Source organism: Rhamphochromis sp. 'chilingali' (assembly GCF_963969265.1).
Source record: "Rhamphochromis sp. 'chilingali' genome assembly, chromosome: 20".
NCBI lineage: Eukaryota > Metazoa > Chordata > Actinopteri > Cichliformes > Cichlidae > Rhamphochromis > Rhamphochromis sp. 'chilingali'.
Window position 1 is genome coordinate 8,526,249 of NC_137947.1, and position 72,089 is coordinate 8,598,337.

At 40.4% G+C, this 72,089-nt stretch overlaps 1 protein-coding gene across 1 annotated transcript; it reads left to right on the plus strand.

Annotated features, from left to right (window-relative positions):
- Positions 1 to 666: 666 nt before the first annotated feature.
- On the plus strand, positions 667 to 49,934 carry plpp4 (phospholipid phosphatase 4). Its single transcript, XM_080868680.1, has 7 exons — positions 667 to 1,174; positions 27,955 to 28,063; positions 32,024 to 32,114; positions 35,650 to 35,713; positions 35,860 to 35,984; positions 44,980 to 45,150; positions 46,702 to 49,934. The coding sequence occupies exons 1-7, from the start codon at positions 1,086 to 1,088 to the stop codon at positions 46,908 to 46,910; spliced, it is 858 nt and encodes a 285-aa protein (XP_080724806.1). The 5' UTR covers positions 667 to 1,085; the 3' UTR covers positions 46,911 to 49,934.
- Positions 49,935 to 72,089: the final 22,155 nt, after the last annotated feature.

The following is a 72,089-nucleotide window of genomic DNA, read 5'->3' on the forward strand; positions in this document are numbered from 1 at the left end:
GGCACGTTTCAGACTGGCAGGTAATGCAGGAAGGCCAGCTTTAGAGGGCATAAAATATTCATGTGTGTCTATAAAAGGCTGGCAAGGTTTCCTGGCTCACAGGTATTGCTGCTGTCTGTGCTTCTTCATCACTGCCTGACTGCTTAGACCCTGAGGTGCTAGATTTGTCATAGGGTATGATTGGACAGTATGTGGAAGGCCCAACAGAGAGAAAGTCCCTCCGCCCCTCCCAAAGTGGTCTTCTTTTGTTCCAGGATTGCAATATCATGTGTCAGTAATATCAGGTAAGCCTGATACCGGTGTTGATGGATTAGTTCTACTAGAGTTGTAAAGGGTCTGGTCATGAACACCTGCCCAGATTGTGCCAGCGGAGGGTCGCCCTGCTTTGTGTCGCTTTTACAGCCAGTGGGTCATTGTAGTCTGTGAAGAGATGTTGGTTCAAGGTCTCTTTAGTGCAGAGCAGACAAGAAGAAACATGGAGGAGTGTTGGACATGAGCACTCGAGCCTTTCTTTTCCTCCCATGAGTGTCTGTGTGGTGTTCCAGAAACTTCTAGTCATCTGAATCTCCAAAGTCAAACGCAGAGGATGAGAGAGAGGGAGAGGAAGAGAGAGAGAGAGAGAGAAGAGAGAGCGAGACCCACACCACACAAGCTCGCTGACGCTCTGAGTATCTCCCTTTTACTTTGCAGCCTCCCATCACTTCCCTCTCTGTGCTGACCCACACCTGTACCTTCTCCCAAATCGGCTGATATCTTCTGGCCCCGAACTCCAATCTTAAATTAAGAAACTGATGGAGTGGAAGAGGAAGAGTTTCACTCGATAGAAGAGCAGCTGTCAGCAACAGAGTTGCTTTAAAGAAAATCGCCCGAGGGGGACAGAAACAGACGGGGACGAGCGGAGACAGGCGAAGGAGCGAAAAAGAGAGGAAGACTGCTTCAGGTGACCGAGTTGCAATGGAGGTGCACGGCATGCGCGATTAGGGAGCGCTGGGCTTTTGTTAAGGTGGATTACAAAAGTGAAAAAGCCTCCAGAACTGACCGGGACCGCCTTTTTTCTGCTTGAGTTGACGGATTGTCTCCGAATCATGAACGTGTCGCCTCCAGACCGCAGGAAAAACATGCGAGAATTGGCTCTGGAGATTGGCATCAGAGTTCTGCTTTTCGGAGTTTTCGTGTAAGTAAAGGCTCCAGCAGCTGAGTTATCTGAGAAACACCGAAAACATTCAAATTAATAACAAAAATAATAATAATGAAAAACTGCCTGGCAACTACGCGCGTCTTGGCGATGACATTCATTTTCGTCACTGATGTTATACATATGCCTTTCCATTATTTCGACACAGAAGTGTTGTGTTCAGGTTTATGTGCCGCGGTGTGGTGCTGAACGAACAGGTCCCCGTGCTTGTGTGTGTGTGTGTGGCGGTAGCTGCGGTTCAGCAGCGTGGACAGACCGCTGTCAAACCAGCAGCAGACCGACGCTGTGGTTAACAGGTTGCAAAAAACAAAACAAAAAAAAACAACTTAAATCTCCACCAGAATAGACTTTCTGTTATGAGCGCGCTCTGTACTGACTCTTATGAAAGAACTAGTATTTAGTTTCTTTGGATCACAGCCGGTTAGAGAGCTGCAGCGACAGCTCATCTGACCGTTTCACCAGACACGACACAGTAATCTAACTAAGCACACAATGATGAAATGATACTTTGCCCCCCTTTTTTTCTGTGAAGCTTCTTCCTCGCAAGCAAAAACTAACATAAATAGGTTATAATTGTTTGTCTATCTTGGAGCTATTAAGCTCCAGGTGCATCATGATTTTATCATTTACCATTTTGCTTATTTTTATGCTCGATATCATCTCAGTTGAGCTACAAGTCCCGATATCTACAATGCATCCCCTTGCTGCATCTTTTCCATTTATGGGAAAATAAAAGAAGAAGGAAAAAAAAGAAGAAGACGCTCCTCTCATTTTGGAGTGTGTAGACACAGTGCGTGCATTCCGTGTGTGTCATTAATATCTATCTCTTGGCTAAGTGGTCCAACTCTGTGTGTGCTCTCACAGCAGACGGATTATCCGGCCAACAAGAGCCTGATGGTGTGTCCTGATTGTGTTTGACATGGATAAACTCAGATAGAGAGATGAAAAAAAAGCATAAAGTATCTTGGATATGCCCTTTGTATATTTGAATGTGATACTAGGCTCTAGGATTTGCTTCTGTGAATCTGTGCCACATTGAAAGAAAAATGCAGTTTCACACAATACAATCTTCATCATCATCATCATCATCATCATCATCATCACGAGGCAAGTGTTGTATTGTAGCACAGAAGCCCCAGCCACAAAGCACTTGATCACCTTAATGAAGTGAGTTTTACTCCCCATATTCCCTCTACACTGCACAGAGCTTTAATCTGCTTCTGATAACACTCAGTCTCCCCCATCAGTACACTTGATCTACCCCTAATAGGATATTACAGTTTTTTCTGATTGCTTAAGCACATTTTTTGTAACTATTGGCTAATTTTGCAAAACTCTTCACACAAATAAGAAAACCTGTCACCCAATAATCAAAACATTGTAGTTCTCTTGCAAAAGCAAACACAGCTAGATTAACTCTTCACACCTTCGTAAAAATGGTGTTTCCGTATCAAACAGTACACACAAGCCATCATCTACTAAGCACACAATGCGCCAACTGCACACTGATGGTATGAATATAAAACACATCTGGCTTTTGCTTTCTCTGTGCACAAGGTAGGCTATGTCAGTTTGAGCTCATACTTCTGTCATAGATCCATAAGCATAGAGGGATCCAAACTTCAAGTACTGGTGTTTATTCAAACACATCAAAACAAACACAAGTGTTTATTTCCAAGTATAGGATTATTTGCAATCGCCATAATGACTATATGGGTTACTTGGTCTGCAGTGAACATGCTTCCTCTGCCCCAGCATCTGGTCATCTAGCAATTCTGTAAAGTAACAATTTCAGTATTTTTACATCAATGGTATTGGTGTGTTTCTCATTGGCATATGGCAGTGCTACAAATCTTTGTGCGAAGTGACTGTACTAACCGATTCTCATTTCAAGATGTCCCTATGGTACTTGCTACAGTGTAGCGGCTCGAGTTAGGCTGGACCCGTTGGCCAGCTACCCTCAGGGTCATTCCACGGTTGATTACATGGTCCACTATTGTAGCTCTGATGTCATCAGCAATTCTATTTCTTACTCTTCCTACCCTTCCTCTCCCCCCTCCTCATCTTCCTCTCCCTCCTCCTCGTCTTCCTCTTGCTCCTCCTTGTCCTTGTCGTCCTCTTCATCCTACTTCTTCACCTCCACGTCCTCTTCCTCGGCCTCCTCTACTTCTCACTCTTTCTGCTCCCTCCATTGTACTCCGCACACACAGCTTACCTGTATTATAGTGCTTAGGCTGATTGCAAAGTGAACTAATTATCTAAAAAAGTTTTCACATGTGAAAGTGTGCCAGACAGTTGGCAAATTAGTGTTAATGATAGCCATACATGTGTATACTTTTGCTAGGAGTGTGTTGGAAATTTGGTAATTGAGTGTTGTGCAGTGAATTGTGCCTACAGTTTTGCAAAGCGTGTGTTACAAAATTGCAAACTGAGTGCAAAGCAGTTTTTGTGCTTTTAGTTTTGCAAACTCAGTGAGTGGTTTTGCTATAAGTCTGAATAGTTTTAGAGATTGTGCTACAGGAATCACAGTTAGGGTTTAAGCATTCAGAAAAAACTGTAAGAGCAGGATGGTTACCGAGCATCACGTTCTTCTATGAGACAGTGCACACACACAGACATGCACTGCATGTTGTTCAGCTTTGGGAAGGTTGTTACTTTCCTGCTGGGCTACATTTGATACCGATACCTTGGATTAAATAGGATTAACTAGTGACAAAGCTGGTGAACCAAGAAGCCATAGAAGCCAGATTCCTTTGTTTGCTGTTCATTTTGATTTGATGGATACAGAGTGCCAAATTTTAAGAGCAAGTTTCAATCGTGTATTCAGAGAAGGGAGAATTTGATCTTCTGCGTTTCTTTGGGGCTCAAAGTTATTGTTGTATCGAACAAGTTTTATTTCAGCAGACCAGATAGAGTCGCCCTCTGGCCTCGAAGGGCAGCGGATCCTGTTCGTATCTAACCTCAAAGACTGTGGTGAAGGCAGGATAATTGGGGTCAACTAGTTTCTGTTGTTTTCTCCGCTGAAGGTGTAGAGGACAGGTTTTGGCTGCCGCTATCCGTGCCTGCTGTGCGGTGTAGGCTTGGTGTAGGTGTAATGCACTGTATTTTTATCTTGGGAAGAAAACGACAGTCTCATCTGTGCATGTTTGCCAGGGAGAGTTACCAGTCGTCTTAAATTTAGTTTCACAACTTGGTGTTTTCTTCCTCTGCAGCTCACTCTTGAATTTGACAAACTAGAAGGAAAATGAAGAAAAGATTTTTGCTCATTTTGCTGTTCATATTCTTTCATAATTGTGAACATGTACCGAGGGGAAATGAATGAATTCATCCTGAAGTAGGTCTAACGAGCAGATATGAATGCATCAGAGGTGTCTTTCCCATATGCAAGTTTGGTAATTCGGTTTGTCTTTGATTCTGATTAAATAATGCTGACTGTGGCAAGGAAGTTATCCTCTCTGCTTGACTGCCCACCCACACAAACAGTGGACTTTAATCCTAAGAGGCTTGAAATCTCTGCATTATTCACATCCAAATTTTTCCAAAGACAGCCTGCCTTTAAGGGAACGTTACTTTCTATTTGCCCTTGCTTGCCAAGCTGCTGTCTGTTCCAAGCCTCGGGAGATGCAGTGACCTTAGTGAGAGGCTGAAAGTGTGACTTTGGGTTGGCCCTGTGCTATGAAACCACTAATGCCATGCAGTCATCATAGGTTAGCACCCCAGGAGTCACGCATGTCTTATTCTAAAGGGATATGATCTCTGACATTAGGCAAAGTATAAAACAAGAGAAACACAAATAAACACAAAGATAAAGTCCTTTTTTAAAAAAAAAAAAATCTCTAGTTAAATGCTCAGCAAAGAAGGAGAGGATAATGAGATTGGTCTTATTTCCCTTTCCTTGTAATCCAGAGCGCAACAAGCAAGAGCTTAGACAAATACCAAGGACTCATTTCTTCCTTGAGTGGTTGTGTGACAGAGCTCGTGTCCTCAATCAAGCAATACAAGCTTGAATTTTGTCAGTGTGTTTGTCCCGAAGCTCATAGTCGGACAATTGAATAAGCACGTCCCATAAATACCCGAACACTGCTTGCAAGCAGAACAGGCGACAAAAGCAAGAAAGACAGAGACAAAAAGAAAGAGACAGAAGAGGAAGATAAGATGGAGGACACACAGTTAGGGAGATCTAGATTGTTGAGAGATTTTCAAGATTAAGACCTGAGGCTCAGAAAATAGATAGGCACCATAACAACCGTGAGAACCCGTATCAAAGCAATCTAAAAGCCTCTTGATTGCCCAGAGAAGATGGCTGCTATTTTACAGGCTGTCATACACAGCAAAACAGAGTAGATCTGTTTGTGCCAGAAGCAACAATTTGGAACCAGGCAGAAATTACTTATTTATTGAAGAAAATTATGGTGATAAAAAAGGATTATTCTTAATTGCATGCATTGGTAATGAGGCATACTAATGTGTGATCTGAAGCTGGCATCAGCCATTAGATCATTTTTTGATATGCAGTGTCATGAAAAACTATTTGCCCCCTTCCTGATTTATTTTTTTAGTATTTTTCATTAGTATTTTTTGCACATCTGTCACACGTACATGTTTGAGAGCAAAAGGTTTTTAATATTCGACAAAGATAATCCGGGGAAATACAAAATGCACTTTTTAAATATTTCTTAAATGAAAGAAACTGTCTACACCCCCCTATTCATATGTGGAAAAAGTAACCGCCACCTCGTGTTAAATCATGAAATAACTGCGTAACCACAATTTTTGGAAAGCTGAGTCACTCACAGGCCTGATTACTGCCAGGCACGTTGAATCAAGAAGTCCTTAAACAGAATCTGTCTGATGTAGGCTAAAAGATACCAAAACGCAACCATGATCTAAGAAACTCTGGAGGAGATGAGAAACAAAAACTTTGACAACAGTCACTCTGGAAAGGGTCACGAAGCCAGTATTTAAGGCTCTGGGACTCTAACCATGGTGTGAGCCATTATCCACACATGCAGAAAACTTGGAGCAGCAGTGAATCTTCCCAGGAGTGGCAAGCCTACCAAAATTACTCAACAACTCATCCAGGAGGTCACAAAAGAACCCAGAACAGCATTTAAAGAACTGCAGGCCTAACTTGCCTCAGTCAAGGTCAGAGGTCTTGTTTTACATTTGCCAATAAAAGTCCTTGATGATCACCAAGACTTTTGGGAAAATGCTCTCTGTACTGACGAGACAAAAGTTGAACTTTCTGGAAGGTTTTTGTAATATAGCATTTGATGGTCTGATGATCTGGGCAATTTTGCTGCTTCAGGACCTGGAAGACTTACCATAGTTCTAAAAATTTGCTCTCTATCAGAAAATCCTGAAGAAGAATATCTGACCATCAATTCATCCCCTGAAGCTCAAGCACACTTGGTTTATTAAACAGATTTAAATCTGAGATCCTTTTTTTTTTTTTTTTTTTTTTTGCCTGTCCCATTTGGTTCTTTAGCCATCAGAATTGTTGTCTGAAGACCAACAAGGATACCCAATGGATTTACTTTGCCAAATGGATCTTCGTGGCATTGCCGTATTGGTCCATTTGGTCGATCTTTGTTTTTATTATTTATTATATTTTATTTTCAGATGTTACAGACGGGACAGACATGAGTGAGGGATAGGAAAGGGAGAAAGAAAGAGGAAGGAAAGGAAAAACAGAAGGGGAGAGGGACAGTGAGAAAGGGGGGGAGAAAAAAAAAAAGAATCTCCTGGATCACCTGTTGAGAGAAGAATAGAAAACAAGCAAAAAAACAAAAAAAAACAAAGCAACATACTAAACACAACACCATCGCATTAATCTAGCTAAGTGTAAACAGCAGTAAATACTAAATATTCAATGTTGTTGTGCAGTACGCAGGACAGATGTGCTTCGAAGTAGCAGCCAAGAAAGGTATAATTTAAGTCTACGAGCAGTGAACACCTGTGTGCATACCTGTGTGGATCAGCGCGCTTGTATTCCAAAGGTTTCTCCATGTAACGATCTGCTAGGGAGTGTGGGGGGGGGGGGGGCATAGCCCCGTCCTCCAGGGTATGAAGCGGGTATGGAGGAGATCAAAACTCCAGACATCCAGAGGCCCCCAGAACACAAGAGACCATAGAAGACCAACAGAGGGGCAGCCGCGCCACTGTCCCAGAAAGAGCTGAGGAGAGTCCCAGATGAGGGCTCACTCAGCAGCCGCGGAGCAGAAGCCAGGGGGAGTTGCAGTGACGCGCCCGTGAGCTCCGCCGGCAGCCAGCTGTGCCTGAGTGACCGAGCCCCAGGCCGAGAGGCCGGGGGCACCCCACCTCCGAAGTGGCCCGAGCGAGCCCCAGGTTCCAGGCCCCGATAAGCGGCCGCCAAGGAGTGAGCCGGTGTGTACCTGGACGCCCACCCCCAGACACAAAGAACCACCAACGCACCGACACCTGAGGGAGGCCGCCACCGGCAGGGGAAGTGGTGGAGGGGTGGAGATAGGCCTCCAAACCTTGGAGGGCCTGAGGTGTCCCCAGAGAGGTGGTGTCTGATACCCAACCTGACATATAGACACAGACATACAGGCACACACAGATACAAACATCCATTCCCCCCCTCATGCTCTCATATGCACTCACTCCACACTCAACCAACGTGGAGACAGACATAAAGAGACGCTGTACACACGATCACACTCCCCAAGCATACTCTACAAACCGGGTCTAGGTACCCTTGCCCCTGGAGGGGGGAACTGCACCCAGACCCAGGTGGTGTTACCCTTTTCCCTGCGGTGGGGAGAGGCAGACCGCCCCGACTCCGTAGCAGCAGGGAGGCCCCACACTCCAGACCGCAGTCGGACGGCCAACTCCTCCTAGCCCCCCCGCTCCAGCAGGCCGCAGAGAATGGGGGTGAGAGAAGACTCCAAACCTCCCTCCACCCGCTCATTGTAGTGTTGATGCATGTGTGTTCTAAGGTGCAATTAAAACCCAGGAGGGCATGGAGCTACCTGCCAAGAAGCAGCAGGTAAGCGCATAGTCCCTCCTGATAGCCCTCAATGTCTACGTGTATTTAAAATTGAGAGGTGGGCAACGACGCCAGGGGTGAGGTGTACACCCTGATGGTAATATGGACTCCGTGATTGTGCCCACCCCCAGGCCCCTGCAGGCCTAACTTGCCTCAGTCAAGGTCAGAGGTCTTGTTTTACATTTGCCAATAAAAGTCCTTGATGATCACCAAGACTTTTGGGAAAATGCTCTCTGTACTGACGAGACAAAAGTTGAACTTTCTGGAAGGTTTTTGTAATATAGCATTTGATGGTCTGATGATCTGGGCAATTTTGCTGCTTCAGGACCTGGAAGACTTATCATAGTTCTAAAAATTTGCTCTCTATCAGAAAATCCTGAAGAAGAATATCTGACCATCAATTCATCCCCTGAAGCTCAAGCACACTTGGTTTATTAAACAGATTTAAATCTGAGATCCTTAAACAGGCCCCTTGTGTTCAAAAAACCTCCAATATAACAGAACTAAAACACCTCTGCAAAGAAAGTGGGCCAAAGTGACGTGAAAATTAGTCATAGCCTGTTATCACAACCAGCTGATAGATTTAGGAGGCAGTTTCTTTTTCACACAGGGCCAGAGAGGTTTGGATTACTTGTTTCCCTTAATAAATAAAATCATAATTTAAAAACTGCATTTTGTATTTACTCGGGTTATCTTTGTCTAATATTAACATGAGTTTGATGCTCTGAAACATGAAAGTGTGACAAATATGCATAAAACTAAGAACTCAGGAAGGGGGTAAAATGCATTTTCACAGCACTGTAGTTGCTGTCAAATGAGGTTAGATGCAAGTGTATTGAAATAACACAATTCATCCCTCAAAACAGTGACTGCACATCATTCCCCATCTCAGAGGAAAGTTTAGGCAGTAGCGAGATACAGCCCAGAGCGTTAGCCAGTCTCAGAGATGATGGGGAGGAGCAGAGTCTTGAAAGAAACTTGGACTTTTTGAGAATAAACAGATTGTTTAGTCAACACGTCTGTTGGATTAAAGGTACTTTCAGCTGCTCAATATTTTCCCGAGGGTGGATCTGCATGTTTGATTTGGCAGAGATTTTTCACCATTTTACACCAGATGCCCTTCCTGACGCTATCCTCCCGTTTATCTGGGCCTGTGATCCCCTGAGGCTGGGTTTATTTCTCCTGCCGGTTATAAACTAGGGATCTTTCACGTGTAGAAGTGAACGTGTTATCGGATTAATGGTTAAAAAGAGAGACAGAAAAAAAAGAGCGATGCAGAGTTTAAACTAAGCTGTAATCCTGATATAATTAGTCCTGGTTGATTACCATGACTGCAGTTTAATGATACAACAATAATTCCTTAAACATCAAACACAAGTGGAAATACAGGTGACTCTGTTTTTAGTGCAATTAGCTCACTTTGGTTTTATAAAGATGTCTGATCTGATCTGGATCTGATCTCACGCAGCACATAGTACAAAGAGCCGTTGTGCACAGCGAATCACATCGCCGATGATGACCCTGTAGAGGAGGATTCAGCCAGTCACCTACAGCTCTTCATCTAACCACTCCTCTAACCTGTGCCTGCGCCGTCTCGTTCCATTAAAAATTTAATGGACCGCTAAAAAAAAAGAAAAAAAAGATTGTTGATAAGCAGTCATAGTCAGCACTTACTTCAGTGCAAAACACATTGCAGTTTTTAAATCTTTCATAATTAATCCCTCATGTTTTGCCAGTCCAACGCTTTTAATGTGAGGCAGCATATTCTCTTTACATTAGCAGTAGCTTAATACTCTTACTTGGCAGTCTCCTGGTCCTCGTTTGAAGAGAAATAACAATAGACGGCGAGGCTGTTATCAGTGGTGTGGAGAATTTTTCTTTGTTTTTAATTACATGCATGCATAGTTTTCTTGTGCAAGAATACCCTCTGTGCTTGGAAAATCTAAATTCTGCACGGGTCTTTTCGTTGCATCCAACAAACATTACATTACATCAAGAGTGATTATAGAATGTAAATGAAAAGGAGCTGGAAAAAAAAGCTATAATAAAAATGGGGGTCTGAGATCATGAAAGCATTAATGTAATAAAAGATTATAACTTTAAAGTGGTGTGGACACTAAAATATTCTTGGCCTTTCTCCCGAACTCCACTCACAGAAACGGTAGAAATAGTGTAATTATTTTAATATAAGATGTCAGTAAAGAGATTTTTACCCAGAGGGCCACAGGTGTGAGTGCCAAAGCCATAATATAAAGTGCTGAATTTTAATCCTTGTAATCAGAAAGAGCCGACCCCCAAAATAGACACAGTAAGTCTGCAGCTTTGCAGCCTTCAGCTCTTCGTTTTATTCATCTGTCTATATGGTTTAGTCCAAACGCTTTTTCCCCACGGGCAAAATTTCTAAGAAAACAAGATCACTCCTGCACAGTACACAGTGGGTAATGGCAAAGAGAGGGAGTAAATTCTGCAGTCCACTAAGTCCAGTGTGGAGCATTTAGACTCAGATACAGTGTTCAGAATTTGGATGACTGAACTAGAAATACAGACAAGCAAGAATTGGGGTAGCAAACGTTGACTGGTGAGAAAGAGGACTCCAGAGGGATGCTGCTGTTGTACTATTTGCCTGTATACATATTTATTATGTTCGGCTGTGGACAAACATGACTTCTCAACACTGACACATCGCCGTCTTCAGTCATCTGCCATTTGTGTAAATTTCATAATACCCGTCTTCATAATTATAATATATTCTCCTCGCCTTAATTTTTCCTGCTACCACATTTGAAGCACTGAGTCACGGGTCATCCAACCTGTGACCCTCATTATCTTTGAGATGAAGAAAGAATTGAGATTGCATGTTTGACTACTGACTGTAACAAGGCACTGAAATACTTCCTGACTCGATAACACAAACAGACCGAGTCAGCAAGCGGTGACTGAAACAGTGTGACCTCAGTAGTGTTCCCTTTGTACATCTTTGTCTGAAGAGCCCAGGGAGAGCACCCAATGTTGTGCTTGATTGTATAAGCTATATTCGACACAGTAACTTAATCCCTAAATGTGTAGGTTTAATAAAGTGGCAGTTTATTCAACAGTTTCGAATTAAACCAAAAAACTATATGAGTGAAAATACAAAAGAGACAACGTCAGACTATGTGAGGTAATTTTAAAAAGAAATCACATTTTGGATGTGATTGTGATTAGTGACCATGGTGAATTGGGAATCTGAGTGGTGTGAGAAGATTTGAGAAAAGATTAGCAGAAGGAAAGCTCTATTAGCAAACGAGGCAGATGCTGCAGCAAAAATATCCATGAATCCAGCGAGAGCAGAGGCAGCTGACTCTCACACCAAGACCAGGGAATCCCTGACAGCTCAGTCTGTCACCGCTCTAAGCTACTCTGGCATTTCATTCTCCACAATCGTTTGATCAGCTCATTATGTCTTGCTGTCCCTGCTGTCATTTTTCCAAACCCGTATCTTTATCCCTCCATGGGTAGCAGATTGCTCAGTTACTCTCTGTGTGTCCTTTACACCAGTCTGCCTTAAAGGGGTACTGCAAGTCGCTTTGTGAAGATTGCCTTGTGGGTCAACTTACCTGTTAGAGGAAATTTACTGTAAGAAAAAAAGTCAAACAGTACTATGCAACAGTCTTGAGCTGCCCTTCATGTCTTTATTTTCTGGTAGGAAAATTAATCAGAACACATGCAAACATACACAGAGATACAGTATAAAAGGAAAAAACTGGGTTTGTACAGTTCTTATGAGCTTGAAGATGAATATTTAGTTTGACCACATATGAACTCTCTTAGGTGGCCTTGTTTCTCTGTCAAGCTGATTCAACACTACTTCAGTAAAGTTGAGGTCCGGGCTCTGGGGAGACCAAATCCATGACTGATAGTGTTCATGATGGTTTTTCAATTCAGTTCAATTCAATTTTATTTATTATGCGCCAAATCACAACAACAGTTGCCTCAGCTCGCTTTATATTGTAAGGTAGACCCTACAATAATACATACAAATAAAAACCCAACAATCATATGACCCCCTATGAGCAAACACTTTGGTGACAGTGGGAAGGAAAAACTCCCTTTTAACAGGAAGAAACCTGAACCAGGCTCAGGGAGGGGCAGCCATCTGTGGCAACCGGTTGGGGAGAGAGAAGGAAGACAGGATAAAAGTCATGCTGTGGAAGAGAGACAGAGATTAATAACAAGTATTTTTCAGGTGTTTTTCTGTCCAGGTTTGCCTTTACTGCATTGGCAGTGTGTTTGGAATCACTGTAGTGCCGCAAAATGAAGATGTTCTGAATCTGATGCTTTTCAGATGGTACTGCACGGTGGATCAAAATCTGATGCTACTTCTTGTGTTCATAATTCCATCAAGATCCACTGGCACCATGACCATGACACAGCCTCCAGTGTTTTACTGGATTCATCACTCCATAAGACCTGTTTTAACTGATTAACATTCCAGTTCTTCTGTAATTAGAAATACTTTAGCATTTTCTCCCTATAGCCTAAACCAATGGCTAAAATTGGTTCTTTGCTAAGTTGTCTGTTTTGTGCTTCATCCCTTGAGTTAGGTGCCTTTTTTATGCTCGTAACAGTGTTAAAAGAGGATTAACAAACAATAAAATATTGCCTGGACTTCAGGTACAAGGACTGAAAATGAATAAAAAAAACAATATTTTATGAATGTCAAACTCTCATCTTTGACACGTTTCATGGATTCAGCTAAATAAACTGGAAAAATTATGTGATGTGACAGTGGCTTTTATTAGACGAGGCAGCTAACACATTCATGTTCACTTGGATGCATAGGTCAGTGTTAAGTGGCCAAAAAACCAACAAAAAACCCATCAAAACAAAATAAAGAAAGAGAAAAAAACTATTGCCTGAAAATAGCCAAGTACACGGAATTAAAAGGAGCAAAATACCCGCCAAAGTCCAAAGAAAACCTTCTGAAAACCTTCAGAAAGCCTGGAGAACTATTCCTCTTTCAGTGCACTTTAAAGAATTACAAACAAATATGGCTTCTTGGAAAGAAAACATTAAGAAATGAGGGGTGGCTCAAGACTTTTGCACATTACTGTAGGAGAAGCAGAAAAACCCTTATTCTAGCTAACAATAAATCAGATTACAGATTTTTGAGTTATTTTTTGTCGTGAATTTACGACATCTGAAAACAGTTCCAACTTTTACATCCACTCTGAGTTCAATGTTGTTGTCATGCGCCTTAATAATTTATCATATAACACAGAGTTGCACTTTTCCTCCCAAATCTAATTCCCAGCCTTCCCACTGCTCGTATTACAAAGTGAAAATAATAAACTTAACCAGTTTCCATCATTGTACTGGGGGGGTCTTAAAAGTCAAAGAAGAATCTTGTAAAAACTACAGTAACAGCAGGGATTGTGCTTTACATGTGGCGTTTTCAGCTGGAAAAACAAAACAAATACTGGAATGTAACCACTGTTCAGAATTATGAGCTTTTATATTTTCTTATTCTTAGGGAAAAGCTCTTACTGCAACATGGTATTGTGTTCTGGTATTGCAATTTCACCATTGTAAAATATGAATGTCAATCTCAGTTCTAGCCGTAAACAAATCTTAATGTTAAAACTGTTCCTTTTGTAAAATAAAGCGGCTCAGCAATCAGGTTGAAGCTCAGAGGATGCAAATGATGGAGCTGTAATGATGTTATGAAGATAAACTGCATCACATTATTTGTTCATTTTGTGCTTCCATTCTGTTCATCTGAACATGTTCTCTAAAACTTCAAAGTTTCCCCATTATTTTAGAAGTATTTGAACCATGACTGGTGCTCGGTAGATGTAGGCTGTGATGAGGGGCAGTGCTGTGGCGCTCTGAGGTGTGGAAGTGCGGAAGTGACAGCTTCTGTCAGAGTGGAGAGGAAGGTCCCCTGCACTGAGTTACACTTCCTCCCATCACGACGTTTCTATTCTTATACCTCCCCCTGTCACTTCATCGTTTTATTGCCCCTTTCTTAGGTGATTTTTTTTCAGCCTCCTCTGTATTACTGTCATTTTCAGCATCATACTCTTATCTATATACAAAGACAGATGAGGGGCTGAGAAGATGAAAGAGCCTCCCGCCAACACACACACTAGCACATTTGGCAGTCTCCTGGCCCAAATCTTAAAATATATAACAAGCATGCTCCTCTCCTTCTGGAGAAGCCTTCATCACGTCTGTGTGTGTGTGTGTGTGTGTGTGTGTCCCTCAAGCCCCAAGCTTTTGCTGTCAGACCACTTTTTCCTTGATGAGTATTCTGTGATTTCCTTTAGAGAATACTGCAGAGTAACTGCTCACTTTTTGCCACTGTAAGGTGAATTTGTGGACAGTGTGCGTGTCATAGTTGAAGGGAAGAAACTTACATGTATATTTTGAAATCTGTCATAACTTTAAAGTAGAATGATAAACTCTATCATTCACCCATTTTCTTCCACGTATGCAATTTAGGATCACGGGCAGGCTGAAGCCCAGCTACCGTAGCACAGGAGGTGGGGTACACCCTGGACAGGTCAGCAGTCTGTCACACTAATTTAGGTTCTTTTGACTGTGGTAAGTACCTGGAGTGATCCCACGCAGACATGGGGAGAACATGCAAACTCCACACAGAAAGGCCAGATCATGGATTTGAACCGAGAACCTTTTTGCTAAGTGTTAAAGAAAAAGAAAGCCAAGTAATAATGAATGAATAGAGAACGAATAACACTGCGTTCCAGCTCACTAGATCAGAAATACAAATAAACAAAGTCTTTTCTTTTAATCTTTTCATTCTTTCTTTATTCTTCAACACTGTGGTGAACACAAAAGAAAAACAAATATTTGTATAATAAGGTTTAATGGTGGCACAAACTGTAGCATTACAATCTAATGAACTGGATTATGCAATAATATTCTGCACACTTGAGATACATAAAGCTACTTTTCCAGTTGAGTTTCTGTTTTCAGACAGTCCCTCTTATTATTATATCGCAGAATTACAGGATACCCACAGATACTGGTTTATAATTCTGTTGTAAAGGTGATAGGACTAATCGATAATGACTGGATCGAGACAGCTACGCTAAAAATCACATGCAATTTATCATCCAGCTGTCAACAGACTCAAGCTCAGTCTAACTTAACCTTTTAATGTGTAAATGCTGCACACCAAGGTGCTTCAGTTCAATTAATTATGCTGATTAGACCTTGTCACAAGACTTTGAGGTTAAAGACAGCTTGATTGAATTGTCCTTGACTCTAATTAGTGAGACTGAATGTGTATGAAGTTCTGACCTCTGTGTTTCCAGTATATTCAGTAGCTAAATTAAGGTGGCATTTTCATATACATACAGTAGTTCAACCATCATGAAGTGTAGGAACTGAATATTGTTGCCAAACCTAAGAACTTAGCCTTTTTAACTCTTCTGATATTCTGTTTGTCAAAACAGGACCTACAATTACAGGTACTAGTAATCAAAGATGTTTTAATGATTAATGCCAGTGAACCAGGATGCAGAAAGCCAGGGTTCTTTAACCCTAACACACCTACATGTATCTGTAATACACATCAATGCAACCTAAGATCAAAATAATTTAATATAATTATTTAGAATGAAAGTACATCTGAAATGACATCCAAACAAAAGACAGCAGTTAAAGGCCAGAGTAAGCCCACCAGTGGCTCCAATTATTTTGGCTGATTAGAGTGTAGAGTGCTTCTCCAGACTTGGTGTGTGTGTGCAGTCATGCTTGATCAGCATCTCTCTCACTCCCTGTTTGCTTCGCTGTCTTTAATAGCCTTATTAATGCACAATATGAAATGTCCTGTGGGTTTGGGTTTTTTTTGCCATTTGAAGTGTTTATATTTTGGGGTTTAGCTTCCTTTTGTTTTGTATTTCTGGTAATTCAGGTAAGTAATTTAGTAATTTTATTTAGAATTTATTAGTGCTGTCAGGGTTAATGCATTAACGTGCTAAAACGTGCTAATACACATTAGCGTGTTAACGCAGATCAATCCGTGTAAGGGGTTAGTCGGTGTTAACGCGTCATCGCGACTGATGTGATGAACATTTAACCCATCTGGAGCGCAGACTGACTCAAAATCCCTGAAATGTCTCTGTCAACGCATTTCGGGCAGTTTGTCCAAAGTTTGTCCATTCTGTGCTCCAGATGGGTTGATTGTGTTAAAATATTTAATCGTGTTAAACATTATGACAGCGTTAACGTGTGTAACCCCTTACCCTTACACGGATTGATCTGCGTTAGCGCGTTAATGCGGATTAGCCCGTTTTAACGCATTAACGCTGACAGCACTAGAATGTATGTTTTTAGGTTTTTGTGTTCTTGTGGGTTATTAATATTTGATTCCTTGTGTTAACTTTTTTCTTGCCTCCTCTTTGTAATGTGATTCTCCATTCAGTTACAGTTTCAGCTGTGTCTTGTTCCCACTTCTCTTGATTATATTGCTCAAGGTGTGTCATGGGCTTTGTTTCAATCCTGGATGGTTGGATAGGATTCATATTGATTTCCACTCAATTGTTGTAAGCAAGGAAATCCAACCCTTACTTTCACATTTTTGTTTAAAAATAGCATCGTCAATGGCCAGTATAAAAGGCATTTCGGTCAATAACACTGTGTTCGCCCTAGCTTCTCCTTATCAGAGTTTCATTGACTAGAGGAAAGAAAACCTTTCACTAGGATTAATGATTAACTCCTGAATGCGAGTAGGAACCCACAGCTATTGTTTGGAAATTAAAAAAAAATGAAGTGACTCCATTTTCTTGTACGTGGCCATTGATTCTAAATAAAAGATGGATGAAGCTATTTCAACAGCTCCTGATTTGAAGCCTCAAGCTTAGCATCTCGTTGTTTTGAAAGTGGACATGATGACAGATGGATGGTCTGACTACAGCTGGGCTCCTCAAACTCATACAACAGGAACTTGAATTTGCCCCTCCCAAGCATGTCATCCTTCTTGACACTAATCGGGACCATAATTACAAAATCATGTTGTATTCACTAAGTCCTGGGACAAATGTTTATTAAATTAACAAATAAATAATCCATAGATTTTTATATTGTCAGACTTCTTTTTGCAACAAGTGGAGTCACAATCCCGCTCGCCACTAGAACGAAAGCATTTTTCTTCATTGGTTTCACTTTTCAGATCTGCACATGATATATTATTCAGGGTCTCCACAATAACAATCTTCAAGAAAATGAAAAACAAAGTCATTTTTCTGAAGTGGAAAGAAAATCACATTGAAGATAAGATTCACAACAGAAAACAACAACAAAAATACCCACGAAATACTATTAAACAAATCTGAGAAAGCAAAGTAAAAGTATTACAGTGTGATAACACTGAATATATAGACTTCACAGATAGGAGATGTATCATTATTATCCTTCAGATCCATAAAAATGCGGCATCCCTCTGTGTGTGTGTATCCATGTTTGTACAAGCAGTGGACCTCATCTCCCGATGCTTTCACACTGAGTGGTATTTGCAAGGGTTTTGTACACTCACTCTTCCTTTGAATGAGCAAAAAAGCTGCACTCTCCTTCATGTTGCTGTCAACTTTAACATTTACTACAATAACCAATAAGCATGACAACAGGGATAAATGTCAGCTGTGTGTTCCAATCCCACATCTGTGTCCAATCTGTGTGAGCGATTTCTGTCGAATTCTTTCCACCTCCCTCCCTTTTCCCTTGTCTTTTTCTCTAATGCTCCAAGCATGGTTACCTTTATGCTTAACTTAATAAGCTCTGCACACACACACACACACACACACACACACACACACACACACACACACACACACACACACACACACACACACACACACACACACACACCTAACAAATTGTCTGAACTAAGCACAAAACTTATTAACTTCTGAGGTGATTGCCAATGGCAGCTATTCAGCCTGCTAAATTCATGATGTGTCTGTATAGGTTTTTTCTCATACATATAACCATCAGATTCAAAGAAGAATGCAGTGAAACCTTTTATATTAAAACATTTCAAGGTTGGCTGATAAATACACTCACGTAATTCCTATGTACATTCACCCATCAGTGGCTGTGGTTTAACCAAAGGTCACAGGATAATTATATAGAACTGTAGTGAGAGTTGCTTGGATAAAAATCTATTAGATGTACATTAGATATGAATTTTATTAGATTATATTCTTTTTCTTTTTAGGGCCAAATTAAGGGCTAGGGTTTTTTTCATTAATGTAACAAAGTTACAAAGACTCCCTGGCAGCCATCGGTCTTTTTCTTCTTCTTTGGGTTGTTCCCTTTAGTGGTTGCCACAGTGGATCATCTGCCTCCATCTAACCCCGTCCTCTTTTGTCACACCAACCCTTTACAGGTCCTTCTTCACTACATCCACGAATTTCCTCTGTGCTCTTCCTCTTTTTCTCCACAGTTGCAGCTCTATATTCATATCATTTTTTCCACAATATTCCCACTATCCCTCCTCTGCACATGTCCAAACCATCTCAGCTTTGCCACCCTATCTTTATCTCTAAAACGCTCGACCTGAGCTGTCCCTCTCATGTACTCATTTTTCACTCTTCCTGCTGTCCTTCTGTCCCACATTAAGTTTAAAAGGTTATTTTCATGTCAGTCTTTCTGAAACATCAAAGATAAGCATTAAGTAATGTTGGCTAGAATTACACTTCTTTCTAGAGCAGCGATTTTGAAGAATCACCAGTAGCAAGTGGCTTAAAAAGAAGAACATTTTGTCAACATAGTGGAAATATGTTATTTCTAAACATATTCTTTGAAGTTTAAAGAATAAAACTTATGGTTACTACGTTAAGGCCAGCAGTACCCCACTGTTTATTGAAAAATACTTACTCAGCCACATATGTATATAGTTACACTTTACATGTTACACTTAAAGGAGCTTCTCAGCCGTGGAAAACTCTACCATGAAGCTCCTGGTGCACGGTTTTTGTGCTGATGTCGATGCCAGAGGATGTTTTGAGTGCTGCACTTTTCACTCTATAATTTTATGTGGTCTGCCAATTTTTTGACTGAGTTGCTGTCGCTCCTAAACTCTTAATCTTTGCAATAATACCACACTAATAATAATGTAGAATATCTTGGAAGGAAGTAATTTCAGAAAGTGAAATTACTGATGTGTTGCAACAGTGGGGCTCCGGCTATCACAGCACCCCAATCAAATTCAGTGAGCTCTTTAGAACGACCCATTTTTTGACACACGTCTGTAAAGGCAGTTTGATTCTGCCTGTGACAGTGGAAGTGAAAACACCTGAACTCAAAGGTGTGGCCGACGTTTTTATTCATAGTAGTGCATGTTAATCATTATGCACTGCTGTGTATACCACCTCCATTTCCACAAATCAAATCTTTTGTATTTAACAGAGCCTGGAACCAGAGCCTGTTTAAAGGGAGAATATCTTTAACTCATCATTAAAGATATTGGTATGAACAAAAAGACTGTATAACATTGATGGTCACACACCTTTTTGCTTCTTGATGCTTTGCCTGTTAAGCATTGTGGCTGTTAGTAGGGATATTCCTGGGTGACTAATTTCTTCAAAGACTAAACAAAGGGGAAAAAAATAAACTAACCAACTAGTCTAAAATTTAGAAAGATGCTGCTATCAACTTAAACTGGAGAACTGTTTACTGGAAAATGTCAAAAACTCTCTAAATAAAGGCATTTGAAACAATTAATTGCATTCTTCAATAATGATTCATGCTGCTTAACCTGCCGTTGTACGATATAAATACAGCCCTACTTCGAGCCCCTCCTGGTAGATTGAACACCTCACCCTATCACTAACAGAGCGTGAGCTCATCCTTTCGCCTTTTAAAGAACTAACAGTTACAGTGTTAACAAACAGAAAAGGTGTAAATTTACAGATTTATGGTATTTCTCAACATTGATGCGCCATCTGGTGGCCGGTGGATGCATAGCATTTAGAACACAACAATTTAACTGCACTGGGCATCAATTAAAAAGTAAAATGGTTAGTTTAAACATCTAGTGTGTTTGGTACCGACTAGTGACAATAGCAAAGATTGGTCAACTAGTCCACTAGTGTTCTTTGTTAAATAATTGCTTTCTAAAAGCTTCGAGAGTTCCCCTTTAAATGACTTGAATGATCTGAGATGATGAGCAAACAGCTGGTAGCTTCAATGTTGACACAGGATAAGGTCACCCAGTCTTGTCTCCTTGATCTTTCAAATACTGCGAAAATCAAACCTTTACTGTCATTCAACCATCTTTTAGTACACACTTTGATTTTCTCCCACTTTGATCATTACAATTCACTCTTCCCGTGCATCTCTCAGTCCTCCAAAGCTTGTCACCAATTGGTGCGTAGCACAGCGGCAAGGCTGCTAACAAAATCTAGCTGGCGGTCACATATTATATCTATCCTTGCATCCTTTCACTGACTTCCGTTGAAATTTAGAATCCAATTTTAAAAATATATTGGACAGGCCCCTGCTTACATAGCAGAGCTTTTGGGAATTTTATCATTTCCTTGAAGAACAATAGCCTGTTACATATCGTAGTAGTAGTACATGGATATTTCTGTTGTTTGTCTAACAGTCGTAGTAGTTACACCTGCATTACATATTGTATGGATTAAATCAATTGGATTACAGATGTGTAGTTAGGTTTAAAGGAGTTATTATTATTATTATTATTATTATTATTATTATATATCCCAATGTGTTAAACTTTTTTTAAAAATTTTATAGGCTGATGCCTGTTGCTTCATTCCTGTGTTATAGTGAAGCCATCATTGAAATGTGTGGAATTAAAAGCCTTTGACAAGCTGCGTGCGTCAGAAATTCAGGCGACAGCATTTTATTGTAGAACAGCTCCTTGTTGCTACTGTTTTATGTGGGAGCACTGAGTGTGGCAATTTTCTCTGCACAATGGAGAGAGAGAGAGCTCAACTAATATGATGAGTTAACACCAGTGGGGTGTTAAAGTTGATGCATTTACTCAGCATGCTCAGTGAATATAAGCTTTGGACCTGTTGAGCCTGTGCAAAGCTTTCTGGCAAATCTTCAGTACATGGCAGCCTCGCTCTTCTCCTTCCTATTGTGGGTTGGTACTCTTATCTCACCATGTGCCCCCACCCCACCATGCTTCCTTCGTGTCCCTTTGGTGATGTCCTGCCAGCTTCATATGGCTGCATTTCCTAATACCTGCCTCAGATGTGAGGCTCTGACCTTTCCAAAAGTGTCTGTGGGGCTTTTATCGTGAACAGACACCTTCAGTGTTACTAAGCCAGCCCTCAGCTTTTCAATGCACCCTCTTGATTTAGCCAGTTTCAATGGGTAATTAAAAAAAAAAGGACCTAGTTTTCCACTGTATCCCCCACCAGGGTTTTGTGTGACAAGTGAAGGATTTTCTGTTTCTTTAGCCAACTTCAGACGGGATTCCTCCAGGGAAGGCAGCGCTAGCTCAGTGTCACTCAGCATCTATTTTGCTCCCCTCCTCTCTTCCCTGCCTGTGACAGGACTGATGCTATGCATTCTCGACACGTCTGGCCAAAGCCCTGACTGTAACCAGTAGCACAGACACAGAAAGAGAGGGCATGTGACACTTATTGTCCACACCAAATTCAGACTTGCAAAATAAAGAAGCCACTTGGAATTTTTTAGTATGTCTTGGAAATTCAGGTGACAGTGTTAATGCCAGTCATGGAGTTGGCTCTATAGGAACTTCTGATGGCTATATTAATATTATTAAGGGTGATTTTCCCCATAGCAGGTGTACGACCTTTGTTGTATGATTTAGTCATGTGTATCCAATCCAAACTCAAGCTGTGACTGTTTTGCTGGAAAAGGTTAAAGAACTTTTTCGCTCAGAGGCACAATGTTGCCTCAGCTCAAGACTTTCCCAAGCTTCAATTCTGTCTCCAAACTCCAGCCTTTAAACCCCCTGCCATAGCCGGTCACACAGCCTCGCCTCCAAGCTTAATGCCTTCTGTTTCCACTTGTTTCCCTGCTGTCTGGTCTCTTTGCAGCCTAAAAAAATAAATATGCAGCCTCAAATATCATTATATCCAACAGAATTTTGCCAGGTAGATCGCTGCTAGCCTGATTTAAACTTCTCTTTTGAAAGAGTGCAATTATCTTCCAGCCTTCGGTCAGTGAGCAACAGTCACACACACACACACACACACACACACACACACACACACACACACACACACACACACACACACACACACACACACACACACACACACAAACGTACACATACAAGCACGTGTTAAGTATCAAGACAGGATTGCTGTGCAGGCCCTGGTAATAAATGAAATAAAATTTGCATAATTAAATCAAGAATGTATCCTGAGTTTGTCGTTCAGCTTCGCTCTTTCTCCACTGTGAACCAGCGCTAATCCAATTCCATCATCAGCAGCGCTATATGAAATTAAAGATACCCGGTTGTCTTATTTGAATCCAGCTGTGCCAGAGGAGTTAGATTTGATTTTGCTGGAATAGCAGAGACAGGATTTTTTTTCTCTCCTATGTGGAATAAAAATTTGTAACTTAAGCAAAAACCCGTACTCGTGTTTTCCCTTTCAGCAGTGTTGAGTGTGTGTAAGCTGTGGATTTGTGATAAATCCAGGCTCACCCACTGTGACTCTCAGCCATCAATCATTACAAATTCTACTTTTGTAGGTTAAAACATCGCCAAAGCACATTTCACAGATCTGCATACCATTCATCTCATTCAGCTCTCAGCTTACTCATTCACTCTATTTCTAACAGGGGGGGAAAGTGTTTTTGACCCACTTTAAGAAGTCATTAGATACACTTCTATGCCTGAGTTGAACCGAACCAAAGAATTTAATAAAGTCTTCCAATTACCAAAAAGCTGTAAACTTGCAACTCAACTTCCAGAAAAGCTGGAGCTTTGTATAAAATTAATTAGAAAAATGTAATAACTTACAGAATATTTAAACCCTGTCTTACATTAAAGGATCCAAGGACACATATCGAATGTTGAAACAGACGTTTTTGTTAAAAAGTTAAAATTTTCAAAATTTGTTTTGCTGTCTTTATATTATTCTCAATTAAATGTTGGGTTAAATTAATTTGCAAATCACTGTGATTTTATTTACATTTCACACTGTGTCTCTTCTTTTAGAAATGACAATGGAAACTTGCCTGAAGTTTATCCAACTAAGCCATTTGGCTCTTCTGTGTGCCTTATTGCTTCACTGCATAACTAATTAAGGAACAATTCCATTACTTTTTTTTTCTCTAAATCACTTTCTGTCACAGTGGCGCAGCAGAAGAATGTATTCCCGAGGCCACGATTCTGCCCACAGTGCATTGTAAATCAAGCGCTTTCGAATAAGACGCTCATATTGTTCTTTCTGCTGTTGTATGCTAAATCTCCCAATTGTTTCAGCACGATAGAGGAAGAGCAGATGTTGGGAAATAATTTTGCTTCATTTCTTTAGCTGTGGCTGCGCTCATCAGATTTGGGATATGCATCAAGGAGAGATGGATAGGAGCCGGTGGTGATAAATTGGCCCAAATGCAGAGCTTTAACGATGAAGAATGGGCACGAGGCAAATTTCATCGCAAAAAGAAAAAATAATGTAGACATTAGTAGCATACCTTGTCTCCACTCAGCCTAAATGGCCCTATACAATTGCACAATTTGCAGAAAAATCAGACTAACCGCCTCCATTAAATCTTTCTTAAAGGTTTGTTGCCAACAATAGTTACCTTTACATATTCACCTTGAGGTCTGTTGTTGGCTTAATCTATTATGCTTTGGCCCCTGTAGAGACGTTTATCACTTTGCTCAATACTGCTCCTACAGAGGGTAAACAGAAGCTGATAAAACAAAATGAAGTACTCCCCAGGCAGCCAGCAGGCGGTGCTGAGTTCAGGGCATTTGCTGTGCCTCCTCTTTATGGGCACTTAGCTGTCTATTCTTGCCAGAGATTATGTCGGTGGGCTCAGCGGAGCCTTGATGAGTCTGCTTTTATAGAAAACTTTTTGTGGTGCATTTCCTGATGTGGTGGCCTTTTTTGTCACTGCTCCTCTGCTGCTTTTTTCTCTGTGTCTCCTCCTATAGCTTCAGATCCTGTGGTCATTTGCAGTGCCTGTTTGATCTTCTTGCAGTGAGCAGAATAAAGATGAGCATTTAACAAGAAATAAATAAATAAAAAGGCCATAATTCAGACCTTTCAGACATTTTGACCATCTGAATGTGCCAATTCTATCTTTGACGCAGCCCACCACCCCTCTCCACAGTTCTTTCACAACTTTATGAATCAGTTTGCCTGCAGATATTTTCCTGGATGACATACTGAGGACTTTTTTTTTCTCCGCATTGTCTCTTGATGCGATCAGCATGGCCCTTCCTTTATCAAACACAGAAAAGACCTTCCATCACCACCTTGTAAATGTGTTCGCTGCAGTCTGTAAATTACAATAAAGGTGAAATTAATTTCCAGGTACTTCTATCCTCAGAAAGAAGAATGAATTCTGTGTTTGACTTTTGGAGCCTAGAGCCTTAAAGTGCACATAAACTACATTGGAATTTCACATTTAAATAAATTTTATCACTTGGGGAAACAAAGAAAAAGATGAGGCAAAAAATTCAATCTGAATTTCAGGCCAAAGGAAATCCGGTGTGGGCAGCATTGATTTGTTAGAAGAGATTTGATACAAATTCTCCAAAAGAAAGAGGAATATTACATGTCCAAAAGGCATTTGATTTCGAGCTTATGAAAGCAATCATTTCCACTGAAGAGAGAGGAAAAAATGCAATGAAAATACAATGCCATAATAAAACTGAGTCGGCCATTGTCCGTTGTTTCAGAATACGGATGCAACTCAGTCAAGTTATTACTGGGGACCGAGTGGCAAAACTTCACAAGCATCCATATTGTTTTTATTCACCATCGCCTTCTTCTATTCTTCATCATCTGTCTTCTTCTGTCTATGATAGTCCTAAAGCATATGGTTAAAAGTTCTGCAATTTGACACACTGATTAGTGATAGTGGAAAACATAAGAATGGAAATCAGACCAAGTTTCATGTCTGAGCACTCTAGCACCATCAACAGGTTCAATATTGAGATTCCTTTAGGCCTCAGTCCTCGGCCACCTCTGGTTGCAAGGAACACATTTTTTATTCCCCAGCTGGTTGGAGAGTGGTATGGAACCAAAATCACCAGGTGAAGTTGGTTGCAAAGTGGGTGGAGCACCAAAAAACTCCTTGTCATTGATTTGGTCACTAGCGGTGACGTGTAGTTTGCATGGAAGACAACAGCTTCTCTGCAAAGTGTATCATAAACTGGAACAGGAGATTGCTCACCTTCAAAGTAAAATATGTGTCTTAGTGTTGCAACCAAAAGGTTTTACTTTGAAGGTAAACAATTTTTGTTTACAGTTTGCATTTTATGTGTTCATGGGTTAGCACAGTAAGCAGTTAGCCAATATTTGCAGACAGAGTGTACACCAATGTCTGTTACCTGTTACAGCAAACCAAAGCAGCTAAACAGAAAGCAAGTATTCTGGGCTTCTTCCTGAGATCTTTCCCAAAAAGTGTGTCATGTGACTAGCAGGGTTGGAGCAATAATAACAAAAACTAACTGAAACAAAAGAAGATTTTTTATGAGCCTTAATGCATTAACCATTTTTTGTCCTGGTTTAAAATACCCTGTTTCTCTTTGCATTAACTAAAAACAATCTTTAGGTTTTTTGTTTTTTTTGCCCATCCAAGACAGGTAGTATTAAGCAGTCCAGCTAAAAGTTGATGCCTACGTTTTTCTTAAGTTCTATCTGCCTGTCTGTGACTAATTCGAAGAAGGAGACTCGCACACATTTATGTGCAAGAGTAATTAGACTGGCTAACAAAACACTGGAAAGAGAAGCTTGCACTATCTCACACAGAGGAAATGTGACTTCATTCTCTGCTAAGAACACCATTACTCCAGTACATTACGTCATATAACAAATTATTACTTGCTGGTATAATAATGCTTAAAATCTCATTATGGGATCTTTGAAGTTACACAATGAAAATGAGAGTTACAAAACCTGCAGAGAGAGAGATGCAACTACAGTACTGAGCTTGTTCCAGCTTATTTTCATCCCTTAAAAACATACATACATATGCGTCTGCTTTCTTTAAATTCATAACACATATGTAATTTAAAATCATAAAATAAAACATGACTCTAAATTGTTCATATTAAGATATGTTACAAATCTCAAACCACTCTTAGTCTTCACATCCATACAAACCTAATGAATGCATTTGGCAGGAGCATGCAAAGTTAGTATAAGGTTAATATTATTATTATTATTATATGTGGAACAGCAAACTTTAATGGACCCATATAAAGAAGTGATTACACACCAGAGCAAGTCTGTGCATGCTGTGCATTCTAACATGACCCATGAAAGAAAATATGTGTCGCTATCTTCAGGGAGCGTGTGCCTAAAACTCATTAAGAATGTAATGACTGGATGCAAGATAAGCTTTACAGAGCGACAGGTAGATCATTGCAGTATTTAATGATCCAAGAGCGCCGCGTGCGCTCCTAATGGAGGTTCAGTTCGTATATTTGTGTCTGTATCTAAGGTGAGTTGGGGGGGGGGGGTTCTTCACTTGACTGTGTGTCTATACTGCTCTGCTTTTAATCCCCGGGGAGTAAAATTATATTTCCAGTCACCGATACCTGAACAACAGAGTTAAAGAGAATACAAGCTGGGAAAATTGAGTAATTTATGAAGCATATTGCGTGTCATTAGCACAGCATAATATATTGTGAACCACATACCGTGAATGTAATGCCGCTGAAGTGAATCATGCGCACGGGCCCAGCAAGGTGTAAAATGAGCAAGTACTGATTAGGCTGCTCCTTTGCAAAAACATCAGGAGACATTATTATGAGCCGACCAGCAAATAGACTTGGCCCAGTGTGTAACGTGCTGCATGTGTCCTTGAGAGATTAAAATTCTGTAATTGTTTTCCCTGTGAAAATAAGAAAATTTGTTGTTTATCCTTCTTATGTAGCCAATGTTTACCGAAGACACATGAGCCCAATGGCCTTTTTAACTTTCCACAGTTAAATTCTCGCCGAAGAGCTGAACGAGATCCACAATATTCTCCAATTTCTGCCGCTGGACAATGAGCATGTCTATTGGAGTAGATAAATGCTTTGCTGAAGGGCCCACATTGTGGAGGAGAACATTATTCACTTGGTATTTCTTCCTATGCTGCATCAGTTCATCTGGAGGTTGGCCTGTTAAATCCAAGAACTGCTACAAGTTTAATCATATTAAACTTTTTGTTGAGGGGGTGGAGGGTTAAAATCTATTCAGCTTAATTAAAACATCTGCTGCTTTTGCCGATTTAAAGTCATTAATTGAATGGATGGATTTATTGAAGTCCTTGTTTAAAAAACACTTTTAATTGAGGTCTCTTGGAGCTCACTTGCAGAACCGAGGAGCTTGAAGCGTGTTGCAGTGCATTGACGTGGGACCACAAAGTAGTTGATCTTGGGTAAAGACGTCCTGCTCACATGGACTCAGTTGTGGTTACTTTTGCAGAAGAACGACAGGGTCTTCTTTTTCTGGAAGTACTTTGCACATATTAAAAAGTCATGCAATCTCTCAAATTGTACTTTTTTATTACTTGTGCATAAAGTGTTAGTTACTGATCAATGTGCATTTATTCCCTGCCACAGATTTACAGAGTTTCTGGAGCCCTTTGAGAGAGTGATTCAACCAGAGGAGCTTTGGCTCTACAAGAATCCTCTAGTTGAGTCAGACCACATTCCCAAGAGGGTCATGTTCGTAAGTACCGCCTGTTTAACTATGCATTCCTCTTATGTCAGACTTGGCACTAAGCACTTGGTAATTTTTGCGTTGTTTCCATGTTTAACAATTTCTGCATCATTTCTGCACATGGTTGTATTTTTACTGATGAGCTGAGGCCTGAATCCTGGTAACAAATACGAAAACAGCTTTAAAGAACTGTGGTGCTTAGCGCAGCAATGTAAATATCTGTTTTGGACAGCCGTAGGTGGTCCTCTGTTAAGATGAATTTCTAGCCGATGCAGCATGGATGGAAAGTAATTTTTCTCTGCCTCTTGCTGGAAGCACTGAACAGATAACCTGACGTTTTTATCCAGCATCGATTGGAGGGTCTGCCAATTTTGACCTCAGTTAACAGCAACAATCACTGGCTTCAGTACACTTAACCAACAATGCTCAAATCCCTGAGTGAGTCATTGTTTTCTACCTCTAATGATACCACTTGAAAGAGTGATTATAGTAAAATAGGACAACACAAAACAGCTTTAAGCTCTTTATATAAAATAAATAAATGCATAAATTTATGTATGAGTGTATAAATGTGAATTATGTGTCCCTCAAAGTGTTTGAATTTGAAGTTGCAGTGAAATGAAATATAAAACAAGATCTGTTGAACCTTAAAACCTGAACAATCTGCACTCTCAGGAAATGAGATGTCAAGCAGACCTGCTTTTTAAAGGTGATATTTCACGACTCAGTCCCCAAAACTGAGTTTTAACAGTGATTGCATTCTACCATGCAACATCATACAGTAAATGGTTTCCAAAGATTGATCAAACTATCTTTTAGAGCTTTAACAGTCAGATATCTCGTGGCAAGAGAGCAGGACCACTACTATGTTATAACAGGCTTTGCATGCTGTTACACTGTCCTGTGGCAGAAATGGTATTTAAGCTACAGATATTTACAATTATCTCTTTGATATTTCTTAATATTGCAATCAAGAAATTACTTATTTTAGCATAACATTCTCAGATCGGTTACATGTGTATGTAATCGTTCACAGCAGGACAAGCTTATCTACATTATTCCTTGTTAGAAGACCTTTTAGAAGGTTCTGACTGTTTAATCAAACCATCTCAGCAGGCAAACCTTTGGATGCCTATTGCTCATGTAGCGTACCTGTTGAAATGTCAGCGTTTGAGTGACTGGTGCTCCACTCCATCCTGTGCTGCTTGACACACATCAGTCAACAATCAAATTATTATGTGCAGAAACAGCTGCGTAGTAGGTGGTAAGTTCTAACTGTCTGTCAATTCGAGACAACTGTCAGCTTACGCAATGCAAAACCCAACACCTTTACCCCAAGTGCCTGAATACAGCCCATTAAACATCAACAACTGATCCACTTGAGCTTATCTTGGCAGCTCTTCTTGATGTTTAGAAGCTTTTGTGACAGAAAAGTTAGTGCTTAACATAAAATGGCTAAAGCAGAAGCAGATTTTCTCAAATGGAAAATAAATAAAAGCCGAGCTTTAAATTGCTCATCAGTGAAACATTTGATGGGTAATTTGTGATAAGCACTTGAAAATGCATTAGTCATAGAACGCGCCAGTCGAGCAGAAAAAACACTCACATTCACATAAGCAAGCGATTACAGTTCAACAGCTGAGCTGAATGTCCAGCCAAACACCATTCACGAACAAGATTATTTAAAGCTCATCATCACTCTTTTGGTTTGTGTTTAATTTATAGATTATCACAACTTCAGTGTGCAAAGATCTTCACTCATGACACGACTGTAAATTACCCCACACTCCCACCACCCTACAGTCGTCTAGGAAACTATGCACAACTCAAGTTATTCAGTGTCACTGTTCTAACAACAGCTCTGAAGGTGTGGAGAATTTATCTAATAATTAAAAGCTGCCCATGAAGTGGAAAAAAAGCTTTACAAATCAGTAAAATACAAAAATTGCAACTGTTTCCATTTTTGCACTGTTTATGCAAATACCGGTAGTTGATTATGCATGATTTCCAGATGAAGCCTTGAAGAAGTTAATATGAGTATAAAGTATTCTAAAACATTATCTACAGTAATAATCTCTCTATGAAGTGAAATGAAATTTGCTCCAAATACTAGGCAGTGATATTAATTGTTTTATGAATTAGTTGCTATCCTGCATGAGCCCTAAGGAGATGGGCAAATCTCAAAAGTACATGTAAATGTAAAGAAATATAAACATTGCAGTTTACAAATGTATTGCAAATACGATAAAATGCTGTTATATAAGGAGTTAAAGAACAAGATATGTGTCTGTTAAGTATTAAATAGGCTTACTGTTAATTGATTAAAAGGTATGCTTAGTAAATGTAAAAGAAACAGTTAACAAAATCTTTATATTCTAAAATGACGTATGGAAAAGCCTCCAGCTGTGCACTTTGGACATTTCAGTCTTGATCTTTTTGAATGTCATACGTGAGAGGTAGATCTGGCTGGGAACCCAAAAACATTGCATGCCCATGATGTACTATACTGCCAAAATTATTTGCTTGTTTGCCTTGAGTGACATCCAATTCTTAATCCATAGGGTTTAATACAGGTTTTAGAGATCACCCTGGGTCAACACACCTGAATCAAATCATTAGTTCATTACCAGGCCTCTGGAGAACTTCAAGACATGTTGAGGAGGTAATTTCGCCATATAGATCTGCTGTGTTGGATTAAGGATGCATCTAAAACCTGCAGAACACCTGACCTCGGGGCCTGGAGTTCCCCCGCCCCTGGTTTAATACGATGTTAGCCCATCCTTTGCAGCTATAACAGCTTAAGCTCTTCTGGGTAGGCTTTCAACGAGGTTTAGGAGTGTGTTTATGGGAACTTCCAGAAGACCATGTTGGACAATAAGACCTGGCTCGCAGGCACCTCAGAAGTATTCTGAGGTCTGGACTGTGTGCAGGCCAGTCAAGTTCTTCCACACCAGCTCAACCATGTCTTTTTAGACTTTGTCTTTATGTCTTTTCAGGCTATGTCTTTATAGGCTTTGTGTATGTAGGAACAGGAAGGGGCCATGAATGCTTTTGGCACTATAGTGTAGCAACTTTTCAATCACAAGGTTTCCGCGCTTTGCCTGATTTATTGTGTGTTTCACTCTAAATATGCCAAAATGTACAAAATAAAGATGCTGTAAGAAAATTTTATATGTCTCCATTTGCATTTGCAACGATAATATATTTCATGTATGTTAAAGTTATAAGTTACATTGTCCAGAGTACACTTTGTCTTTTATTGTACATTAAGTTTTGCATTATGTTGTTCAGCTTTAGTAGGACGTGTGCACTTTGCACCAAACCGACTGCCGTGTTACAAGGTTAAAAAAACCCACAGTGACTTGTTTAAATTGAAATTCAGAGAGCAACTCTCGCTTCACTTATGAGTGTGAATGAAAGTGTGATTACACGTTTGAGCTATTTCGAGGGGATAGTGAGGTGCAAAGTGAGATCATAATTGGCAGCGATACACAAACATACTCAGGATGTACACAGCTGAACTAATGAACAGGACTCACAGGGAAAGGAATATGTGTGCGTTATAATAATGGGACTAAAACACTACCTTTGTTTTTTGCTACCTCTGTTGCTTAAGGAAAAGAAAATATGCAGAATTTGTCCAGAGAGTAATTAATAGATTCTCGGGCATGAATAATTACCTAGGTGCTGAGAGGGCCCCAATCTCATATCAAACTAAGGGCATAATTCTCTCAGCTCAGGCACGAAGAACCACTGAACAATAAAGAAGCGTGTTTTGCCCCTCAGTTTGCCTTGTTAAAATTAACTCTGAATAATAGATGGGCTCGGGTCATTCCCAGAGGCACAAATCATTTCACAATTAACCTGCAAAAAAAAAAAAGAAAAAAAAAGACCTAATAGAGTGCTGTAGTACATCTCTAATGTCACAGTAATAACCATATATTTGTCACTGTCTTTATTTCCTTACAGGCAATTTCATTCCTTACTCCACTGGCAGTGATATTTGTGGTGAAGATAATTCAGAGGACGGACAAGACAGAGATAAAAGAGGCTTGTTTAGGTTCGTGGAGTTATTTGTTTGAAATGTCACAAATTTGTTGCTGATTATTGTCAGTGTAATCTAGCCCATTAGAAGTCTTCAACTGACATTTATATTGCATGTAGTGTAATACTGTGTGGTTTGGATTTCTTGTAAAATAACTATTAAAAAATGTCTGTTTCTTTAATCCGTTTGATCTTTCCACAGTTCGACCTGGTTTTACTTAACGGTGCAGATCTTTGTGTTTGCTGGTACTGCACAAATTGATCTTAATCACAGCAACCACGAGTATTTACCAATTGAAATTTTATGCTGTTTGTTCTATCAGGCAACATCTGAGCGTTTCCTCCGCACTGATATGCCATTTTCCACTGGGTCCAGAGGCCTGCAGAGGCTTTGGCACATCAGACAGCATTAAGAAAGTTTAACACAAATCCAATTAAAGATTCTCCCAAAGATGAATGGGGGGAGCGAGCGTAGCTCAGTGCATCGGTCCCGAGATTACAGTGTTGTGTAGAACTAAACAGGCCCATTACTGCCTGCAGAGAGGCACTCCTAGAAGCTGAACGAGAAAGCAGCATCACGCCGAAGAACAAAGACTAAAAGGAAGCCCATTATTTTGACAAGTTTCTACATGATCACATTACTGAAAGTAGCTTTGAACCAATTCTTCCGCAAGACTGAATGAGAAAGAAAAGGAAAGCAGCTGTTCAACTGGGTCTGTGGTTAAAAAGTAGCTTTACCTACAGACCAATTTATTTTTCATGCCAAACTAAAATCACCGAAAAGTAGCTGTCCTCATATTCTTGCTAATTTATGGGGTTTCAAGCAGTCCCTGAGGGTCCTCTAACTCTGAATCTATAAATCAAATTTTCAGACAGATTTAATTGAACTTTCATAATTTGTGGGTTTTGAGTTAGATTTCCCGAGTACCAATGGAAATTAGTTTTTCTAATGTACTGGGTTTTAATGTTTGATACAGTGCAATCTACTAACACACTGCCTCTTTGCCTCATTTTCTTTGGAGTGAAAAGGATTGTTTTTCTTTTTAGAGTTGTCTAATAATCCTTTATCATTCCCAAAGTCATGCTGCTTAATTACGTGATTATCTCAGTGAGGATACAACGATGCCATCTTGGAAGTTTGATTATATTATATACGACTCTCGGAGAACGGCAGATGATCCTGTAATGATTTCTTTATGTGTGTTTTTGGTGACAAAGAATGAATAATATTGCTCAGCATCTGAGTGTGAGATCCCATACCACACATATAGTGACGTTCTTATTTACTTATGTTTTTTACTGTGTGTATGGGGATCAATCTTCCAGCAGAGTACAAGAATGCATTTGTGTTTACGCTCATGTGTCAAAGCATCAGCATCTAGTTATGAAAGTACTATATAAAAAACGAGGCTCTATGTTTGAACACCTGTGCTGTTAAAAAGAGAGAAGATTTAGAGGGTAGCAATATATTAAGGATATGACAATCGATTTAAACAATCGGTGATTTCGTCAAATCCCACAAATCACCTTGTTTTTCTGTAAGAGCTGAAAGAGAGGGTCTTTGCTAATGTAACGGCCGCAGTCCTATCTTTATTCATGAGGCTACTAATTTCCTGAAACTGTGCCTTAGAGTAATCATTGGGGCAAACTCTAGGGTATATGCATATGAATGCGACCAGATTTGGTTTGCAGAGGCATAGCCCCAATCCAAATGTAAGTAGACCTATTTGGCATAGGGACTGGTGCCGGATGAATACTATATTAGGGGGATGAATATATTAGGATCCCTCATGGTGGGCTAAAAAATGGCTAATCATGCAAGCTCCTCTCGGACCCTTCAAGATTAATTAGTGGATGTGAGGTGAATTTTGGCCGAACTGGAAGGACAGAGTTGCAGGGTGGGAATATACATGCGTGCCATATGGCAGTCCACCGCACTAGATGCACATTATATTTATAGCAACCACTTTCATCAGCAGAAATCTGCTTATTGTGTAGCAGGAGTTAAATGGGCATTAAGCGCAAAACACAAACTGTCAAACTGTGTCAGCGTTACGTTTGGCTATAGGTCAGCAAAAAAATCATTAGTGCAATAATGACCGTCAGCAAGCACCAAAAAGGATTTCCTAACATGTTAGGGAGTTGGAGTGGAGCAATAGTTTTATCCTGACAGAGATCTGACAAAGGATGAGGGAAACGCGCTGCAATTTAACGTCCCTGCCGAGACGGTATGTGCCTCATTCTGGGATTTCATTTGATCTGCACTGGTTTGCCCAAATTATCCAGCTGTGAAATAATACTGAATCTGTGCTCCTGTTAGCCACTCAGGAAGATAATTCATGTGTGTTTTGGTGGTAGGGTGAATGGACTCATTTCCACTGCGGACTACTGGGATGAACCTATGAGGTCAGGGTACTAATAATGAGTCCCGGTGGTTTTCTTTACAGCTAATTAAATGAACATACATTTGCAGTATAACACCTACCTGTCAACCTATTGGAGTTTTCCTGTTCCCCATCATGGATGTTTAATAAAGCAGGAATTGCTTCACAGTCAGACTAGGCTCTAAAAGGATGCGCTTATGTCAGTTTTTCTGTGAGGATTCTTTCTTCACTTTTATCACATTTTCAAATCTAACAAGTAACACATCAATCTCACCCTTTGTATTTAGTACTAATACTGTTACTAAACTTAGACATTATATTCAAATGATCTATTTTTTACTGCTTACCTAAGTTTTGTTGGTGTGCAATAGGGCTTACCCTTGCCCATGTTTTCCAGCTTTTCTAAGTCTTTGTCGAAGCTTTTCTCAGCCAACTTCTCACCTGCTAGATGTCCATCTATAGAATAGACATGCTCAAAAGCAAGGCACGTGTCTCATTGTATTGGTGGAAGAGCAGTGGCTCTATTTAAGGCTATCTCGCAAACTCATTGCCGACCCAGTTGATAGCCACGGCTTCAGTTTGAGGTCCTCATTCTTATTCTAACACCCGGCTGCATAAATCTGAATGTTGCTGCTTCATGAAGCTGTCATGACCACTTCATCTGCAAAAGAGACAAAGATGTAATCCTGAGATGATCGAACAAGACACCCTATGCCCCGAGCCTTGACTGAACCTAAAATTTTGTCACTACTGTGAGATGAGAAAGCTTATTGCTGGATTTGATCTGACAGACATCTGTTGTATTTGGTCCACGGCAATTTACCCACACTCCTAAAACAAAAGCGAGATGGGGCATTTATGGTAGCTCAAAGCACCACGAGTCTCACAGGGTAGCTAAGCATACATTTGTCAGTCCTACTCGCTACTGTTGCTGCTCACACACGACCCTAACAACCATGTGTCCACCTGCAAGGGAAATTCCCATCGATGTTTTATTGCTATATTATATCAGAGGAGAAGTAAACCTGCCCGAATCTTTGTCACACTGACAGAATGAATGATTTACTGCAGCGTGATGGTTTCAATTAGTCCTACAGATGCTGAAAAATGTCAGTCTTAGTACCCCAACACTGTAAAATGTTCAGTTATGTGTCTCTCTTCCTCCAGCTGTATCCCTGGCTCTTGCTCTAAACGGAGTCTTCACAAATACTATCAAGTTGATTGTTGGCAGGTACGTTAAACAAGCCCATGTTTTTTTAAAGGCAGTGTCAGTAATGCTAAATGTTAGGCTCTTGGCCCTTGCCACATGAGATCCCTTTTTCACTCTTGACAAGTAAAATGAAATTCTTCCCGTCGATGGTATTGTTTGATTTTCAGACCGAGGCCAGACTACTTACAGCGTTGTTTCCCAGATGGGCAAATGAATGCAAAGATGCTTTGCACTGGGGAGCCGGCGGTAGTCTCCGAGGGGCGCAAGAGCTTCCCCAGCAGTCATTCCTCCTGTGAGTATCACAAGGCGATTGACATAAATCACCACCAGAAGTTGCAACACAATGCCAGAAGATATCAGACACTCATTAAAACGGCATGGTGCTCTGAGCAACATTTCACCAAGTAGAAACCAAATCTATGACTGACTGGCTGCTGTATGTATGAGGTGTATCTTGTTGCTCTCTCTCTTTCATGGTAATTACAACATGTAGCAATCAGTTTCATTCAATTTGCGCACCCTAAGTAAGAGTTGAATGCACACCCACCGTTTGATCTGACATCCTGCTGTGCTCAGCTGTGCATTCCGGCTTAGGACACACAAAATCTTATCCTCCAAGCTGTTTTCACTTCAGCAGTATGTTAAATAATTCAAATGTTTTCCTGTTGTCCAGCAGACGAATGTTAAGCGGTATCCATGGAACATTTGCTGGAGGCCACACAGATGCTGAATAAACTCTTGGCATAGCGTGGTGCATCTGGGATGTAAAGGCTTTAATCAAGAAGATACATCTTTGCAAAGATCTATTAATGGTCTTGCCAGCACTGAACAAAAATGTGACCGCATGGCTTTGGTGTTTTGGGTTTTTATTTTTTTACGGTGTTTTGTTCCGGTGTTTCTCCTCATTTAAAAGTGCCTAAAGATGGAATTTAAAACGGGTTCTTTGCTAAGTTGTCTGTTATGTGACACAGCACTGGTTCCTCCCTTGAGTTAGGTGCCTTTTTCATGTTTGAATGAGTCATACGTCAGTGTTAAGTGGCAGGAGCCTGGAGAACTATTACTCAAGATATAAAAAATTGCAAGAAAGTCTGGCTGCTTGGAAGAAACAAGGGGTGGCTCAAGACTTTTGCACATCACAATATCTGTTTTGCGAAATTAAAGAAAGCATCTTTGTGTGCTTTGCTACCGCTGTGACATGCATGAAATGTATTTTGTTTTGCTTGCTTCTGCATTTTCATTACATTTCTACTCTACATCCTCATTCAGAGTTGACAAGGTAATTACGCAGTAATCATTTGTACTGCAGGAATGTGCAAATAAGCAAATTGTTGCATCCTACCGAAACAGTTATTTGTCACAGTAGTGAAAAGAGCTGAAAATGCATGATGCATCTTAAACACCTCTTCTTCTTTTTTTTTAAAGATTCTAATGAAACCAAATGAGAATTATTCGAATTATTATTGAGGTATATTGGGCATATGTACAAGAAACGCTCTGCTTCTGAAATGCTTGGGAAATTTGTTTAATTGTCATCCTGCTGTCAGTGTGAATGTTTACAGCAGGCTCCTAATCAAACATGAGATCACTGGGCTTTTGTGTGTTACATGCCAAGACCATGTGAATTCAATGATGTAATTTCACAGCCCAGATTTATTTGAAATACATATTTATAGTAATAATGCTAAAGTCTAATGCTTACAACCTCTCAAACACCTGCTTTAAAGAAAGGCTTTGAAGTGTTGGCTTTGTCCCATTAGACATGGCAAAGAGGGACGATGCTCTGTAATTCACCGCAGCACTGAGCATGGATTACATTCATCTATGCGACAGCTCTAATAGCCTTATGTTGTTGCACAGTGAGTAAGAAAGTGATTGAGAGAACAGTGCGACTGGGGACATAGGGAGCGCCCATACACTAGCACATCTAGAGAGCAGAAGAAATCCAATTTCCCGTCTCTGTCCCTTTTCACCAGACATTGCTTGTTGGACCACGAATAAGTTACAGAGCTTTTACTCAGACAAATGTGGCGTGGGACAGAAGAATAGGGCCAAAGAGAAGACGAGAGTGAATGGAGCCTTGTTTAAAATGGCATCTGGATGTCTCACAAAATCAGCTCTGGCTTGTGTGAAGACATACACTCAGACTATAGGGGAAAAATAAACAGTTTTGCACTCACAGACTCAGAAATGAGGTCACAGATATGCAGCTTGTGTCATTAAAGGACGCACGGTAAAATGCAAACGAAATCCATCAAGAATAGCCAGAACAAAGATATACATATATATCAGATTCCACTGTTTGTCGACAGCTATTTTTTAAACACTCAGACTATTATTATTGCATTTGAAAGTTGTTAAAGCTGCTCACGTTGCCCCTGATTAGATTTCTTTTTCTTCGCCTCATAGCAAAGTAAAAGAATAACATAAATTGGAGGAGACAGGTTCCAGAAAAAAGAAAAACAAACAGATAAATAGCAACTCCCCTGAATTCGCTGCACCAATATCCACAGCGATAAAGCAACCGGGCCCTAAAGCATTAGCTCTAATTGTCTACTTCATATTCATATTCATCTCACCACTCTCCCCTTGTGAATATTAAGCCATTAGATATGATCAATTAATAAACACTTTTGAAACCCATCTGCCATCTTACCATCTACAGTCTCTCCGATTCCTAAATGAATCCTGAGAGATGGAGCTAATCACATCTCCAGCTCCTGCTTCTTTCACTTATGCACAACTATCTATATTAAATTAGCCTTAGCTTGCCATGTCCATCATATTAGTTGAATGTCTAGGGAGAATTAGGCTGCTGCAGCAGCGTGTCCTCTTATTTCTGCTATAACGCAGTCAGACACAGTTCAGTGCAGAGTGAAGGAGCAATTATACAGCGCTAATAAGGAGGTTCTGTTGAGCTTTTGTATGTTAATGGATGAAACAGTCTCCATGCTCAAGTGGTTAATTAATATGCATTACTTCTGTGAGAGTCAGGGTTGTGTCCCACTTGTTCCTGCTGGGGTCAAAAGTCAAAACAGCAAGAAGAGAGTGAGGAAGGCTGGGAGATTGGAAGCATAATAATATGAGTTTGGAGTGTGGTGTTGATGGAAATTCATATTATAAAGTAACACATAAATAAGTAATGAGTTAAGTGTTTAAAGCTAGAATGTAGATAAGTTTGGTGTAATGGCTCAGCCGCAGCCACTGAGATCTTTCAGACTGAACTTCAGCATTGCTCTGAGCTCATACTAATATTAGCACATTTGCTGTGTTAATTCTAACAAAGATAAAAATCTTTGTGAAAGTTAGACTTGCAGATTGGCAGTGATCTTGGTTACATCCCAGGGCAGTTACTTTTACCTAATAATAATCAACAGGTAGAATGCCATACGTTCAGTGTCAGGAGTCACAGGGATGTAAAAATTGACATAAATCTGGTAAAAGAAGCAACTGCCAGAAAATAAGGTTTAAAATGATCTCCTCCCTCAGGTTATACATATAAATGCATGTGGAAAGTCAAGATAATATTAAGTCTTACTCCCAAGTGCAGACATACTGTAATCAATGTCTCTGGCTCATCCTACCAAATACAGTGGCGAAATGGCAAGCTAATAGATACAGAGAGCCAAGAAGCCGAGATTGCTGGCTGAGCTTGACTCCGTGTCCTGCCAGAACTACAACTGAGTTTAATGTCAGCTTTTTTATACAGACCAAAGTCCTGAACATTTTAACTTAATAGATAGATAGACTTGAATAAAAACGTAAAGTAATTACCTGCGGGAAAAATGTCTATCAAATCACATGGCAACCTGTCCCGCTGTTGAAATGCTTCAGTCAAAATCCAAAGTAGGTACAGGAGCGTTTCTTGTATAAGAAATAATTGTGCAAATCTTTTGAGAGCCTAAAGAAAAACTCCTAGTTAGCAAATTCTATCTCATTATTTCAATTTATCATGCAGCTCTGCTATTGCCTTTTCTGCTGCACCACATCTCTAAAAAGATGCAGCTACAATTAAAAATCAAAAAGCAAATTTAAAAAATAAATGCCTGTAGGCTCAAACCTATAGGTGGTTGCTGGGGCGACGGAGGGGCTGAACAGCAGGCAGCGATACAGAGCAGCACATGTTAGTGAAAGAAATGGGAAATGTTGGTGTCTAAACAAATTCGAGGTCTTAGTTTGGTGTATGAGGCGAGGAGAGTAAGGCATGTGTATGACGCAGTCCAGCTTGAGCAGTCTGCCTGAACTAGCTTGCAGACTGTGCAAGCTAGCTCCATTTATGTGGCTGAGCGGTTCCTTTGGATGCACCAGTGGATGCCGTTTCTAACACGTTTACCAAAAAGAAAAACCTTCTTGCATCATTTCCATCTTTAAAAAAAGTGCAATGTTGGTCCTTCTTCACTTGAAACTTCTGCGCAAACCTTGTGTTTGTTTGAAGATGAAAAAAGGCAATCACCCTGTACTCATTACTCTCATTAGGCATCTCTGTTTAGTCTCAGGGGAATAACTTTTTCAAAGCTTTTGAAATGAATGAGACAGATTCATTAACATGATGTTTCCCCCCCATCCTTGGCCTCTTCCCTCTGTCCTCTTAGGGACTCCTGCCACTTCTGAACAAGACAATAACATCCCAGTCATTATTAAATTAAGTATAACCCAGCTTGGTCATATATGCAAATTTTACATCTACAAAATGTATTTGCGCACTTCTTTACACGTAGCCCGGGCAGAGCACATACTTATTGTATTATTCATGCCGAAAAAGCATTTCTATTAGAGCAATCCTCAAGATGTTGACTTACTGTGTCTACAAACATAAACTTTGTGTGTACTATGGCAATAAAAAAGACGATTTTGGCTCAGCTTTGCAGCAGGTTAGATTTAATTTATTCACATTTGTTGTTTCTGTCAATGAATTCTAAAAATAAAGGTTAGACAATATTGTTTCTATCTACAGTTCCCCTATTTTCTGTCTGGAGTATTTCAACATTGTCTTCAGTTGCTCAGATTTATAGACTGCACGTCAGTTAAAATGGGCCATTTGCAGAATTTTATGTATGAAATCCACATATTACGAAAAAGCTCTGGTATTTAACTATAGCAGCAAATTGCTACAAATCAGGGAGAGTTGTTGTGTGAGTTTGGTGACCTGTGCAGCCTCCTTCTCATAAATGGATATGTGCCTGTCACTCTGAATGAATGATTATAGCAAGAAAGAGCAGTTTACTAGATGGCTGCTCCAGCTGGGTCATGATTTTAGAAGAGAAGAATCAAAGCATGTACAACGCACAGAGTAATGTATACGTTTATCATGTTCAAACAGTGAAGATGACTTTGTGCAATATGATACCCTTTTTGAAGTGTTACATTACTGCTGTTACTAATACAAAAATGATGTGTGATCTGCTCTCCAGAAATTGAAAAGATAATATTGAAAGTCTTGTTGAACTAATATGAGTTAGACCATGCTGACTGAACATTTCAATGTCCGACTCTATGGTTTATTGATAATTTGGTTCTGTCTTTCACAGTGAGTAATGTAATTGTCTTAGCTATAGTAAGAGCTATTAAAATAAATGGTGTGAGCTGTGATGGGAAATGTGGTGAGGTTGCCCAGAAGTGAGATTGATGGGCAGTGAGGAACGCTTAGGCTGGGGATGGCTTGTTCATAACCTCTGAGCAGAGGAACTCAAGTGAGCTAGAAAGCTCAAAAGTAATGCATTTTTGGTAATGCTGACAATGTCCAGTGTGTTATTGCATACAGAACAAGGTATAGCAAATACTGGCACAATTTAAAGCTTGGGGTCCACTAAGCCTCTCTGTGCAATGCATTGTTAATATTGGGCAGGTGTGAATTTCCTCTGGGAGCCTCTTAAATCTGCTTTATATCACCCAAAGCTTCATTATCTTTGTAGTGTTTGCATCTTTCCTCGCATTAATTGGGCTCCCAGTTTACCCCAGTCTACTTTTCAAGCAGGATCCAACTTTTGCTAACATCTGATGGGTAAATTGGCTGGCTAGCAAGAAGAAGATACATTGTGAGCAATCCAGCAAAAACAAAAAGAGCAAAAAAACAAACAAAAAAACGCAGAAAAATGTAATATGGGAAAGTATTCTGAATAAGGATGCAATGAAGGAAAACTACAATATCTCCATAACTTCCCATGCAAGTAACATTGAATAACATAGCAATAAATCTTATATTAGCCTAAACCAACTGTCCACTATGCTGGTGTAAATTGTCCAGTGTAAAATTCAGAATTGTTAATGGATCCAAGTCATCACCTGAAAGCAAGACAGGCAGCTGCTGGGACGGCTGAACTTTCTGCCTCTTCCTTCTACCCCCATTGGATTTCCTCGCTTTCTCTCTCTCTCTCCTGGCTGCACATGTGTCCTGCTGGTCTTAGTATTCTGGGCCAGATTGTGGGGTGAGTGACAAATGGGCATCTGATGGGTGAGGCTGGGTGCTGTTTGGCCTGCTGTAGCAGTTAACTAATGACCCTGTGCCAGGGCAAAGATTAATGGCTCCATCACAAAACCTTTAATTCTGATAATTAGACTGCTGCTTTTTCTACAACATCAGTTAAAACAAGGGGTGGTCTCTTCAGCATTGCATGGCGAGTAGCTCAGTCACGATTGTTTTCTTACTCGGGGCTTTATTTTTCACTGTAACGTATGTTTCTGTGTGTATGTGTGTAATTTATAAACTCTAACCCACTCTCGAGTGGTACGATTTGGGACATGTGTGTTCTCTTCTTTTTGTGAGTGAGTGCTTCCATAGGATCACTAATCCGATGATTTTCTTATGTACGGCAAATTTAGACCATTACCAGTGCACGTGTTTGGACTGTGGGAGGAAAACCGTGCACCCAGAGAGAACTCCCACAGAGCTCAAACATAGTCCTCATATAGAAAAGCCCCAGCTGACTCATGGATTCAAACCCAGGACTTTCTTGTTTTGAGGTGAGAGCTGTTCAGTGTTCAGTCATTAGGAAGCTAATTATTTCACGTGGGATGCACACATTGATGCTGCAAACAGACCTCATTTTGCAAGAGTATGCAAATTGCTAAATGAGTCTCCTTGAGAGTGTGGGCTCTGCTTAGCTCTGTAAGTGTAGTTTTCTGCTTGCTCCCGTCTGCTCCTAGGCACCTGCAGAGTGTTTCAGCACAGCGTTTAGAGACTGCAGTCTCAGTGAAATTACCTGTGAGTGGGTGGCTGTGGGAAGAGGTCAAAAACTCCAACAACATCTCATCATAACGACCTCATTGTGATGATCCCTTGAAGGCCACAAGCCAAAACACCTTGGTCAATTAAAAAATGTTTATCTGTACATTGCAAGTTTTGCTGGAGGTTTGACCTCTTTCCATTTTCTTTATCATTCAATTCATGCACATTGAAAGCAGGTAAAAGTGCAGTGGAAACACATACTCAACTTCTGAAAAACTGCTGCAAAACTCCTATCAGTTTCCATTACATTTTTCCAAAATGCTCAACAGTTACACAGATGGATCAGCTGGTCAGTGAATCGATCCCTAACTCCTCCACAGGTTGAAGTATCCTTGGGCAAGGTACTGAAGTCCAAGCTCAACCTGATGCTTAAGCATGTGTGTGTTTGTGTGTGTGAATGTTAGTGTTGTGTGTCATAGGGTGAAAATGAGACTTATAGTAATAAGTTGCTTTGACTGCTCAGCTGAATAGAAAGGTGACTTATAAGTACAATTTCATTTACCTTTTAAACTACATAAATATATCTGTAGTATGATTTTATATAGACAGGTTACTTTTGGGGCTTCTTCACTCACCTCTTTTCCCTCTCTGTATTTGTACACCACTCCACATTTAATCAGGAGTTATTAATCTCTCGCTCTTTTCCACAGCTTGTGTTTTGTCCTTTCTCACTCACCTCAACCTCAACCCATCACGGCAGATGGCTGCCCCTGCCCGAGCCTGGTTCTGTTGGAGGTTCCTTCCTGCTAAAAGGGAGTTTTTCCTTCCCACTCTTGCCAAGTGCTCATACAATAGGGCAGGGGTATTTAACTAAAATTTAAAGAGGTCCACTTAGAAGAAAGTTACTGAAGCAAAGGTCTGGATGATCATAATGTTTAATTATATACATATATGTATGATTTTTCAAAATTCTCGCCATTAAAAGTTTAAGTGTTTAACTTCAGAAAAATCGAATAAAGGGCGGAAAATCTCGAATTGCCTCTTTTCTGTTTCCTATCCGGACTGAAAAGTCTCAACCATTATAAATCTCAACACAGCTGAACAGTTGTGAGCAGTTTTAGAGGCTCCCTTTATTCCCCTCTTTTAATTATGGAGAGAAATGTGCCGCAAAAAGGGTTGCAAATGTGTACAATATGTTCCACAAGTGTAAATTTAAACTTACAAATATGTACACCAATTTTGTGTGCAACTTTCTAGGACTCTCAGGCACGTGCTCCAATCCACACACAAGTAAGAAGCAATCTGACCACACGTAAAACTATTTTACAAACGTGTGCGTCAAAACCTGAATAAATACTGATCATTTACACACAAATTTATTGTGAGTGAATTGAGCTCTAGCTTGTCCTGCAAGGATTTTAAAGCTAGAGCTCAATTCTTTAGTTTTCATTATAACAACTGTGGAGAAAACTGCCTTGGTTAAGTGTGTAGACCCAAACGTGGTCAAGATGCACAGGGCTACTTTCCTCATACCTGAGAAACCTAACTCAGTTGAAAAGTGCAAGGATCAGCACATACAAGCTGCTCTTTCAGGTCCTCATCATCTTAGAGATCAACAAATTGCATCTGGAGAGGCCCAGCGTTCACCCATTGCTCTATTTTCACTGTCCACTTTTCATTTTTGCACAGCACTGTTCGTTCCTAATTTTTTCCTTCTTTCTTCCTTGTCAATTTTTTAAGCTTTTCACACAATCGTCTGTATTTCTCCCTTTCTTTCTACCATCTTTTCATGTGTAACTTACTCTCAGCTATTGACACTGTAGAGTCAGTGTTTACCATCTAGAATGCACAGAGCTGATTGGCTGAGTGGTATCACATCACTCTATTATTTATATTTTAGGGTCTTTACATTATAATATAAAACCCCTTGAGGCAACTGTTGTGATTTGGTGCTATGTAAAAAAAATAGTGAATTAAAAGTAACTGAACTAGCCTTGTGTGACTGGCTCACTGACTGTATTTATATCAAGAGCCTAGATCAAGACATCAACTGATAATCTGAATGTTGTAACATAACATTCAATGTTGATTTGTCTCTCTTTCTTTCTCTTTGTCTTCCCTCTAGTTGCATTCTCAGGTCTTGGTTTCACCTCCTTCTACCTGGCGGGAAAGTTGCAGTGTTTTACGGATCAAGGTCGCGGGCGTAGCTGGCGTCTCTGTGCTATGGTGCTGCCTCTTTACAGCGCCATGATGATTGCACTGTCCCGGACCTGTGACTACAAACACCACTGGCAAGGTCTGCCTGACAACTTAGACACGAGATTTTCCTCCATTTATTAGAATTATTGCCACAAAAAGTCTTGTGCCCGTGTCAGCCAGAAATTATTGATGTTCAGTCCAACCTTGCTCAAGGCACTTTTGTAATTGTAGATGCAGATGAGTAATGAGGCCTATGCTTGTAACAGCTGTATTCCTATAATCACAACAAGCTTTAACTTCATCATCACACCTGACAAATTGAGAGAAAGCTAAAAAGTGCAGCCGGTACGATAAGCCCAACTAAGAAGTTCACTTGTTTGTCCAACAGGCGTAAAATTGTGTCTTAAAGAGCTGTCTTTAAGATATTGCATAATGATTAATTCCTGAAAACTGCATCAGATGCATCATATCATTCACCAGCTTCGGGAGGAGATTATGATTATAAGGTTAAGGTTTCATGTTTCTCCACATCATTATTCTTTCTCTGTTTTAACTTCATATATTTACTAAAAGACTTAGAAAAACCTGGGATGGAGGGGTGAAGCGAGAGGAAGCGAATGAATATGTGGGTGAGGTGTGTAAAAGCGCATGTGCAAATATGATGACAGTTCTGTCATGGGGTGTTAATTAGTTTTAGAGAGCCATATGTTCCACTTTTTTTAGGAACTAAAATATATTTACAATGAAAGCAAAGCACCTACAGCAGTTCAAGACAAGCCAATCATTGCATGGGTCCTCATTGTGTTTCTTAGCTCGACTTTTTGTCGTGAATCTCCTCAGCAAACTGTAAGTACGCAAAGGGCTATTAAACTTGAGGGGGCTCAATCTGCTCCCACTGTAAACACAAGCTGGGAGCTGCCATTAGCCAGGCTGCGGCACCATTCTCAATAGATACTAATGTTCCTCACCATTCCTTTTCACTTTGGATGTGCCCTCTGTTCTCTGAGGGGAAAAGGCTGGCCTTCCACACGCCGTCTCAACGAGGCCGCCCAGCTAATATATCGCATCAAGTCACAGTCTATTAAATTCGGTTGACAGCAGTCGATGAAACATTCAGTGAGCAAACTCGTGCACTGTACAGCTGTTGAATGGCGGGAATCGATGTTGCAGTATTTTTTTCATTTCACCCAGAAGGACGAAATAAAGGGAGACCTGTGGAAAAAACATCATTTTGATATGGCAGAAGCCTCTACTAGAGCTGTTTCAGCCACCAGCTGGCTGTGTCATTTTGATCTATATGCAGCAATATAGACTTAATACTCACCATGGCAGTGTGATATTATATGATATATTATAGCTTAAAGGTGGCTAGGTATAATACAAGCCTGTTCAGCATATGACAAAGTGACACAGACAGCCTCCTGTCCTGAGGCAAGTGAAGCCACCGCTCAGCAGAGCAGATTCGTTACTCTCCCTTTCAAGTTTCTTTCATCGAACTCCAAACTACAATATAAGCACTGCAACACATACATCAATGGCTTATTAATTGTGCTAATTCTATTTGCAGGTGTTATTTTACTTCCTTCACGCAGGCTAAACTTAGCTATCCATGCATTCCTTTAAATATATCTGTTTTTGTGCCTCGCAGACGCTTTTGTTGGAGGAGTGATCGGGTTGCTGTTTGCATACATTTGCTACCGCCAGCACTACCCCCCCTTCCTGCACATGGACTGCCACCTGCCTTATGCCAGCCTGGCTGTCGCCACGCACACGCCCATGCATCCTCAGGACGACCCGCAGCCCACTGACAACGCCACCACCCTTCCCCTGGAAGGCTTGACTGAAGGGCCAGTATGACTAGTGGCCACCACTGAGACTACCCCCAACGCCCTCACCAAGCCGCCAAGCCCACCCCCCATTCCCAGTGACTGACTGACTCTTGTATACATTCCAGTGGACAGTGAAACGCCTCATGCATTTCTATTCTCTTAAACCCCACACTGCGGGTGGCACCTACATTATTCCTGTTTTGTTTTTTTTCTCTTTGATTTTGCTCAGCAGCCATTAAAGTCTATATTTAGATGTGTTGTATGCGAGGAACCTACGAATATGGGACATTGCCACAGAGAGGGACGAGAAAAAAAATGTTGAAAACCTGAGGAGATGTCTTACTAATGGCTGTGAAAGAAGATGAAAATATTGCCAGCTTTCGCTGGAATCTTTCTGCGTAATGAGAGACACGGTTGGCAGGTTGCTATATGCTGGAGTATATTTATTGTTTGGTTGTAAAGAAATGGGACAGATGGTTGAGGAGATCCCATGAAATGTCACAGCAATCAAACCATGAAATTAAACTAGTGTTATTGTATATGTCACACTTTAAAACAAAATGTGGAATCTGATAGCACCTCATGCCAGAAACGAAACAACATCCTGTGTTTCATTTAAATCTACAGATGTCTTCTGCATTTTGTAGGGCACCAGGCCTAAAACTTTAAGGCATGCAGGAGCAGTCTATATTCATACCTCTACTATTTCCAGCAGTTTTATTTTATTGTCTGGCAGCATAACGATAAATAAAGAACCAATACTCACTTAGGGAAGCACAGCTCCATGTCAAAAGCAATGGTTTTTTTTTTTCATTATTCAAATTCTCACCATTCTCTTGGGCTTTAAACCCTGCATATCACCACTTCCTCGTTTCTCTTCCTCCTCCTCTCCTTGTCACCATCAAACTCTATTTTTCACTTGCTTTGCATTTAACACTTGTTCCCCGAGGTTGCACAGGGACACGGACCCTCAGTGGGGGCAATCAATAACAGCCAAGCGGGAATGCTGTGGCAGAAGTGTGTCTGGGAAGGCGCAAACCCCAATCTGCTTCTGCATTAATCCTCATTAAGCACGGTCAGCCACTGCTCCTTATGAGGGCATTAGAACTATATGAGGTGCCCCGTGAACTGCCCATGCATCGCAAATGGCTTTCAGTCTAATGTAGCCCCACAAATAGACAATCTAGTATTCAGCAGACTAGAGATCTGAACCCAGGGCTGTGATTATGGTGTATTTATCATCCATTAAAGTTCAATTTTTCTTAATATAGGGACAGCATGTTGAAACAAGCAAACACCAAAGATCTGTAGGTTTTTTTTATGCCTAGGTAGTATGCACCAAGTTTTTCATTATGAACAGAAATCCAAGATAGCTAGATGACTGGTTTCCTATCATCAACAAAGCAATTTGTAGCCTTTTGCAGTTAGAAATAATGTTTTTTTTTCGTTGCCTTGGTTACTATGCGCTTTTTTGCCATTGCTGTGACATTAATGGGAAAATTAGATATTAGGACAGCTCTAACCCAAACGAGCACTAAAAAGCAATGTGTTGGGCGATGCAGGAGAACTGCACAGCATAACAGAATGAATGAGCAGCAAGCCAAATGTAGAAAGCTTTTTTTTTTTCAAATCCTGTCAAGAAGCTCGTGAGCAGTGTTTTTACATTCTCTACAGTCTGTCGCCACATATGTTTTAATGGAAAACATCAGCTGTACCTTCAGCTGTTGTTTCACTTTATCCTGGGCACAGTTTGGCTCGTGGCACAAAGGTAGACAAGGAACGATCTCTCTGATCAAAATGACTTTTTACATGATTTATTTAAACGTGTCACAATTAAGCCTGAATCACAAATGCAACCCATTGGCAGCTGTTGTAAAGCATTTGTGTGTGTGCGCGCGCGAGCGTGTGAATGTTTTTGTGTGCAGCGTTTGACAAGGTCGATCTCACAATGATGCAATACAACGTGAAACTTTACAAAGAACGAACGTTTCACCAGAGGGAAAAAGGTGCTCGACGCTGCGCATCAGACTCTGTGATGGGACTTGAGACTCTGAGAGCTGACTGTAAGAAAGGAGAGTGACTCCATAGAGTCTTTCAGCACATGACTGCAAATGTGTCACTGTGAGATACTGGCTTTGTGAGGCAGATTTTCAGAGATAAAAAGGATTGTGACACAAATACACAATGTTCTATACCTGCATTTGCCTGACTGATGGCGGTCTGATGTTTGTACTCTGTCATTTAGTTTTCTCCTATTATGTGGTACTGTATATTGCAGGAAAAGCATTGTTCAGAAGTCTGTATTTTCACCTTTTTTCAACAGGGGATTTGAGTTCCCCGCTCTCTTAGAAATAATCTAAGATCACGGCTTGTTTTCATTTGGTGCTATAGATGCTGTTGTAGCAGTTGGTGTCCTGTTATTTCAAATGGTTGATGTGTCACTAAGAAACGAAATTTAATCTTTTTTTTAGAGAGAGAGAAAGAAAAGTTATTAAAATAAATATTTAATTATTTTAAATTAGATAAGCAGCCAGTGTGTACTCCTCAGATATTTTTTCCAGATGTTTCACCTTCACAAGGACTGAAGGCATAAATAAACTTAAGAAAATAAAAATACTGAAGAATATTGAGATGATTGTCAGCTATCATGAATAGATGTCTGAAGAAAAAAAAAGAATCTTTGTTCATGGCATGCCAGTTCCATTTGTGAGAAGATTGTTTTCTATCAATAAGCATGTCAGGCCTTGAGAAGTCTTTGAGCTGTGTTTTGCTATTTGTATACTTTATGTACAATAAAGGACTGCAGCTGTGTGAACCTTGTCCATGAAGAATCAAAGGATCCTTAGGTATCTTGTGCGATCGTGGGGGTCTATACTAACTCTGATGAAAGAAACTGAAACTCACAAATCAAGGTTTGGGGTATTAGAATAAAAAAAACAACTGTATTTAGCAGCTACTACACTGTTCCTTATATTATGCAAATGAACAATCTTAGATTGTGCAGTAGCAAACATCTGAATGAGCTCAGTTAGTTCAGTTACTTTATGCTTCAGCGGAGCTGCCATCGGTTAGCACAGCGCAAGCAGAACTCTGGTCTAAGTGTGTGTTGTGCTTTACTGCACCAGCTGTGTTGCACTCTTGCTTAGGGAGTTTCCAATAAACATATTTGTGCCTAAGACTGCCTGTTGATTTTCATAACCTGATTGGGTTGCTGTCAGTGACAGCTCTAGCTTTTCTTTTTTTTTTGGCCATGCTAATGACAGCAGTGCTAATACGTTGGTCGGTCAGTTCACCACACTGGAATAACTGCAGCTCTTGGATGAGTTGGCACAACGTATCTTACAAACATTCTTCTTAGTGACTTTGGTCTCCACATTTCCACATTGCTTGTCTCAGTTTTTTTAATCTTTCTTTTTTTTTTTAATATAAATTACAAAAATATATATTTGGATCTTTTGAAAGATTGGACCCAGTTACTGTGAGTTAGTTTCATGGGAAGGAGACAATGCTTACCAACCTCAAACCAATACTATAGCCTAGCAGAATGCATACTAACACTACAGAGGTGTAATTGATTCACCTGGTGGCGACTAAAGAGGTAAAGATGCCTTTTATTAAGCTTTCAAGTCAACTGAAGCTCTTAAGATTTTAAGATAGCTTGTTAATGAAAAAAACATATGAGCAGGATTTTTATTTATGGAAAGTTTCCTTAGAAAACATTTTTACAGAACTCTGTGCAGTCTTAGGTATGGCTTCTATAGGCATTAAGAGGGTTATTTGATTAACCGCCAATATGACCACCCCTCTAAATTCAAAAGTTTGTCAGTTTGTTGAGCTGCACATCTTAACACCTTTATTTGACAACTTTTACATCTGTAATAACACAGGTGTGTGTCATAACTGTAGTGTGATAACTGAATTTCTTACAGTAAAGCATTACTGTGTAACACTTTACCCTAACACTGCTCCTCTGTATGTGAGAGCATTCTTGAGTTAAATGTAAGGCCATCTGACAGCTAAAGTGTGGCTGAAATCTGAAAACAAAATGACTGAACAAGAAAAGAACCAAAGAGCTGATATGGCCTAGTCAAAGTCCAGACCTCAATGCTGAGACAAGACCTTCTGAGAGCTGTGCATGAATGAAAACCCACAAACATCAATGAACTAAAGCAATCTAAGGAGCTTAGAAAGAAAGCGACTGGACTTCTTTAAGTCTCTTTAGAAGTCTAGTCACTTTCAAACCTGCAAATAATAGAGTTTGAAAATACATTCAGTAAATTGAATGGCTAAAATTTCAAACCCTTTTCATGAGGGCCTTTAACCCTTGTGGCGGTGTTACTCATGGAAGTAATTCCTCCTGAGTAATAAGATAAAGACATCACAGATCAATGAGGTTGTTGCTCCCAGACATCTCCCCTCATTGCACTGATGAGTTGCTGTGATGTGTCTTTTTTCCACAGCATATTAAAGTGTGATGACAATTGTGAAAGCAAACGGCCTCAAGGTTGGCGAGGGTAATTGAAAGAAAAAACAGAAACTCAGCTGAAACATTTAAGTGCTGTGTGATGTCTAAAAAAAACCCCCATCCAATCAGACCCAGCAGAGCTGCAGCACCTACTTCAACAGTAAGTGGAGAAAGTCTCCCTGCTGAGAGTGAATCTTTGACAACCTGAAAACTCCAGGCTTCACCTAACACCTCAGACAGGTGTGAGGGTGTGAAATATGATCCATTCTGCAATAAAAATTTATAAAGTGAACGTAATCTGACGTTCACAGTTGTTTGTTTGGATTTGACAGTGAGCTGGTAAATAAGCACAATATTTCCTAGGAGCTGGCGCTTCTGCTAGGTACAGTAGTCGTTTCAAGGCACATTGAGCACACGCGAAACTGAAAACCACCCCCACACACACACAATCACTATTACACAGAAAGCCACAGTTGAAAATGTCTTACGGAAAATCTGGGAGAAGCCTCTTGCTGTGAACTAATAGAGATATTGTTCTGAATTGCAGAAAACTAAAATTTCATACAGCAGTAAAAAGCTTTGTGTAACACGTTTGTTTGCCTCAGAAATAGGCAAGATGATTTCCATTCAGTATGTGATTGATTAGAGTGCTCAATCACAGGCAAATGTCATCCCTCAAAACACCCAGTATTGTTTTCCTGTCAAGGGCAGCTCCCCACTTCTGGATGAGCAGTGCCATTATGGGAGTCAGATCAACCTAGATCTAATGCATCAACAGTCAGCTGGCATCTAATATCACTTAACATTGCAATACCCTTCAGGAGGCTGCACACATAAACATAGTGTTTTCAAAGGGGGTTTCAAAAAGAATGTGCTTAGAGTATAAGGGAAGAGGGATCGTTAATATGGTAATTAGTTATTGTAGATGCTGATAAGATATCTAACAGTGAACACACACACACACACACACACACACACTATCTACCCTATATACATTTTTCAGCGGTGTAAACAAAAAACAGCTCGATTAAAAACACTGTTAATCAATATACATGGCATTATCTTTGCAATACACAAATAACAGAATTCCACCAACACTAACAGTGACACTTATCAGACATGTGTTTCAGGTCAGATCTCTGCTATTAAAGCAACCAATCAGTTGCAGAGTTGGGAAATTAAAATTATTAGAGTCACACAGAAGTAACAGTTTTATGCATAACGAGAAAAATTGGGGTAGATGTGCTTTGCCAACTTAATGCAGAACATGAGAATGTTTTTGCCAAATATATCTGAAGCATTTTAATTGGTTTCAGTCATTCTTCTGTGCTGCAGCAATAAAGGGATCGTCCAGCGTTTTAGTATTTTATGTTCATAGTCACAGGACTCAAAACTAATTATCTTGCAAACGATTACTTTACAGTAAGTTTAGGTATAGCGGTTCAAAGGATTGTTAATGCAAATATCTATAGCAACTGACTGCATTTAGGGATTTAAGCATGGTCAGGAAGAACTGCTGAAGTTTAAACTCAGCACCACATAGAAAAGAAAATTGACTTTAAACAAGTCGTGGCTGCTGGTCAGATGGACTAAGCTGAGTATTTAGTAGAAACTGCTACTAGGATTTTCCCATACAACCATCACTGAAAGGTTAACAAGAATTCTCACAAAAAGCAGGGAAAAGAAGAAAAAAAATATCCAGTGAGTTAGCAGTTCTCTAAATGAAAATTCCTCGTTGACACCAGAGGTCAGAGAATGGCCAGACTTCTTCGAGCTGATGTCAACAGTAACTTGTAACTTGTTACAGTCAAGTCATACAGAAGATCATTTCTGAATGCACAACACATCAAACACTAAAGCCGATGGGCCGCAGCAGCAGAAGACCACACCAGGTGCTACACCTATCAGCAGCGACTTGGCAACCGAGCCCTTTCTTTAGCATAGTTCTGCTGGAGGTTTCTTCATATTAAAGGGGAGTTTTTTCTCCTTCCCACTGTGCTTGGCATTTGTTTCTTTAATATTGTAGAGTCTCTTTAGTGCCTTGAGAACACTGTTCTTGGGATTTGGTGCTATGTAAATAAAATTAGAATACAAATAATAAATTGATTGAACTCGCATTGACTGAATTGTGCAATAGAGGGAAAAGACTTGATGACCTGATCTGAAGTCTCAATTTCTCCTGTGACATCCAGCGTGTAGGCTCAGGCATAAACAACATGAAGCCAAACCTACCTTGCATGAACATTTCAGCCTGCTGGTGTTGTTGAAATCTTGTAGAAAATATTTCCCCAGCACACTTTTGAGCCCCTTAGTACCAGCTTAGTATTGCTCCCTCTCTTTCCCATCTCCTGATGGTTGCTTCCAGCAAACTCAAATCAAACTTTTTCTTGAACATGACACTGAGTTCACTGTACTCAGTGGCCTCCAAAGTCACCAGAGCTCAATCTCTAATAGAGAACCTTTGGGATGTGGCGGAACCAGAGATTCATACCACAGATGTGCAGCTGATAGGTCTGCAGCAGTTGTGTGATGCTGTCATACAAATGTGGACCAAAATCTGAGGAATGTTTCCAGCACATTCTTAAATCAATGCAGAAAGAATTAAGGCAGCTCCTAAGGCAAAAGAGGATCCATCTATCTACTGGCAAGGTGTCAGATGAGTGTAGTTATTTGTCTGTAGTGTCTAATTAGAGGAAGACTGATTGTATCTCATACAGAGGACCAAAGCTGTCACAAGGCTAATAGAACAACTGTTGAAAGAAAACAGGGGAAACCTAGTTCACCTTTTCACTCCTGTGTGGCTTTATTTCTGTAAAGGATAAAAATATTGAAGGGTTTTTTGTTTTTTTTCTGGACAGGGCTTTAACCCAAGTAGACTGGGTTAAATAAAAAAGAAAAGTAAGGCGTCATGTTTCAAAATTGGGATTAATTAAGTTTGTCAACTTCAGACGCCCGCCCAAAAGTTCTGCAGCAGGAAATAATCTAACAACTGAATCGTTTCATTATTTTATTATAACAAATGCATAAATAATAAATCCACGTTCCTTCTGTCTCTTAACTTCATATAGTGTGTTTTTTTTACACCACATGTGAATTATTAATGGATGCAGATTCTAGTGCCACATAAAGGAGTCATCGGATTTGCTCATATTTAATGGATCAACCAGGAAATATAGTTCTCATACTTGTTGTTCTAAATGACTTTGGAAAAGAAGAGTAGCAGAGATATGCTGCCAAGCTTCTTAAAGCTAGCCTTAATTAAAGCGAAAACTTACAGAGAGATCGATATGTTATGTGTATGTTTAAATTACTCCAAGCACAGCAAAGCCTCTGTGGCTTTTGAAAGAAGGAGTATTTTTGTGTGGGTCTACACCTTTGTCTGAGTTCATTACAGGGTTTATTCAGCCATATAAAACAATATTCTAAAAAGAAAAGAAAGAAAGAAGAGGGGGGAAAAGCTGTAGCATACACAATAATTCTCCAACTCTGCATGAATCACAACTAAAATGGAAACTGACATTCATAATAGATCAATAGCAATGAGCAGACAGCTGTGGATGTACTTTTCATGCTCCTGTAAATTCCTCAGGGCGCTGTGCTATATCGCAATGTGTCATGTCTGCCTCATTAATACACAAACCACAATTCTGTCAAAGTGCAACATTCAATATAAACCTGAAAGAAGGGTTGGGGGAATTGTTGGCAAAGCGGGTAGCAAGCTCCCGCTCTCCTTTCTTAAATGTTAAGTACTGATTCCACTCGTGTTTGACTCAGAAGGACAAATTGATCCATATCATTTAGAAATATGATGCAGACAAGTGTTCAAGTATAAACATACTAAACATACGTGGGTGAATGAACGCTCTCAATTTTTATTTTGTCAGTTAGTTATGAGATAGAGTTTTGAGAAGCCATCAGTAAAAAAGACAGCCTCACAGCTGTTGCTGTTTTATATGGCTGCTCAGTGAAGTGGGGGAAAAGCACAGTAAGATATTATTAGGTGAAATGCTTTAGTGCGGTATTAAACAGGTTTAAGCTACAAAATCAGCAAAACCAAAGTGAAATTTGAGGACAGCTCCATCCATCTCTGCTCACACCGTTATTTAGTTGCATTACATTCACATTGTCTCCTTACGCTTTTTTCACTCCCACAGTGCACAGTATTCCCGTTTACTTCCTACTCTTCCTTCAGAGGGAACACAGACCTGTGCTCTGTGCCAATAATATTAGTTACATCTGTCCAACTCCTCAATACGGCACACATATATCTAATCAGCCAGTCGCCAAACCACTCACATGCATTTGGGCATGTGGATATTGTGCCTTTGAATCTGGTATGGTTGTTTGTGCCAGACAGGCTTGAAACCAAAAGCCAGTCTTGGGATAAACAACATGAAAGCAGCCATCCAGTATGAAAGATTCAGAGTGCTGATTGTGGCGTAGCCTGTTGATGTAGGAGGCATTTTCTGGAACACTTTGAGCTTCTAATTGAGCATGATTAAAAAAAACAAAAAACAAAGCCTATGTGAGTGTTGCTGGTCATGATCATGCTTTAACCCTTTAAGACCTACCATAGAACCAAGGCCGCCAGAGCTTACTTTATATTTTTACATGCTGTAATGCCATTTTTGGGAGCATTTCAAGTTTCTATACATCAATACAACTGTTATAGCCCATATTTTAATAATATGTATGCATTAAGTGCATAGTAACTACATAAATTGCAAAAAAGTGCAATAAACTACAAAAAAATTGAAAATCGTTTTTGGTTTTTTTTACATATATTTCTACTTGGAGAAATTTAAGAGGTTTATCCCTCAAAACTTGAAATACAAAAAAGTTGCAAAAAATAGTTTACAACAACAGGAAATTTATTTTGAGTGTCTTCATAGTTTTATTTTTGAGATACACCAATTTTTATATACTGCAGGAAAAACGAAAAACAATCCTATGATGCAAATTTGCAAAGAAAACAGCATGTGCATCAAAATAAAAATAAAAATTTTAAGCAGTGCAATTTGAGTGCTAAGCATCCCAGCAACTATTCAGAAAAGCATAAAGTCAAACATGACTTATAAAAACACCAGTATATGCTTTTAAGGCCTACAAGTAAAAAACTACATTTTCCGCGAAAATGACGTCACTTCCGGTTTCAGGCAGGAAATGGCGGACCTGCGATCATTCGAGCTGACATCTGTTTCAATGTGGGAAGTGTTACGAACAGCTGATGTGTTTCTGGAATATTATGTTTTTGTTCCTGCGAGCGCTTTTTATGCAATATTTGCAAAGCTATATGTGGAAGGAAACCGTGACCTAGGACAAGCTGATGGCATAAGATGTAAGTACAACTCTGGTTTCATATGCAAAAAAAATTATTGCGGTTCTACAGGGATTTAACAATAGTTACGCAAAACGGAGCATGCCCGCTCTGACCGGCTTTAAAGGGTTAACCTTCCAGAGTATTAAGTATTAGAATTTGGATGAAACACGAGGCAATTTTAACCTGTTCCAGAACTTTTTTTTAAATTTAGTGCAAAACATTTTTTTATCTTGCCCCCTTTTACCCAACCACAGAAGCAAAGATTCTGGATTTGTTTAATAGATTTTACACCAATATAGGTTTGCTTCAAGAAAAATACAAAATGTATCACAATCTCTTTATTACTGTGTATGGATGAAGGAAGATGGTGCAGATGTGGTCTAGACAGCATGAGGTAGAAAATGAATAAAGTGATGAAGTCTTATCAAATCTTATTCAACTAACAGCAACCGTTTTTAAAGGGAAAATTCAACTTGGAACTTTTTTTAATCATTGATAAAAACTTCAGAACATAGTGATGTGCTCCAGACCAGAACATTCCCAGATCTCTGATGTTGAACTTCTACAACTGTGCCATCAGCAGCGTTCTGACGTATGGATTTCTAGTGTGGTTCCCCAGCTGCACCAAGGCCGATCAGCAAGCACTCCAGCGGGTGGTGAAAGAAGCTGGCAGAATTATTGGAACAAGTCTGCCAGAGATCAGTAATATCTTCCCCACTCGCTGTCTGAGGAGGGTGCACAGTATCCTGCGGGACCAACATCACCCTGCGCGCCACCTTTTCCATCTGCTGCCCTCAGGGAGAAGGTACAGGTCTATACAGGCCAGAACATCCAGACTGGCCAACAGCCTGTATCCACAGGCTGTGAGGCTCCTGAACTCTCTGCCCCCCCTCTCACGGACAATAACCATATCCAACTTCTTAATAGCAATGAACTGGTCTGCATTGGTGCATCATATCTTTATTCTCTTCCCCCTCCTGCCCCCCCCCCCCCTCTTTCTTAAATAGATAACTATCATATCTGATATCATATCTCACAGTACAATAATATTGAATGGGTTGCATTGTTGTATTTTGTCATGTTTCTCAGGTCTTTGTCTGAATTTCTACGAACATTATTGCTAAGGATTGTCTTATTGCATTGGAGTCACACTGGGTTAAATATGTACACTTGGGTTTTAAGGGGTATTTATTATTTTCTTCTTTTTTTGGGTTGTATGGAAGCCCCAAACGCAATTTCATTGTTCTTGACAATGACAATAAATAAATACTACTACTGCTCGGAGCAAAACAAAACAGGAGCACTAGAATGTCATAAAACAAAACACGAGTCCAAAACCAAAAGAAGACAAAAAAGAAACACACCGGAGCCCAAGAAAACCAAGTCCAAAAACAGAACAGTTCAGGGGGCCGGCCCGGGGGCCGACAGCACAGGAGCCCAGACAGTTCAGGGGGCCGACCGTGCGGAGGCGGCGGCGCAGGCGAAGGAGACAACAGGACTGGTCCGGACCGTGCGGAAGGCAACGGCGGCGACTCAGGCGAAGGGGGTCTGGAGGCCGGCCACGTGGAAGGCAGTGGCGGCGACGGCAGAACTGGTCCGGAGGCCGACCGTGCGGAAGGCAGCGGCGGCGACTCAGGCGAAGGGGGTTGTTATGGATAGGCGTAGCTTTGGGTCACGTGGTGTCAGTAATAGTGATTGCTATATCACCTGTTCACGGCCCGAGGGAAATTTTGTGAATGAGTGGGTGATGGGGGAAGTCGACTTTTGCTGACCGCTCAAGCTTGGAATGTTTTTGATCACTGTTTTTCTACGGATTTTAAGGATTTGATAACAAATAAAGGAGTTTTAACTTGGAACTTTGACTAACGTTTTAAACAGCGGGCGCGTCAACATTATTCCCCTATTCAGCTGCTCGGCGACTCAAAGTCTTGAAAGTCGCCAACAGGGGTCTGGAGGCCGCCCACGACGGCGATGACGCCCAACCAGAGGCCTGGAAAGTGGCCGGAGGTGTGGAGGTTAAGGCCGGTCGTGGTAGGTGTAGACGAGGAAGTGGCAAGCCAAGCGCAGAACCAGACGAGGCAGGACCAGGCGACGCTGAAGGCGAAGACACAGAGGCAGGACCAGACGAGGATGAAGGCGAAGACACAGAGGCAGGACCAGACGAGGATGAAGACTCTGAGGCAGGACCAGACGAGGATGAAGACTCTGAAGCTGGACCAGACGAGGATGAAGACTCTGAAGCTGGACCAGACGAGGATGAAGGCACTGAAGCTGGACCAGAGGAGGATGAAGACTCTGAAGCTGGACCAGATGAGGCTGAAGGCACTGAAGCTGGACCAGACGAGGCTGAAGGCACTGAGGCTGGACCAGATGAGGATGAAGGCTCTGAAGCTGGACCAGACGAGGATGAAGGCACTGAGGCTGGACCAGACGAGGATGAAGGCACTGAGGCTGGACCAGACGAGGATGAAGGCTCTGAAGCTGGACCAGACGAGGCTGAAGGCACTGAGGCTGGACCAGACGAGGCTGAAGGCACTGAGGCTGGACCAGACGAGGATGAAGGCACTGAAGCTGGACCAAACGAGGCTGAAGGCACTGAAGCTGGACCAGACGAGGATGAAGGCACTGAGGCTGGACCAGATGAGGATGAAGGCTCTGAAGCTGGACCAGACGAGGCTGAAGGCACTGAGGCTGGACCAGATGAGGATGAAGGCTCTGAAGCTGGACCAGACGAGGATGAAGGCACTGAGGCTGGACCAGACGAGGCAGGACCCTTGGACCCTCCAGCAGAGCCTCTGCTGGAGGGTCCTCTGGCAGACATGAAGGGAATGGGTGCTGTGCTGAGCACTGGCTCTGCCCAGACAGCGCTGACACGGTGTAGTTCTCTGGGGGCTGCTTAACCTTCAGGGATCCAGAATCAGCTGGGGACTGAAACCTAGCCTCTGGGGAGGCCCTGGAGTGCATAACTGTGCCCAAAGCAGCTAAAACGCGAGAAACACCCTGGGTGGAAATTAGATGTTCTCCCTGCATGGAGTAAATGAGTGTGACTGGTGACAGAACGAGTGACGGAGCTAGCGGTGACACTGGAGCCTGAGCTACGGGTAGCGGGGACACTGGAGCCTGAGCTACGGGTAGTGGGGACACTGGAGCCTGAACTACAGGTGACACTGGAGGCACTGGAGTCCAAACATCCTCTGACCTGGCGGAGATAGGAATTTCCTTTGAGGTTCGCCTCAATAGCATTTATCCCCACAATCCTTACTCTTGTATTAGAGGTGTGGGTTATCAAGATCACAATTTATCTGACTTCCCCATTGAAATGGAAAATCCCACCAAACAAGCAAAAAAGCTCAAATAAAAAATCCACAAGTGTCCTAAAGCTTAACCAATGATTTTGTAAATCGACCTGTACACAATTTCCAGGAAAATGTGTGTACTAATGCAAAGTGGTTACAAAAATAAAGCACATTCTTACGTAAATATGACATAACAGAAAAAATTAAGGGAATATCTCATTTGAATGTCTTTCTTCCATTGTTAGACCAGTTTCTCAAAAAAAAAGTATGGTTGGTAATCTGCATGGGTTCTGTTCAGTGCTCCATATGTGCACACTTGTGCATGTCAGTCATGGTTCTAGAGAAATATATGCAGCAGTTCCCAGTGGTTTCCTTTAAATGGATTTGTCTGACAAAATAGGACCAAATATATGCTCTTGAAGAAACTGATGTAAACGTAACTATCATATGCATCACTGTAGAAAATACTACCAAAGCAGAGATTACGTTTTCACACCCTGCACTTGCTATAAGAACTTATATCATTTCGTAACACATCTGACAAGCTTGTAACCTTGTCAAATCAGCCTCTGTGATCTAATATGTACTGTATGATGCACTGTTTGAATGTGCTAATACTCCTGGTACATGGCCCCAGTTGTCATTAGTGTTTGATAATATTTAAAACAAAAACTCTCTTCAAATAGTACAGTTCATTTTAGTGCATCAAAACATTAATTGACATGCATCCATCTGTTAGTGTGCAATGACTCACATATGCCTATCTTCTAATGTAAACAGTAGGCAACGCTACTTTGGGACAGTACCTCCATGTTAACATGATACAAATAACGTGTTACTGTAATCTGATTGCTTTTTTCAAGTAGCAAGTAATGTAAGGGACTACTATTGCAAAAAAAAGTAATTAGATTACTGTTATTTTCTCATAAGAACACTGCGTTAATGTGTTACTAAACCGCCGTGATCTTGTTTGTGAGAGTGTCTCATTAAAATGACGTAAGCGTGTGCGACATCCGTGGCAGCAAGAGACGTGTGTAGATCAACAATGGATTATATGGAGTGTGGTAGAGAGTACAACCATGCATCGTTTAAAGCGTGGGCGTACTTACATTACTTTGAGTTTGATTCCGTAAAAAATAACAAAAACATTAGCATCCTCTGTGCACTCTGCATGGGGAGAAAACTTCTTTCTGCAGCAAAAAAATAACCTTTAAACCAGACCAAGCACCTAGCACACTGCCACGGGAATGTGAAGTTCACAGAGAAACTCCCGGATCCCCCAATGATATGACCGCTGCGGCACCGGGCAAACCTCCACCCGCCCCACTCCTGCTAAACAGGTGAAAATAGATTATTATTGTGTTATTACATATTCAGGTTGTGTATCAGGGTTTTTTTTTTAAATTAACTAAGTAACTAAGGATCTAATTACTTTTGAAAATAAGTAATCAGTAAAGTAATGGGATTACTTTTTTGGAGAAGTAATAAGTAATTAGTAACTAATTACTTTTTTCAAGTAACTTGAACAACACAACTCATGGCCCTGTTAATCTCTGCTGGATTCTTGCTTCATACCATCTTTAACCCTTTAGAGCCGATCGGAGCGGGAACGCTCTGTTATGCGTAACTATTTTTAAATCCCAGTAGCACTGCAACCACGTAAGCTAGCGCAAAAATTTTTTTTGCATATGAAACCGGAGGAGTTGTACTTACATCTGATGCCATCAGCTTGTCCTAGGTCACGGTTTCCTTCCACATAAAGCTTTGCAAAAACTGCATAAAAAGCGCTTGCAGGAACAAAAACATAATATTCCAGAAACACGCTTTACCGATCTGATCAGCTGTTCAAAACACTTCCTACGTTGGAATAGACGTCAGCGCGAACTTTTGCATTTCCGCCATTACCTGCCCGAAACCGGAAGTGACGTCATTTTCGCGGAAATGTAGTCTTTTTTGCGATCAGGGCCTCAGGGCCTATACTGCTCTTTTTAAAAGTTATCTTTGACTTTATGACTTTCTGTGTCGTTTCTGGGATTCTTAGGACTCATATTGCACTGCTGGAAATAGTTTATTTTGATGCATATGCTGCTTTTTTGCAAATTTGCAGTATAATATTTATTTTCATTTTTCCTGCAGTGTATAAAAATTGGTGTATTTCAAAAATAAAACTATGAAGACACTCAAAATAAATTTCCTGTGGTAGGAAACTATTTTGTGCAACTTTTTTGTATTTACAGTTTTGAGGGATAATGAAGAGAAAATCTCCGTCCCGGTTTCCCTCCAAGGCACGAGCACCGATAAGCAGAGTTCTGTCCTTTCTTTATTAGATTCCTAATTATTCAAAGTAACACTCAAGTATGCCGTTCAGCTGGGTTAGTTACAGCGCCGGGAGTAGCTTGGGAGAACAAGGAAACACAGACTGCTTCAGGTTGCTCTTCCAAAATCAACTCAAGGTTTATTCAGTACAAAACAGCTTATATAGAGGAAAAAAGGGTTCGTGTGTCAGCAGGTTCTCAGTTCAAACCAGTACAGACCAAATAAGGAAACGTCTTCCTGCCTTGTGAGCAAAGAAGTATCCTTTGTGTAGTTTATCAGTTCAGCTACAATTTATGATCATTCCAGCAAAATACACTCCTAGACATAGAATACAGAGTTCTTTCATTAGTGAATTCTGAAACGAACCACCTGGCCTTTAACGAGCCTTTTTCTAAGAGATAAAGAAGGGAGGATGGGAGTAAGGAAGTGGTCTCGTCTCTGTGGTATTTTCGACCTTGGGGTACCAGCCTGTGAGTCTTACACATCAATTCTTGGGTCAGAGAGAAAGAGAAAAACAACTAGTAAATGGGCCTTATTGAGTAACTCTTTTCTGTATAATATCACTACAAAACAATATCCTGTAAATGCTACCATGGTATCAAAATATCACAACAGTTCCCTCCTTTTATCATGAAATGATAACATAGTATAAAGACAGAATGTAATAACATTATATAAAGACAAATCATAACTGTAACTGGTCCTTCGAGCAAGCTTAATATCAAAAATTCTGAGAGCGTATACATGGTATCACACAACAGACAATAATCATCGAAAACATGCTGCAACGGTTACAAAGGCTACAATTAGTTCCCTCCATTTTCCAAACGTGTCCTGTAGCCACTTATCTAGCTACTGACCGTGGCCTGTATTGGCAATTAGTTCTATCTTCAATGCTTCAAGTCTATTCATAGCTTGTGTGAATGGACCGTTAGGGGCGGTATTATTGGGAATGAAAGTACAGCATACATCAACGGTCACTAGACCACAGGTACCGGTCCAATTAACAGGTAAAGCTAATCTAAGGGTATTATTGCACATCCAATAACCGTTAGGGATTGCTCTAGTTAGGCGCGTGACCATGTGTGATTTAACTAACTCCCCCCAGTCAGTGTCATTTAATACACCCTCTGGGGGAACAATGATCGATTCTCCGCTCGAACTTGAACTGTGTGTGTGTTCCTCCAGATATGATACAACTTCAGCCACAGAGACAGCTAGCCATGTCTCATTACAGCGTGCACCTGGGGAGTCAGAGAAAAATGTATAGTTATCCTTTGTATAATCTATGTGTGTGTCTGGGCCAGTTAACTTTAGTCTGCGCAGACATATCATGCTAGTATTAAAATGGAGAGGGATCTGTCCTAAGGGCAGTGAGGGCTTTAACCTATTCTTGGGGCGTTTCATTGGGGCGCAGGTCCCTGCGGTGTCATTAGATAACTTCAATAATTCGCCTAATGGAGTCTCAGGGTTAGTTGGTGTGTGTGCGTGTCTAAGTAGGCAGTCAAGAGGGCTCAGAGTCAACTGTAAAGCGTCTTTAAGGAGAGCATTATCTCCGCCGATTTTCTCTAGTCCTTCAGTGAGGGGGAAACCGGATATGGGGTATCCTACTATTACCTGTTCTGGATTAGCCTTTGAACAGACATAACAGTTACTGTTTCCTAAATCACGAGCGGCTGTTCTGGCATTTTCATACCAGGCGTTAGCTCCTGCTCTAGAGGGTGCATAAAATGGTTTATTAGTGGCGTCTATGTTGTCATTTACTGATTTTAGGGAGCGTGAGGAGTGCATTAAGTAGGTGTCTTGCAAAATAGAGCATGAGGTATAGTCAGCAAAATATGACCTGCAGAAATGTGAACATGGTTGCAGTTTTCAATACAAAATAGCAAAGAAAAATCCTAAGGTTAATGCGATAGATATGATAGATAACCTAAATATATAAGAAAATATATAAGAAAAACAGTTCTTCAGTCGTCTTCTGGCCTGGTCCCAGGTTCGAGAGACACAGAATAAGCGTCGTATGATGACAATGGGCATTTCATTTTCTCCATTATCAGGATGGAATGAGTCTAGCTTTATCAGGTTAGACATCATGTGGTACTTCCGGCTTTCTGTTCCTGCTGGATGTTTGAGTACCTTGTTGTTGTTCTTTCAGGCGTTGTGTGTTAATCAGTGATTGTGTGTGTGTGTATGTACATTGGATCCTGGCGCTGGCTCGCCGGAGATGTCGTCTACCCGTGTGTTTATTTGCTCTGGTTCCGGGCGTTGGCCCGCCGGAGATGTCATCTGCTTGATCCGACGCCTGAGATGGTCCGATTGGGCTGGTCTTAACCCTGCTGGCATGAATCCACTGAGGTTGTCCGTCTGTGAGGATGCTGGTTCTTCGTCACTACCAGTACAGTCTGGGGCTGGAAAACGCGCGGCCTCCCAGAGTGTCCTTGGTTTTAGTGGCTTCACCAACACGCATCTCCTTGTCTCCACTGGTGGAACTGTGGAGGGGAAAGGCTGAGAGAGACAAACTTTCTGATAGTTATTATTCAGTGTTTCTACCAGATTGTAGACATAGTCGGACAATGCAATATCTACATCACCTTCTGATAGTGGTGCCCCTCTGGAGGCTGACCATGGTGTTGGAAACGGTCTTCCCATGATTATTTCAAATGGAGATAATTTGGTTGCTGCGGATGGAGTCATTCTAATCTCGCAGAGGATTTGAGGAAGTAATTTGACCCAGGTCATTCCTGTTTCTATCATTGCTTTAGTCAGGCGATTTTTTATGGTCCTATTCATTCTTTCTACAACTCCTGAACTCTGAGGGTGGTATGGCACATGATATTTCCAGTCTATTCCTAGGGTTTTGGCACACTTTTGAATTACTTCTGATGTAAATGAAGGTCCTCTATCACTGTTAATTTGGTGAGGTATTCCAAATCTGGGTATTATTTCATTGCTCAACTTTTGATAGACTACTTCTGCAGTTTCTTTTGAGGTTGGATAAGCTTCTACCCATTTACTAAATTGATCCACTATTACCAGTAAGTACTTGATGCTTCCTTGCGCTGGCATATGTGTAAAATCAATTTGTAATGTATGAAATGGAAAATCTGGTTGTGGTAAATGCTGATGTTTTGCTTTTGATTTTCCTACATTAGTTCGCGCACATGTTAGACAGGTTGCTAATATGCTTTTTACTGCATGTGATGTTTTTTCAATTACAAATCTTGATTTTATTGCCCCTATTACCCCTCTTTGTCCGACATGACTCACACCGTGAAAATGTCGGACAAGGACTGGCAGCAGGGAAGATGGGAGGGCAATCAAACCCTTAAGATTTTGTATAGGCCATCCCTGTCATCTAAGGTACAGTCATTATTCTCCCAATAGGTGTAATCACATGCAGAGGCTTGCTCTTGTATGAATTTTAAATCAACATTTGTGTCTAAATAGTCTGGGAGTTTAACAAGTGGCAGCTGTAGGGGCACAGATAATACGTCCTGCGGAGGTGGGAGCTGCGATGCAGCTGCAGCCTTGGCTGTCACGTCTGCTAAAGCATTACCTGTTGCTTCGTCTGTGTCAGCTGTACTGTGTCCTTTCGTTATTTACAACTGCAACGGCCGATGGCAGCTGTATAGCCTGCAAAAGTCTTTGCACAAGATCAGAATTAGCAATCGGTTTTCCATCAGCAGATCTAAATCCTCTTTGTCTCCACAATGTGCCAAAGTCATGTACGACGCCAAATGCATAGCGGCTGTCTGTGTAAATCGTCACACGCCTATCCACATGGAGCTCACAGGCGCGTATTAAAGCCATGAGCTCTGCTTTTTGTGCTGAGTGAAATGGTAATGAGTGAGCCTCTAGTATGATGTCAGGCAATGTCACCACTGAATAGCCACAAAGAAATGAGTTGTCATTCGGCCTTGAACAGGACCCGTCCACATAAACCGTGGCTGAGTCTGGGATAGGTGTTTGCTCTAAATCTGGACGTGATGCTGTGGATTCCTGTATACGTGTCATGCAGTCATGATCGTCAAAGCCATCCTGTCGGTCAGAAGAACACAGCATAGGATCAATAAATGTGCTGGCGAATTGGGTGTGCTGCTCGCTTTTATGGTGAGGTTTGCTGTGGAGGTCAGTGTAGCTTCATAACCTGAGCGACGTTGTGCGGTCATGTGTTGTGTAGTTATGTTTGCTAGAATGGTCGTGACCTGGTGATTGGTGTGTAGAATAGTGTCATGTGAGAGTGTAAGCTTCTCGCAGTCCCTTATCATGATAGAGCAAGCTGCTACTGCCCTCAGGCAGGCCGGCATCCCCTGAACAATTCAGGCAGCACCTTTGAGTGGCGGAGGTCAGCACTCCCTTCAATGCATTGAAAGAGGCAGTCATTTCTGTGGACCACAGTATTCGAGGAGGCTTGTCTTTTTTACAACAGTCACGCAGAATGTGGTCATGAAAAGAACAGTCTGGTATCCACTGTCTGCAATAGTTCACCATGCCCAGGAAGGACAACATTTCCTTCTGTGTAGTAGGCCGAGGGACGGAGGTCACAGCTTTGACCCTGTCTGCAGTCATGGAACGTTTTCCGTGAGACAGTGTGAATCCCAAATATTGAACAGAAGTCTGACAGTACTGCATTTTCTTTGCTGATGCTTTGTGGCCAGTCTTTTGGAGGTGCTGGAGAAGCATGTGTGTAGCAGTTTGACATAGTTTTTCACTTTCAGCACAGAGGAGGAGGTCATCCAGTACAGCCCTGGAGGAGTGAAGCTGTCCAGGGTAGCACGGACCACCATTGAGAAAGCAGCAGGGCTGTCTACCATGCCTTGGGGCAAACGAGTCCAAGTGTACTGCTTATTTCTATGTGTGAATGCAAATAACGGCTGTGTCTTCATGCACAGGTACTGAGAAAAAGGAGCGGAGCATAAATCCACCACGGTAAAATGTGTATGCAATGCATGTCAATATGCTGTGAACATCTGAAACGAGAGGTGGCAGAGGAATGTTGACTGCATTAATTTGCCTTAAGTCTTGTATGAAACGCCATACGCCAGGTTTGTTAGGCTTTGGCACAGGATTGACAGGAGTGTGGGCTTTATTACTCCTGTAGTCAATAAATCTCCTATCATGACATCTAGGGCTGCGGCTTTTTCGGCAGAAATGGGACATTGCTTGACATATACTGGCTTGTTGTTTTTCATGAGCTGTGCGTGATTAGGTATAAAGCCAATATAAGGTATAAGGTAGATCTATGTGTCGACATGGTTTAGTTATCGTAACCTATGTCTGAGTTATGTGACAAAATCACTGTTTGACCTTCACTTGTGTGAGCAGTTATCATGTTGTTGAAAAGTGTGAGAGAAACAAAAGTGTGGCTCCCAGTCATGGGATTACCTGTTAGTGGCGTCTGAACACGTTTTTTTGGCACAGTGTGTGACATAGAGTACCGGACAAAAAGGATGTTGAGTTCATTCTCTGCTGAGGGTCCAGCTGACACAGAGGCTGTTCCTTCTCCATCATGTCGGTACATAAGGCAGAGAAAACATAAGCTGTTATCAGTGTCAGCAAACATTTCACCCTTTATGTTAAATGAAATACACAAATTCATTTTTGCTCTGGGTGTCTGCGGCTGCTGGAAAACTGAGCTAAATTTGCACCTCTAGCTTGTCCAACAGTGCATAAAGCGTTTTATGAATACTAGGATAGATTCATCAGGCTTCTGTTTACACATAGTTACTGCATTTAAGTCAATTTTGTCTCTGGACATTGTTAGCAGGAATTTCTTTAGATTCTTAAAGAAATCGGTGATTTTGTCATTATTTACCCACAAAAACTCTGCAGTTGTGGATGCTTTATCATGCTTTGGGTCTAATTCACCTATCTCTCTTATGAGTTGTGACTCGGTTACTCCAGGAATGCATTGACACAATATGTACCTGTAATCCGGACCACCCAAATGGTGATATCTGGTACTTCTCTGTAGTGCAGAGACAAAGGCTGTAGGATTTTTAAGAGGATCGGGAAGCTCTTTAATAGTTGTCACTAATTCTGAGATTTTAGGGGGCTGAATACAACACTGATCTCCTATTATCATAAAGGGGTAAGTGTCATTGACGTCACTAGATTTTGGTTCTGTTTGTTTATTACCGCGAGTGTTGGCGTAAGGACCTGGCTTTGTTTTTCCTTTTTTCCTTTTAGATAAGTCTTTATTAAAGTTCGGGTAACAGGTATTTCTTTAGCTACCTCTAAACCTCTAGCTACGATATCGTGGCGTTTCATGTGGGTGTCTATCGTGGACACTGCCTGATGCAAAAGTTTTTCTTCATAGTCGTCTAAATTGTTTTTCATAAGTTCCTCACATTCTTCTTTCAAAAGTTTTTCTCTTTTTCTATGTTCTGCTAATTCTTCCTTGCGGCGTATATATTGTTTTTCCTGATCCTGTTTAAAGAGATGGCTAAGATCCGTTGCATATGATTCAGGTTTTTCGTCGCTTTCTTTTGAGCTGGTTGGATCAGAATGCTGACATTGTTTGCGTGCAGCTGCTACAGCGACTATTAATTCGGTCTCATCGTAAGGGTGTGGGGCTGTAGGCTGAACGGCTGAACATGCAAGACTAGCTTTTCCTGCGGTAGGTTTATGTTCTTTGCTAGAGCCTGCACTAGTTTTATTTGATGTTAAAGCATCTACACCTGGTTCCGGTCCCTTTTTCCATAGTGGTAACATTTGATGTATCACGTCGCGGCATTCTATCATATATTTTCTACAGGACTTTTTAAGCAGACTACTTTTCTTATCGCAAATGGTATTCAACATTTCTACTGACCTGGTTTCTGGCGATAATCGTTCGGGATAGGGCTCCGGAAATAAATTAGAATGCATTGAACTTACAGTCCGTAAGTTTTTTTTTTTTTTTTTTTTTTTTTTTATTTATTTTATTTTATTTTTTTATTAGTAATATAAACATACAAACAAAATGCACCATATATTACAGATTCAGAGAATAAACATTTCTTACATATTAGCAACTTTCATATATAGTGAAAATAAAATATAAAGATGGGGTCACATAAATTAACAGATTATTAACTCACTAAATCAAAATCTTCTACAAAGGAAACAAAAAAAGCAGCCTTTTTCTTTTTAACTAAAGTCAAAGATTTAACCAACAGGTTTAGGTCGTTTTTCCAGTGAGCCAGTGTTGGTTTAATCTTAAAAAAGCGACATTTATGTATAAAATACTTACACAAGATTAATAACACATTAACACCATAATTAGCTTTCTTTTCTTTCAAAAACACTCCAAACATTATCATATTTAAGGTAAATGGGGTAATTTGAATCCCACTGGAATAAAGCCAGGTATGAAAATCCAACCAAAATATTTGTATAAAATTGCACAAAAAGAATAGATGGTCCAAATCCTCCTCTTCTGTTTCACAAAATACACAATTACCCGTTTCTATTTTGAATCTATCACTAAGGAGTCTATTTGTCGGGTAAATTTTATTCAAGATTTTAAATTGGACTTCTTTCCCTTTAGGAGGGATAGGGAAGGTGATATAATCAGTTCTTATTTTTTCAATTTCTTCCCTTTGGAAATCTTTTAATATGTAATTACGTCTAAGTAAATTTGGAGAATAAAGACTCCTTAATGAAGATCTAAGAAACTTATTGTTGCATTTAACATCACAAAATCGAATACCATCTATATATAATTGCCTTAACTTGGGGGAGATGTCAGAATATATTATATCATTTACAACTATGTTTTTAAGTGACAATGGAATGGATTTTATAACCCGATTAAATTTACTTTTAGAACATTGGATATTAAACTTTTGGCAAAAATCTTGATGTCCTAGAACATGTCCTTCCTCATCTACAAAATGGGCAATTGCCCAAACACCTTTTGATAACCAATCTTGAATAAAAATAGATTTTCTGTTCATCAGTATATATCTATTGTTCCAAATTGGGCTATTATGTGGAGTGAAATTATGTTTAAATAACATTTTCCAATAAAGAAGGACCTGTTTATGGAATTCAGAGAGTTTAGCAGGTAGCTTAGTAATTTCAAAGTCACACTTTAGGAGAAAGTCGATACCCCCTAGTGTGTTAAAGACCTTACTTGGTATAAAAAACCAAATGGAGTGTGGATTATTTAGGAAGGATTTTAACCATTTAAGTTTCAAAACACCATTCATTATGTCAAAATCAATTGCGTTTCCACCGCCTTCAATGTATGGTTTAACCAAATCATCTTTAGATATATAATGGCACTTATTCCTCCAAATAAAATTAAAATTCAAGCTATTAATTGTTTTAATAACTTTATTCGATATTGATAGAGAGTAAGCTGGATATATAAATCTAGATAAACTATCCATTTTGGTTAATAATATTCTTCCAAAAATTGTGATGTCTCTTTGTAACCACTTATTTAGGATTGTCTTACATTTGTCAACATTATCTAAAATATTTACTTTTTCTAAGACTTTGTGATCTTTTGAAATTGTGATGCCCAAATATTTTACCTCCCTCTTCACCTTTATATCGTACAGTAATTGTGAATTACACTCCTTTAATGCCAATAATTCACATTTATTTAAATTTAACTTTAAGCCTGAAGCTTTTGAGAATGTAGTGATTATTTGTTTTACCAGGGGAATCTGATGTTCATTTTTTAAGAAAAGAGTAGTGTCATCCGCAAGTTGACTAATTATTAAAGAATTGTCCATAATCTCAATTCCGGCAACGCTGCTGTTTTTAATTAGAATTGCGAGCATCTCCACAACCATTATGAACAACAACGGAGAGCTTCCACACCCTTGCCTAATTCCTCTTTTGACGCCAAATCTTTTACCAGTGCCATAGCCTAATGACACAGAGCTATTTATATCATTATACAGTATATCTATTATCTTCCTAAATTTATCCCCAAATCCAAATCGAGTTAGTGTTTCTAAAATAAAAGGATGTTCTACTGAATCGAAAGCTTTATAAAAGTCCAAGAAAAGAATAAAACTGTCATCACTAATCAGATCATTGTAGTCCAGTAAGTCTAAAACCAATCTGATATTATTATGAATGTTCCTGTCTTTCAAAAACCCTGATTGTGTCTCACTAATTATACTTGAAACCCCTTGTTTGAGCCTTGTTGCAACTGAGCTAGAGAAAATTTTATAATCTGTATTTAATAAAGTTATGGGCCTTAAGTTATCCAATTGTCGTTTATCTTTGTTTGGTTTAGGAATTAATGTAATTAATCCTTGTTTCATGCTAGACATCAATTCTCCCTTTTCAATACTGGCCAGTATAGCTTTGAATAAAATTTCCCGTAAGTCTTCCCAAAAAAATTGGAAGAAATTAACTGTCAGCCCATCTGGACCAGGGGATTTATTAAGTGCCATTTTCTTAACAGATGCATCTAATTCTTCAATTCTGAAGTCAGATTCACATAATTCCTTAAATGATTCATCAATTTTAGGGATCAGATTATCTATTTGATCAAAAAAGACATCACAATCTGCTTGGGAGAACTGTGAGGAGTATAAATTGGAATAGAATGTATAAGTTTCATTCTCCAAAATTTTAGGGTCGTCACATTCAATGCCATCAATTAACAGAGAAGATATAAAATTTCTTTTCTGTCTGCTCTTTTCTAAATTAAAAAAATATGAAGAATTTCTTTCCCCCTCCTCAATCCACTTGGCCCGTGAACGCACAAAAGCTCCTTCTGCTTTATTTAGGTAGAGCTGATCTAATTTAGTTTGCAACTCCATAAGTTTACTCCTTTCTTGGGTATTTAGATCATCTTTA

What these genes read in the sequence shown, in the direction of transcription:
- plpp4 (XM_080868680.1), top strand. Translation starts at nt 1,086, where the DNA reads ATGAACGTGTCGCCTCCAGACCGCAGGAAAAACATGCGAGAATTGGCT. An exon ending in CTGCTTTTCGGAGTTTTCGT is followed by an intron (nt 1,175 to 27,954) that starts GTAAGTAAAGGC and finishes TCCCTGCCACAG; the next exon opens with ATTTACAGAGTTTCTGGAGC. An exon ending in ATCAAGTTGATTGTTGGCAG is followed by an intron (nt 35,714 to 35,859) that starts GTACGTTAAACA and finishes TTTGATTTTCAG; the next exon opens with ACCGAGGCCAGACTACTTAC.